Source organism: Lutra lutra, chromosome 4 (genome assembly GCF_902655055.1).
Source record: "Lutra lutra chromosome 4, mLutLut1.2, whole genome shotgun sequence".
NCBI classification, from domain to species: domain Eukaryota; kingdom Metazoa; phylum Chordata; class Mammalia; order Carnivora; family Mustelidae; genus Lutra; species Lutra lutra.
Window position 1 is genome coordinate 54679007 of NC_062281.1, and position 55324 is coordinate 54734330.

At 40.6% G+C, this 55324-nt stretch overlaps 1 long non-coding RNA gene across 3 annotated transcripts; it reads right to left on the minus strand.

The window, feature by feature from the left end:
- Positions 1-312: 312 nt before the first annotated feature.
- LOC125097082 (uncharacterized) lies at positions 313-32938 on the minus strand. 3 transcript variants are annotated; one of them, XR_007126487.1, is made up of 5 exons: positions 32830-32938; positions 32322-32427; positions 8735-8972; positions 2537-2685; positions 313-341 (listed from the first exon to the last, which is right to left on the minus strand). It is a non-coding gene; the product is annotated as an uncharacterized LOC125097082 (long non-coding RNA). The 3 variants fall into 3 exon arrangements; XR_007126488.1 differs by lacking the exon at positions 313-341 and having other exon boundaries at positions 2364-2685; positions 8735-8969; XR_007126486.1 differs by lacking the exon at positions 313-341 and having other exon boundaries at positions 2364-2685.
- Positions 32939-55324: the final 22386 nt, after the last annotated feature.

Sequence of the window (55324 nt, forward strand, 5' to 3'; positions counted from 1 at the left end):
CTCTGAGCCATCCTGTCATCTTCAGGGAAGAATCATAAGGGTATCTGGGCATCTCACTGGAGCAGGAACCGCCACATCTGAACTTGAAAGCAGTCGCCTCCCATAGTGAGAGCATCCTGTCATCTCCTTGTGGATTCTTGATAGAAGTCATCAGTCAGGGGCTCCTGGGTGGCTCAGTGGGTTAAGCCTCTGCCTTCACCTCGGGTCACGATCTCAGGGTCTTGGGATCCAGCCCCGCATCAGCCTCTCTGCTCAGTGGGGAGCCTGCTTCCCACTCCATCTCTGCCTGCTTCTCTGCCTACTTGTGATCTCTCTGTGTCTGTCAAATGAATAAATAAAATCTTAAAAAAAAAAAGTCATCAGTCAGCTGTTTCCATCATTTTGGGTTACAAGTAAATAAAATATTTCCCCGTGCTTCTTGTCATCCCTCCTGTTAGAATGTAATGAAGCATTTCCACTGATTACCCACAGCCATGTTGTCAAATAGCAGCGGGTTGCTAACATCTGGAGGGGAGGAGACTGGTGAGGAGGGTTTTAATTTAGTGAAGAGTTTTCTTTAATGAATCTCATTTTGGCAGGAGGAAGTCATGACAGGCATCGTAATGCCAGCTCCTCTGCTACAACCTTTCTAAAGTTGACGTTTCCCCCTTTCCTCAATCAACCCTGTTATTCCTTCCCTTTCAGCATCCTCAAGGGTCAAGACCCTGTAACCAGAAAATATATTAAGGGGCTAGCTTTTCTTTAAATGAAAAATGTTTCACCTTGCTTTGTCTTAATTTACAGGGTTTTCCCCCACTATAAAGTGTATGATTTGTGCCTGACTAAAGGCAGACTGGGTCTAGCTGGTTTGAAATGTCTAATACACACTGTCCTGAGGCTTTACTGCAAAGCAAATTAATCTTCTAGGGAAATTGACAAGATTAACAGGTCTTCATTGAAGCCAGCTTCCAAAACCCGAAGTTTAAATCTGTTACATAGGTTACAGTGATTTCTTCAACTCATTTCTGGGTTGTTTCCATTTTTTTAATTTGTGAATTAAATTCACAATTCGCCCAGAAATGAGCCTTCCTCAGGTACACGAGTAAAATCAATGGTGTGGTTGTGAATACCACTTAGCCACTTACTTGCTTAGTTTACGTAAATTCAGTAAGCCTCAGTTCTTCCTCAGTAAAATGGGGCTAATCTAGTACTGAGGTCATGGGTCATTAAATGACCTCATTGTGAGCATTAAATGTCAGCAGATAGACACGAGACTGAGTGCCATGCTTGGCCCAGGAACAGTCACTCAGTAAGTGGGTTTTGCTATACTCTGTGATCATAATTCTCTTTAGAACTAATAAGAAAGGGTTTGGATGAAGTGATATCCAAGCAACTATTTACTATATATATTATAGTTATATACTTAATGTTTTTATATTATATATACAATATATAATATTAATATAATATATAACATATTATGATGCTATTATATTATATTTTATTAACATCATAATATATAATATATACTATTAATATTAATATATTAAGCATATAACTACAATAAATGTAAATATAATAAATATATTTACTTATTTTATAATATATTTGTATATTATTTAATATATTTATTATTGATTATTTAATGTATTTATATAGTATATACTATATAAATATAATAAATAGATATTTATTTATATATAAATGTATGTGTATATATGAGTGTGTCTGTATATACATATATAAATATAAATATAAATATATTTTATCCTTTGTTTTCAGATCCCAGATATCTGCTTGTATTTAGTATCTTTTCAGATTTGGGGGTAGATCTGTAGGGTGGACCATAGAGAGGCAGGCTGGCTTTGCCAATGTAAGAAAGAGAGCAATTCTTTAGGGAAATGTAACACCCATGCATTAGTAACATGCCATTGTACTTTACATCAAAGCGGGAAAATTTTTTCTGTAACCCTTTCTCTAGAAGCAAAATAGCAGTGTGGATGTTTTAAAGTATTGTAGAAGATGTCACCCCTTAATTACTTTACAATGCTTCCCAAGTGAAGGGGGGGTGGGGCTAGTAAAGGAGCCTGAAGTCCTGAGGAGTTTGAAGTCTATCTCTGGGGTGCCTGAGTGGCTCAGTCAGTTAAGCATTGCCTTCTGCTCAGGTCATGATCCCGGGGTCCTGGGATGGAGTCCTTAGTCTGGCTCCCTTCTCAGCCAGGAGTCTGTTTCTCCCTTTGCCTGCCGCTCCCCCTGCTTTGTGCTCAATCTCTCTCTCTCTCTCTCTCTCTCTCTCTTAAATAAATAAGTAAATAAAATCTTAAAAAAAAAAAAAAGAATTCCACCTCTGCTACTAATTGGTGACCTTGAGCAAGAATCAGTACTTCACCCTTTTGGAGTGAGAAACTGTGTTAATTTATTAGAAAGATCTTTATAAGTGTTAAGTTATAATATTTTAGGGAGATGTGACCTGATTAACAAATACAAGTTTTCCATTATCTATAAAGAGAATAAATGCTATTTCCCATGTTGACATTGTCCCAGATTTTTACATTACATTTCAATAGGAAGATGGCTCTGTTGTGCACAAAACCGTGGTGCCCAGAGTTGTCTAAGTGCTCGATCCAAGCTGATGGAGAGGAATTAATGGATTCTCAAAGCCAGGGTCATTACTGCAGGTGTTGCCAGAAAATTCCACACTGCTGCCTAAATACAGAGACAAAGATAATAAAATAAAGAAGAGAGACAAGGAACTGATCCTCTCAGGTCGCCTTCAGGGGTCAGAGAACCTAAGATGAATATAAGCTGTTAATAACATCCCCGAGGTAGTAGGACTGAGTTTGTGGATTAGTGAAGGGTGTTAAAATGGAGCCAGCACAAAGCAGCACAAATGAAGTTTAAGTATAACAAAATAGTCTCTATTTTTTGGCATCATGTAGCCTCACAAAGATACCTGTGCTTCGATAGCACTTTGTCTGTCTGGGAGTATATGGTGGCTTTTAAAAAAGTCATTTCATAGACAAGGTCAATGTAGTTTGCTAAACTGCCTCCCAAACTCTCTCCCCAAGAGAAAATTATCATTGATTATGAAGAGAATAAATGCTGTTTTCCATGTTGGCAGAAAAAAGAAAAAGGAATATTGGTCCTGTAATGAAGCCTAGAAATTACAGTGATCTATAAAATAATATTAAACAGTTTGGTTTTCTTCCTCATGAAATGAGTCTGTTGCATAGTCAGGTTGAGTGCTGGACAGAATCCACACTGACCCATGGTGCCAGATAGCGATCACAGAAAGCTAAGTCAGTCAGGAAAATCAACAGGTGCATATCATCACCAGTTTGCAGCCTGGCCTCAGGCCCTGCTGGACCAAAGCCCCTGACTAAGGATCTGACTCACTGTCTCCCCATCTCTGGAGCCTGGACATACGCAGGAGGTCCCATTAATATGAATTCCAAATGACGGCAGCTCTTAGCATCAACAGTGCAACACCCGGCCCTTAGCGGCTCCTCCCAAAACTCCCCCAACTTGTTTCTGGGTATCTCCAGGGTGATATCTCGGGCATGTCCAGTCCCAAGTCTGCCCAGGTTTGCCTGCTCCTGCTGTCACATCAGGAAACCATACCTGCTTTTGCTGCTCCCTCCTGCGTAGAAATACCAATGTCTGGAAAGGAGAAGCTGGGTCAAGATCCTCCCCAGACCACTGGAGATGGTCTGAGACGTCACAGCACTGCTGGGTCCTGGCAGAAAGGTGGGAATATGGCCCTCTCCTGATTTCAAGGCACCATGTTGTCACTTGGGTCTGAAAACTTAGGGCAAGACTCTCTGAAAATCACCCATGAAAAGAGTCTGTTTAGCTTCCTACTCAACTTCTTTCTCCACTGGGGCCTCCAACCAGACGAAGGGCCTAGCTAGAGAACAGATCCATGTCACCTCCTTCCAACGTCCTTGTCCCTTCCACTCTCCCCATCTCCCCTCCACAAAAGAAGCAAGAGAAGCAAACAAAAACTCTCTCCTTCAATTAAAAAAAAAAAACTATAAAATATTATCCTTATCAGTCAGGATAGGCCACATTATGCAGCAGTAACAAACAAAACGAACAGTGCTGTGACATCCCAAGTTCGTTCCTTGTGTCCCCTGCGTGTTCTGTGCAGGATGTTAGGGGTCTCTGCTCATCCAAGTCAGCCAGGAAGCCGCGCTGATGGAGGGTCTTGACATGCTCCCATGGCTTCTTCTGTGGTCAGACAGCTGCTTGATGTGACACAAATCACCTCTAAATGCAATTCTTCTAAAGAAAGTCCCACGAGCATGCCTGAACTCCGGACAGCGCGAAAGCACAATTTTATCATGTCCTTGGATGTGAGAGAACTGGAAGAGTTGTTACCAGCCTAATGATATCAGATAAGCCCATTCACATAGATGGTGACCTCCCTGCTAGGCGCACACACAGCCAAACTCTGAACTCAGCTGAGGCTGAGCCAGAGCACTTGCTATAATCACGAGAAGGGTAAAGTCACGCTGTCACGCTAATTCTGCAGGCTCATCTTCCGTAGGCCCTCCATAACTGGGCCGGACCACATGGGCCACCTGTCATTGGGAAGAGAAACACTGTCATATTCAAAAACTCATTTTTAATGCCCGAAGACTACAGCTATTTGGTTTAAAAAGAAAAAAAAAAAAAGTAGAGTTTTATCCAGAAAATTCTTTTTCTTTTCCTTTTTTTTTTTTTTTTTTACTTCCTAGAACAAGAAGAGGAGCAGCCACACGTACATTCAGAGGTAACACACCTCCTCTGTAATCTATGAAAACCCTGGCATTCCAGTGCAACCTTTCATTACATTGCCTCTTATACTCACTGGTGTTCTCTAGGAAACACATGCCCTTTCGCGGGTGAAAAGCAGTGAGAGTAATCATTTGCTCATGGTTCTCATTTCCAGTATCTCTTACTGGCCTATTTTGCCCTTTAATGAGCCTTATTGGTTGTTTTTTTTTTTTTTTTTTCCTTTTCTGTCCCCTTTGGTCTCCCTGTTTTACTTGTTGTTGTCACTGTTTGCTTGCTGCCCAGAAAATAAATATCCCAGCCAATCCTAAGCCTCGCTCTTGATCAGCTGTTTTCTTCTCAGAAAGGACGAGGCATCTCCTCTAGGACTCACCCCCCTACATCCTCCCAGGGCTGGTGAAGGTCACCCTCCTGCACCAGCCGATAGGAGCACTTCAGCCCCACACCCACCAGGCTCCCTCCAGTGCTTATGGAGCATCTAACCCACAAATACTTAGGGTGCACCTACCTGGCTCCTTAGGTAGAACCTGTGACTTTTGGTCTAAACACTTGTGAGTTTAAGCCTTACATTGGGTGTGGAGCCTACATTAAAAAACAAAACAAACAAACGAAAAAACACAAATACTTGAGGCAAGGAGGTGCAAACACAGATGTGTAGAGTGGATACCTAGTGATTCCAGACAGCCAGAGGTTGTCAGTGGTAAGGACGTGGGGATGGGGTTCAGGAGAGGTGTGGTAAGCTCACAGTCGGCCAAAAGAAGGGAAGGCTGACTGGTGGCATCATAGGAAATATGGGCTCCTGTTGCCAGATCTGATTTTCATGAGATGTCATAAACCCAGATTTTTATGTGTGAAATCCTTCAATCATTAAATGTCAGCTTAAACTTTTAGAAAATCCTGTGCGGGTCTTTCTTGGAATATGTACCATTTTCAAGTGTTACTTGGGCAAAATAAATTTTAAAATATTTTAAAATACATCTGCAGGCAAACATCTGGCCCTCCAACTTTCAGTCTGCAACCTCTTTCCAACCACAAGCAAGTGAGGGAATCCATGAGTGCACACGTGCACACACACGTACTTTAAAACATCTGGAGTGGGGACGCTTGGGTGGCTCAGTCGGCTAAGCATCTGCCTTCAGCTCTGGTCATGAGCTCAGGGTCCTGGGATCGAGTCCTGCATCAGGCTCCTGCTCAGTGAGGAGCCTGCTTCTCCCTCTGCCTGCCACTCCCCCTGCTCGCGCTCTCTTGCTCACTCACTTTCTCTCTCTCTGACAAATAAATAAATAAAATCTTTTTTTTTAAATCTAGCGCAAGAAATAGCTTAGGGGGCATTTAACTACAGAACACAGTTTCAAGCATCGCCCACTAGAAATGGAAGTAAAATAAAAATTAAGAGGTAGTAGGAAAGCCATTTCACACAGAGGAATCAGAGATCAGAAACTCAAGAGCCAGAAGCGTGAACACTGACCCTGCCAGGACCCTGTGGCACCACAGAGAAGTGGCAGGATCCTAGTTCCTCAATGTCTTCATCTTGAAACAGATTTTTTTTTTTAATTAAGATCAGCCTATCACAAGGGGTTCTGTAAAACATGAATAAAAAACTGACACTACTTTCACATCAAGGTTTCTCAGTGACTAGGAAAGCAAACATTCTTGGGATCATAGACCCTTGAGAGGCACAAGATCTTAAAGTCATTCCGGACAATGTTCTTATTTTACACTTGAGGGATAGAAGGCCTGGGAACACCAGGACTATCCCAGCCTGGCCAAGAGTGGGAGTGATGGTAGGACCAAGAAGGAGACAGCCCTGCTAGAGAACATCGGGAACCCCAAGTGTGAATGTAGGATCCACCCCTTACAAAGTGTACAACCTTGAGGTTGCACACCTTCAGCTACCAGCTCCCCTGGGTATCCTTGGAATGATACCCTGTCCCAGCCTACAAGTAGGGAAACTGCCAGAACGAGAAGAGATGATGAAGGCAAAAGAACTACAGATCAGAAGCATCACACAATTACCAATGTTAGTTTGCTTTCTTTGTCTTCCCTGGAACCCCTGGGCACCTCTCCTCTGAGCAGCCACCGCACTCTTTCCCTAGTCAGAGCCTTTATCCCACTATGTTGACTTTGCCATGGACACTCAGATTTTCCCCAAGACTGTGAGCTCCGTGGGGCCAAGGGCTTTGTCTAAGAGACCCTGATGAATGTTTGCTAAATGAATGTACTTCTAAATCTCTAAGCTCTAAACCCAAAAGACCTAACCTAAAAGAGTTGAACGTCTTTGGGTCTCACTAATAATAAAACAAACATATTCATATAAATGCATCAACGAAACCTTTCTGAGACATGTTTACACAATTTTAAATTGATAACTTGCAACCGTCGTTGTGCAGGGACTCTGGAATGACATGCAGAGAGAGAGAAAAAGAGAAAGAGAGAGAAGCGACTATAATTTAGGATGTCTCCAGGCCCCTAACTTTGCAGGTGTCTCTCTTATCCAAAGTAATATAACTACCTAGAATCAAGCTTTCAGTTCTACATGCCGCCCATCTGAGAAATTAGTCACTTGGCATTATGAAATTTCAGATACTTACTCCAGTGTTAAAGACCTGGGTTTGTTGTAGGAGTCTCAAATTAGCCTGCTGCTAAGTATGGACATATGCAAAGCTCCCCTTTATGTAACTAAGCATTAACGCCTACTTTATCTCCTACTTCATCATCTGTCACAGTCAAAAACGGGCAGCACAAATTCAAATTTCAAGGGAATAAAAAATATATTGCCCAGGAATTTCCCCTTTAAAGCATGACCTTAAGAAAATTTCTTTGCGGGGCGCCTGGGTGGCTCAGTGGGTTAAGCCTCTGCCTTCAGCTCAGGTCATGATCTCAGGGTCCTGGGATGAAGCCCGGCATTGGGCTCTCTGCTCAGCAGGGAGGCTACTTCTCTCTCTCTCTGCCTGCCTCTCTGCCTACTTGTGATCTCTCTCTCTGTCAAATAAATAAATAAAATCTTTGAAAAAAAAAAGAAAATTTCTTTGCTCTATGTCTTCTGGATTAGGTAAAATAGGGTGGAGAGAGAAATGATTGAATTTTTTTGAACCTAAAAGCCCAACAAAGGTAATTAGCCTAAGTACTATCTTGTAACCCACACCTCTGGGGAACAGTTCCAATCCAAAGACCTTGAGAATTTTTCAGATTCAAATTCTGGAAGCTAAAGATTTATATTAGCATTATTTCCATGTAGGAAGAAGCAACATATTCTCTGCCAAAATATAAAATTCCCCTTCTCCCTACTGCTAATTTTCTGCCCAATAATCTACTTTTATATAGTACCTATTTGTATGTCCTAGAGAAATGTTATACTATTTTGAAATTTGGAATTTTTTTAAAGTTTAAGAAATAATGTTTTTTCAGGGGCGCCTGGGTGGCTCAGTGGGTTAAGCCTCTGTTTCAGCTCAGGTCATGATCTCAGGGTCCTGGGATGGAGCATTTGCCTCCCCCCACCCCGCATTGGGCTCTCTGCTCAGCAGGGAGCCTGCTTCCCCCTCTCTCTCTGCCTACTTGTAATTTCTCTCTGTGTCAAATAAATAAAGAAAAATCTTAAAAAAAAAAAAAAAGAATGTTTTTTCTAAACAGCCAGCAGTTTCTGTAGCCAGCAAACATGAATAATGATCTCTAAATCAGAAGACACAGGATAAAGTAATGAAATCACATTCGCTCTCAGGGAACTGGGGCTTTATTAAGCCAAAATAATTAATGTAATCCTCCCAATTGATTCATCCAATATTTATTCAGCATCTCTAACACGCCACTGTTCTGGAACTTGAGAATGTAGCAATAAACAAAGCCGACAAAAATCTGCCCATATAGAGCTTATGTTCCAGCAGGAAGAGAAACAAAATTCTATATAAGTAAAATGTATAATATGCCAGATGTTGACAAGTGCTGTGTTTGATTGCATTAATGGCCCCAATTTTTTTTTAACCTTTCTTCTATTCATCCCCTTTGTCATGTCCGCTGTGATAAGCTGGGCTTCTTCCCTTCTCCTTGACGTTGAGCTTGAACATGTGACCTGCTTTGGCCAACAGAACGATGTAGAAGCCACAGCATGCCAGCTCCTGAATCTAGAAAAACATAGACCTTGAGAGGCCTTGGTGATTCCAACGCTCTTCTTGTTCCTCTGCCATTGCCGGGTCAATATGCTGGAGCTAGTGTGCTGGCTGCTGGAGAAAGGGAAAGGGTGAGAAGCAGAGCTGCTCCAGCGAATCCTCTCCAGCCAAACTGAGTCTAAAGCAGAGCCCCTAGAGCCCCCGGGGATGCAGGTATAAGCTGAGCCAACATCAGCAGTGCCATCCGCCATCCATCAGGTGTGACCAGCAGGTGACCTCCTGCTGACACACAAATGCATAAGCCAGAATCATAAATGACCTTATTCTGGTGTTGAGTTTTGAGGTTTGTTATACCTCTATAGCTAACCAATGCAAGTGCTAAAAAGTCGTCCAAATAAAGCAGCTAAGAACAAGAGATCATGTGTGTGGTTGTGGTGGGGAAGTCAATTTCAAAGAATTGCCTTGTATACAGTTATTTTTTTAATATAACACATTATTAGTGATTCTAAAAACATTCTCTTTTCAGGACTTGAGAGGTTCTTATGTTCATTACCTAACATCCTCATCCTGTGTGTGGCACTCTCCTACTAGTACTATATGAGCCCAAGCAAATGGGAGGCAGAAAAAATTTGCTAACTTGTTCTGGTGTAAGAAGGAGGCCTGGGTGGCTCAGTCCATTAAGCGTCTGCCTTTGGCTCAGGTCATAATCCCAGGGTTCTGGGATCTAGTCCTGCTTCCCAATGGGCTCCCTGCTCAGCGGGGAGTCTGCTTCTCTCTCTACACTTCCCCCTGCAGGAGATCTCTCTCTCTCTCTCTCTCTCTCTCTCACTCTCTCTCTCAAACAAATAAATTAAATCTTAAAGAAGAGGAAGAAGGAGGAGGAGGAGGAGGAAAGAAATTAACCTTCTTTTTGGATTCCAATCCAGTTAAACATTTTTGCTTTCTCAGGTTTGAAATGCAGTATGTGAGCTCTTTTTTTCTTTTCTTCTTCTTCTTTTTTTTTTTTTTTTTTTTTGGCACTGATACTGGATAACCAAAGCTACTCATGCTTTAAAATATGTTTAAAATATGCTTAGAATTGGAACTAAGAGTAAATTGTTATTAAAAATGATAATTATGAAGCTACCATTGATCTCCCATTTACTATCTGCCAGGGGCTGTTCTAAGCATTCATAAGCAATGGCTTATTTAATCCTCATAAAAATATCCAGGAACTGTCATGTCCCCAGACAAGGAAACTAAAGCTCAAAGTAGGAATCAGTTGGCAGAGCTGGAATTGAAATTCAGATCCAAAAGAAGATATGATACCCACACACACAAGAATATTACGGCCATCAAAAAAAGAAAACTTACCATTTGCAACGACACGGATGGAACTAGAGGGTATTATGCGAAGCGAAATAAATCAATCAGAGAAAGACAATTATCATATGATCTCCCTGATATGTGGAATTTGAGAAACAAGGCAGAGGATCATGGGGCAAGAGAAGAAAAAATGAAACAAGCTGAAACCAGAGGAGACAAACCATAAGAGACCCAATCCCAGGAAACAAACCGAGGGTTGCTGGGGAGGGAGGGGGTGAAGAGGTAGGGTAACTAAGCAATGGACATTGGCGATGTATGTGTTGGAATGAGCACTGGGTATTACAGAAGACTGATGAATCATAGACCTATATGCCTGAAACAAATAATCCATTATATGTTAATTGAATTTAAATTTTTTTAAATGAAAAAAATAATCAGATCATCATCATTCCAATGATGTTCTGAAAGATGGCTCCTCTGTCTAGATGTCTGTCTTCTAGGTTATCAGAAACCTCCAGAGGTGAGGATAGTATTAGGAAGAACTCTAATTTTCATATTGTTTTTTATTTTTTTTAATATTTTCTTATTTATTTATTTTTATTTATTTTTATTTTTTATTTTTTAATTACTTTTCAGTGTACTAGAATTCATTGTTTATGCACCACACCCAGTGCTCCATGCCCTCCACAATACCCACCACCAGGCTGGCCCAACTTCCCATCTCCCCCCGCCCCTTCAAAACCCTCAGATTGTTTTTCAGAGTCCATAGTCTCTCATGGTTCATCTCCCCCTCCAATTTCCCTCAACTCCCTTCTCTTCTACATCTCCCCATGTCATATTGTCTTTTAATGAGGCATCCTGTGGTTCACTGTGGCTCTACTGAAGTCTTCCCCAGAAGCACTCTCCTAATATATCACAAATTCACTTGGGATTTAAAGGCAGAAGTAGTGTCTAGAAGTCTATTGGTTAAGTTTAGCCAATAGAATTCTTCCAACACATCCCGAAGTAAGGGGACGGTTCAAGGATTCTTTTCCATTGTTAAAAGGTAGCTAGCAGTTGCTGTTCCGTGGAGCTTAAAGCCTTTCCAGATTAGCCACCCTATCTTCTAGCAGGTGAATGCAGGTTCCATTACAGTCATTTTGTCCACCCACTTGAAAACCAGAGCAGACTGAGACAGAGGCAGAGGGTTTCAAGGCAGCTTTGACTTCCCATCTCATTCAAATCCTAACCGTGCAATTTTCATCTTGTCACAAAATGGTGGCACTGAGGGAAACGAAGTCACGAGTTCCAGTTCAGAGTTCTAGAAGATTCTAGTGGCTAGAATTGGCTCCGGTACAAACAGGAGCTAAAGTTGAACGTGTGAAGGCTGTGGGAAACAATTCCTCTCAATCCCTTGTCTTCTAGGGAGTTACCTGTTGGTGGCTCCCGTGGACTGGTGGAAAGGTTTGAGAGCTTCTTGATTAAGGTATTTTTACCCGCTCCTAATCTCCTGCCTTAAATCTTGCCTTGCCTTCATCTTTTATGGATTCTAACCATTGAGATCATATTCCAGAGCTGTAGGACATTGGGAAAATCACTTAAACTCTCTGAGATTCGAATTCCTCGCCAGTAAAATAAATAAGGAATTTAAGTTTGTCCCTGCCCTAACACGTTTAAGCTGCTGATTACAAATTAATGGTAATATTCAGCCTGCTGCAGGCAATTGCCCTAGACATAAGCTAGCAGAGTTAGTTTAATAAAATGAATTAGATCTTTCATTAATTTGTTTTGAAGTCCTGTCAGTTATGCATTTTATGTTCAACCTTACAACTTTTGCAAGCAGGAAAGTGTAAATGGCAACGATTTAAAAAACTGCTTAGTTGGGAAACTATTTGGCTTTTCAGATTTCCGGATCAAGTAAGAGCTCTGTAAGAGAGCATCAGAGGTCTTCGGAAGACTTTTCCATTCCATGATCTTCCGCAGCGACCAGGCTGATGAAATTTCTCTGTGAATGAACGCTGAGTTTCTCCAAACCAGACCTAATAGCTACCGGTTCCCAATCAATTGCTATTCACACTCACACATCTGCACACATAAAGCCACTTTAAACATCAAGCTGTGGGGTCCTGACAAGATGACAGAGCCACCAGCTGTCGGGACACTGCACTGAATTGGGGACACAAACCCCATTTTCCTATGTAAATTGGCCTGGACGCTGCTTCGGTCCCCAACAAAAGGGGACAGTCCTGTTAAATGGGGCCATCTGGCCGTCCCCCAGCCCCACTGACACCTCCAGGCTGGGGGTGGGGATGGGGAGAGCGGGAGTGATCTTCGGGGGACCGGGAAGGTAGTTCAGTGGCGCACAGCTGTCACTCCGACCCCAGGGGTCCGGTCTACAGAGGTTGGAGGAGAGCAGATTCGCGGTGGTCTTAAGCCTCTGGGCCTGGGGCGTCTGAAGGTCTCAGTGCACTCCCGACGTGGGGGAGGGCGCTCTTTGTTCCCGGGCCCCGGGGGGGCGAGGCGCCAGAGCCCAGGGCAGAGTCACTCCTCCGTCCCCGGGGCCCCAGGGCAGCTCCCTCCCGGCAGCTAGCAGCCGCTGGCGCCTCCATAGCAACCGCGTGGGAGCTCCGCAGACCGGGAAGAGGAGCAGGGGTGGAAGGAAGGAGGGGAGCTGGAGAGAGGGGCAAGGGAGAGGAAGGAGGGGACCGGGAAAGCCACAGAGGAGGAAGGAGGGAGGAAAACACGAGAGATGGTGGGAGCCGAGAGAAGGGGAGCAAGGGAGGTGCAGAGGAGAGGAGAGGCTGGCTGGAGAGAGAGGTGGGGGGGAGGAGGGGAACTGGAGGAGCTGGGGTGGAGGAAAGGGAGGGGACAGGATCATGGAGGAAGGGGGGAGTAGGGAGAAGGGAGAGCAAGGAGAAGGGGCTCCAGAGGAGGCGAGGAGGAGAGGGGAAACAGGAGGAGCGGAGGGGAGGAGCGGCGGAGGAAAGAAGGAAGGGAGTGGGGGTGGGGGGCAGGGAGAAGGGGAGGTGGAGTTCAGGGGAGGTGGAGAACCAGAGGAGTGGGGAGGTGCCCAAGAGGACGCGAGTGGGAGGGAGGGAGCGGGGGAGCAGGAGCCCGGGAGGGGCAAGAGCCGAGCGGCTGCCGGGGCGGAGGGTGCGGCCCTCGGCCGCCCCTCCCAGCCCTCCAGGGCACTGTGCCCCGGCCAGGTTCTCTGGCCGAATTCCTGCCCCCACTCCTGGTGGTGGGGGGGGGGAGCGGGAGCCAGCGGCGCAACGCTGGGCGGGCAGGGACGCCGGCTGGCGGTGGTGGTGGGGAGACGCGCTCGGGGCGGAGCCGCGGGAGCGCGGAGCGGCGGGGAGAGGGCAGGTCAGCCGCCGCTCGGCACCCCCGCCCCCAGCCCGGGTGGGGCGCCCCGGCAGCGGGCCGTAGGCTCCCTTCTCCCCTCCCCCTCGACGGGCGGACCTCTCGACTGCTGTGCCGACCCTCCCAGCCCCCAGAGCGGCCTCCCCAGACCCGGAGCAGCCCGCAGTCCTCCCGGGATGTGCAAAGCTCCCCAGGGGTTGCAAGCGGGGCTCCGCCAGCCAAGCTCCGGAGAGGACGCGCTGCGGCCGCGGAGAGTTCTTAGCTGAGACTGGCTCTCTCCAAGTGTTTTCAGCAGAGAGTATTTTCTGTTACAAAACTGTTAGAAAGGTGATAGGAGATTTTGTTTGGAGCCTACTCCCTTCCACACGCCCGCCCCCCAGCCACGAGGGGCCTCGTGGAGAGAACGCATTCTCAATCCCGAGCTCGGAAAATGAAACAATATTTTCTGATATCCAGGCGAAAATTTGGGGGACAAGCCAAGTCACAAACACATCATTTTTAAGCACTATCTGTTTAGCACTGGCTTGCACAAGACATTTCACAAAGTTGCTTACCAAGAGTCTACCGCAAAAATGGATTGCTATTACTCTATGAAAAGCATTTTAAAATAGCTTTTTATTACCTGGCCTTAAATGTGTGAGAAAAAAAAATTCACAGAATTTCAAAAGAAACCAATAGATGTAAGTGTTGTATAATTTATTTTAAAACCTTTTTAAAAAGGAAAGGAAAGAAAAATAAACTTTGGACGTTCTCAGCTAACATGGCCTATGGGAAAATGAAAATAAACTTAATTGAAAAAACAGTGCTCACCATAAATAGGTTTAGCTTTCAGGCAGGGAACATGGTTAAAAAAAAAAAATTCGGGGAATATTCACCAATCAAATGTAAGATTGTCCATGTTTCATAAAGCAAAGGTCAAAAAAAAAATCCTCTCAAGCATTAAAGGACACTGTTTCTGTGCATATAGACAGGGCCTTTCTTTTGTTGTTTGTTCTGGATGTCTTAATTTGTAACTCCTGTTTTCAGGTATTACACCAAGGAATATTTTTTTGTTTTCTTCTACCCACATAATCCCAAATAAGGTACCAATGTAAAAGAAACAGGAAAATTTGTAGGTTTGTAATTATGTGATAGCCCATCTGGGTTCAACTCTATCTTTGACGGAAAAGAAAAAATGAAAAATGTAGGCAAACATCCAACTATATTTATAAAACTCTAAATATTCACTCATTTTGACATACAATGAATGACTTCTAGTCTTTGCTTCCCATCCAGTGGATATGTCACATTTTTGAGGGCTCACGACATTCCAGGCATTATTCTCAGCAATTTCTAGATACTAGCATTTGATTTAATCTTCTTAAGCTGAGAAGGCAGTACTAATACTCTATCATTTTACGGATAAAGAAACTGAGGTTTGAGGTGCCTGGCTGACTCAGTAGGTCGAAAAACTTAGGACTCTTGATCTCAGGGTGGTGAGTTTCAGTCCCCTGCTGGGTATAGAAATTACTTTAAAATGACATCTTAAAAAAAAAGAAAGAAAGACGGGGTTCCTGGGTGGCTCAGTGGGTTAAAGCTCAGGGGGACCAAGCCATGCATAGGGCTCTCTGCTCAGCAGGCAGCCTGCTCCCCGCCCCCAACCGCCCCCCACCCCCACACGCCTGCCTCTCTGCCTACTTGTGATCTCTGTCAAATAAATAAAATCTTTTTAAAAATCTTAAAAAGAAAAAAAAAAGAAAGAAAGTAAGCCTTAGATCATAAAAGCTACCCAGATTCACACAGCAGTGGTCGGCAGGACTGGGGTAAAGACCCCAAATTAGTCATCACTGAGCAAGTTTGTTCCCTGACCACACTCCACAATATGGGACTTTTTTTGCATCTTATGTAGAATTACACCGAATATAACCTTGGGTCAAATATATTTATGAATTTTTCAATTTTATCTACTTTTTCTGTTGTTAGGTAGACATGTAAATTCATGAGTCTTTTTTTTTTTTTTTTTTAAGTAAGTTCCACAACCAAGGTAGGGCTTAAACACACAACCTCAAAACCAAGAGTCATGTGCTCTACTGAGTGAGCCAGGCAGGCACCCCTGTTTTCTTATTTTCTAAGATGTTCCTCTAATAAATTTGTGTATGTTATTATGAACTTCAGAAATATAGAAAGTAACAAACGTCCAGGGCTAAATCTACTAAGCACAAAGTGTTAATATAGCTTTGCATATGTATTAAAGATTGTGGCAATATTTAAAAATACATATTCTGAATTCAACAATAAACCATATTATTTTTAATTTGTTTATATCCTGTTGCTTATACTTATTTTTAAGTAAAAAATTTTATATGCTTTAGTCAAGGGAAAACAATCCATGAATTGGGGGAGTACAATACCCTCCAAGTAGTGACATGCTTCTCCTAAGAGATTTGTGGCAAAGCGAGTTTCAAGGATTTTATTTATTTATTTGAGAGAGTGAGAGAGAGAGTGCACACAAGAGACAAGTGGGGGAGAGGGGCAAAGGAAGTGGGGCAGAGGGAGAAGCAGACTCCCCACTGAGCAAGGAGCCCCCAAGCAGGGCTCCATCCCAGGACCCTTAGATCATGATCTGAGCCGAAGGTAGACGCCTAACTGATTGAGCCTCCCAGGTGCCCCCAAAAGCAGGTTTTTGTAGAGAGTTAAAAGAAGCAAATCGGAAACAGGGCAAGATTGACTAGGAGACTAAGGATTTCCTTATAAGGCTAGCCGGTGCTATTTTCTAGGATAGAGTTAGGCTTAGGGTTAGGATTGATTTGGTGCCTGTTAGGTTTCCTTGACAGGTGTTTCTCATAAATGCAAGCTAACTTAGGTCTATATTTGTCAGGTGAGTCACAATACTAATTAACTTTATCAATTCCCTCTTTTGATCAGTCCTCTGGATTTTTTTCCTCTTACAATGATTTTATTGTAAATATGTTCTTATTTTGCATTGTTCTTATATTGCATTCAAAACTATTTATCTGCAAACTTGTTCTAAATCAAGGAGGAAGAAATGGAATGGGGAACCACTTTGAAATAGAGATATATAGCAAAGACACCTGCTTGCCATGCTAAGCCCCTTTCCCTCAGAAGTAATAGGATGTTAACAGGGAATATCACGTATCTCCTTAGCCTCTTCAGTTGAAATTCGTTCTGAGTTTGGCAATTTGCTCTTGTTCTGTAAACCAAACTGTTCCTTTCTTCAGTGCTAAGAGGGAGAATGGGAAGCCAGTCTTCAGAGCCCAACATCAACAAGAAAGATCTTGGCCTTATATTTAACTCTGCTCGCGAACAAAATTGTGCACTATTTGCCAGGAGCAATGTCATGGGAGTCCTTCCACCTCTAGTCAGCGGTCCTGAGACCGATAATCAGAAAGTAAGGTATTAGCACCAGTCCGGACCAACACTTCTTGTTGATGTTGGAGTCAGGGTGGCTCTTAGACTGGAAGACACAGTTAGGGTACGGAGGCCTTGTTCCCATAGTTGGCTGTTTAATCATCCTCTCTTTGGTGTCCTAGGCAGAAGAAGATCATTTGTCTGCTCACCAGTGGTCACATAGGTGCATCGAAAGCTTTCAAGGGAACACAGTGAAGCACAGAGACTATTAGAATGACTATAAGCAGAATAATATCCAAAGTCTGGAGGGCCCCCTGAAGCCACAGTCCCTATTACCCAGACCAACTCAGATCAAACAGATCAAAGAAAGACCCCATTGAAGGAGTCACTTTCTGAAGTCAGTTGGCTAGTTCAGTAATGCTAGGTAGGCAAGTGTCAACTTCCTCAGAGGCGTTAATCCACTTGCAACAAGTCATGTTGGCCGTGGCACGAGCCCCTTGCTCAGCTGGAGGATAATCAAGGGCTAGCCTATCATCAAGGGAACTTTGGCCAGAGTCCTGGGCAGCTAGTGCTTTAGCAGCAGCGCGGCAATGTCTTCAAGAGTTAAGGAAAGTTTCCTGATCATAGCCTTATTTGCACTTGCTCCTACTTAGGGGAGGAGGGATCTGCCGAAGGAAGTTAATTTGGAATTCTGAATACCTCCTGGTAATTTCCAGTTGAGTCTGTGGTTCAGAGCTGGAAAGGTGACAGTCATGGAAGCCTATAAAATTTAAGGATCTGTGAACCACACACGTGGTTTTATTTTAGTTACCCTTGCCTTGGGTCCTTTTCTTTGTACACAGCCTGTGTGCAGGTTCCCCAGGTTTGGGATTGTCCTGTTCCTTATACTTTGACTTCCTTATTTTCTCTGTAATATCTGACCACAATTTTAAACTCTTAGGCACCTACGAGTTAGGAGGAGTACACTAAGCGCTACCTGATGTTTGTACATTCAAAGTCAAGTGGAGCTTGAGCATTTTCTGCCAAATTCAGCCTCTATAAATGGGTAACAAGAATATACCCACTACTAAAATCTTTTGCAAAGGCAAAAGATTTTAGTAGTGTCTTCTGTCTAAATCGGTCCTACAGTCAGTCCTTCACTTGGCTTAGCTAGGGGAAGAACACAGCTGTGGGCTTTGGAGGAAAGGAGTGGAAAAGAAACAAAAGCGGAACATTTGGGACAAAAGCAAGCCAAGATCTAACTTCTCCCTGTGCAGGGTCAGTAATGCTGGGAGCTAAAAATGGGCAGGGCTCAGGATGGGGGAGAGATGGGGAGAGGACCAGTAAGGTTGTTGAGCCCATTTTTTAGGCTGAGAACTAGATGGAGAAGCTCTTCTTGGCTGGCTTGGCTTAGGGGTCAAGTTTGACCTTTCAGTTGACTCACTGGGGATGGGATGAGACCCCAGCCTAAGAGGCCAGACCTCTAGGAAGTTTCAGAGTATGGATTTACTCTTCCTTCTTCTTCCCACTGAAAAGCTGAAAGGGGTTGAGGGGGAGGGTATTTCTCATGGCCAGAGCCATTTTCCCTGGTGGCCTGCCTGTGCCTGTCCAAAGGCCTGGAGAGCAAGGGAGGAAAGTGGGGCCCATTGTGCTCTGCCTAAGCAGATGCCACTGACCAACCCTGTCCTTCTGCCTAGACTGAGAGCAATTCAAATCGTTTTGTTTCTTTTAATTTTCTAAAAAGATTTTTCCCCTAGGAAAATAATTCCTCACTAACTTAAGTCCAAAGGTGATTTTTTTTTTTTCCTTTTACAGAATTGGTGGTGGGGGTGGGGGGAATACCCTGTGGCTATTTTTAACACATGTGAGAGAGAAGAAATTATTTTTTCTTGCTTAGATATTCTGATATTCCCACCACTGGTAACTGACATTTCCCAAAACTAAGAGTGAAATTTCCCAGTAGGGTCTCAAGTCTGAATAAGATTTATTAGAAAATAAGAATGGAAAAAAAAAAAAAGAAAAGAAAAGAAGAATGAAGAAAACAGAGAGGGGTAGAGAAAGACTATAAGAATTTTTCACAGGATTCTAGCTTTTGTCTCCATAAAAAAATGGAATTTCTTTAAGTTCAATTAAATTTTAATTGAATTCATAAGCAACATCTTACCATAATATGATTGCATGCCTTGATTTTCCTTTTTATATCCACAGACTGATTTTTAGGTTTGAAATTTAAAAGAACACAACTGAATGTTGTTTTTTTCCCCTCACTAAAGAGTTCAAACAAAAAGACAATTCAATCAATATCGAGTTTGGGTTAACCAATTCAAAGTGACTAGATGAAAGTCTCCAATGAAAGCATTAAACATCCACTGAACAGAATACCTAATTAGTATTGATCACCAAATAATTCTAAGCATCTGTGCTATTCACATAGAAAGGAAGCAATATATTTTCTTGGAAAAATAAAAGCAACCCTGTATCTGGAGCTCATTAGAATGAGGAAAAGAAAAAAAAAGGCCTGATACAGTGCAACTCATGGTACTGCCGCCTTAGAAAACAATTCATTGGGTAGGACAGTTTGTTTAGCAAAAGTTGTAATTATGTCAGGGGGTAGAAGATAAGACATGGGATGAGAGCTGGGCTAGCAGAGAAGTCCGAATGAGGACAACAGTGACAGCCTCGAGTATCCATGTGGGCTTTCTGCCTAGATAAAAAGGACATCTGACATTTTTTTTGTGTACTTGATGCTGGCCAGTAAAATTATACCCACTGTCTGTGATCCTCCTTATTGACCCAGCTACCTGATGCATTAATATTGTACTGATTATACAGGTAAGAAGTGTGAGGATTGGAGAAGCCAAGTAACTGACCCAAGGTCGCCCACATCTTCAATGGCAAGGTGGAGTTCCAGCTGGCTTCTCTCCTCATCCTTCCAGCATAGTGATTACTGAATGGGGGTGGAGGGGAACCCTTCCCAGACTCCCCACGAAAAGTACACATGGACTGGGTGTGGTACAAAAACAATGAATACTGTTATGCTGAAAATAAAAAATTTTAAAAAAATGATTAAAAAAAAAAAGTACACATGGACAAGTACGTTTCAGCTCGCCGTCTTCTTTTAATTACTCACGCCATTGCAGGACGCCTCAGACAGGCTGGAGTTCCTGGCCTTCCTTGTGGAGGGGAGACTTAGATAATGTCATCTCTTTTACCCAGAATCAGATGAAAAGCAGGGGCTATCTCTTGGCATCCAGGTGTGCTTAGAAAAACCCAGAGGACTGACTACAGTTTTCAGTTTTGAACTGAACGTTTTGGCCTAATAGAACAGAGGGGATAGTCATTGCTGAGGAGGTGGAATGAAAGAGAATGGAAGAGAAAAATTCTTAGTTAATTCATTAGCTGAAAGTTGAAATAAAGCTAGAAGGCAATGTTAATACTTCTGTGGAATCTGCTAATTTGGAAATCATTAGCCTATTTCTTTATGATCTGAGGAAAAATCAGGAAGAGAGACTGGGGTTGGGGAGGAAAGACTTGCCTGAGGTGGTGACTTCTCAGCAGTTTGAGTTAAGAAGGATCCAACCTTGAGGAGCATTGAAGAGGAGGAGAGATTCGGGTGTGGGGATACAGGATAGCTGGGTAAAGACCCTGTGAAGCTGACAGATTCAATTTTTCTGGGATTTACCCTTCTATCTTTTGTCTAAGAACCGAACTTCCAGACTAAGGATGTGTTTTATCTGTACCTATTTTTCGCGTTACCTTCAACCAGACAAGAATGTTCCTGCCCCTTTTTGTATATTGCCTTAAGAATGCTTACCCTTAGGAGTTTGTTGTAGGGTTTCAGGGACATAGGGATACTTCATGGTCTGAGGGCAAGTGCACCCAGGACCCCAGCAGGGACCTGGTCCCAAACCTGAAAGTCACCAGGAGTGAGGCAGAACACCCTCCCCATTTCTGCCCTTTGTCTCTATTTCTCTTCATTAAGCCTCTTAACTTTCCACCTCTGCAGACCTGCTTTATTGCTCCTATGAACACGTGTTGGATGAGGTCACAGAAAAGCTCAATTTCTATCATCTTAGTTCCAGGAACACTACTCACTGAGTCTCATTCCCAAACATGAGGGCAGAATTGTGACTGATCCAGTTCAGTCAAGTGTGAGCCTTAGAGCCTATCATCTGTCATTGAGAATGTTGATTTTAAATGGGGAGAAAGTTCTCTCTTGGGAGAAAGGGGTCTGATATGAGATGGGCAGGCAGGCAGTCTCCTACAAATTCCCTGTGGCTTTCCACATCATGCTTTAACTCCTCATATCATGACTTCTAGATTCTCTGAAGTATACTTTTCCCCTTTATTTCATGTTAACTGCTACTTACTCTCACTACTTTAGAAATAATAATGTGTCCTCTGCTTTCCCCAGCCCCAAGTTCACAACTCAAAGAGACCCAGCACAAAGAGAACGTTGCTCTTCCGTGAATTCCCACTTCAGTCTTGTCTCCAGATTAAGGGGCATGAAGGAAGGCTGAATTTTTGCAGTGCAATCAAGTACAGTATATTCTTTTAAAAAGAGAAGTGATAAAAAAAATTAGTCTCCTTTTTTAGGATTAGATTAAGCATTTCTTTCTTTCTTTCTTTCTTTCTTTCTTTCTTTCTTTCTTTCTTTCTTTCTTTCTTTCCCTCCTTCTTTCTTTCCTTTTTTCTTTTCTTTTCTTTTACTTTAGAGATCATCTGATCCCTTCCATTAAGAACTAGAGATGTTAAGTGCCTTGCCTGGAGTGAACATTTGTGGCTGAACTCTGTGTATAGGGCTTTTCCAGTTGTAACATGCTGCCTCCCACCCAAGTATGTTGGGGACCAAGTCACAAAATAAGAAGAGGAACTGCAGGAATATCACCAGCCTATGTCTTAGCTCGGAGTGGGCAACTGTTACTGATGGACTCCTGCTGGTGCATGTGTGCCATTGTACAGATATTCCGAGAAGCAGAATTTTGGATGACGAGGTCTCAGTCAAGTCTTTCTGCATTCTGGAGACGCTTTGCTGACAAGAAAGGCCAGGGATGCTGTTTGGGATGCTGCCCACCTTTAGGGCACAATGAACCCTTCTCTGCTGAAAGAGATCAGAGAAATGGGATCTTCTAGAGAAATCACATGCAAAAATAACTCTCTCTGGGCCACCATTACCAAATTGAATGTTTGGATAAGAACTAAGTGATTTCCGTGACTACTTGAAGCTCTAAATTCTCACAATTCCATGGTAAATATATAGAAAGAACAGGAGAAACTCATCATATAAGAAAACACAAAAGGGATAGATAGGAATTCCTCAGACTAAATACAATTTTTTAAAAAAAATCTAAGCATTTTTGGGGCACCTGGGTGGCTCAGTGGGTTAAAGCCTCTGCCTTCGGCTCAGGTCATGATCCCAGCGTCCTGGGATCGAGCCCCGTATCGGGCTCTCTGCTCTGCGGAGAGCCTGCTTCCTCCTCTCTCTGCCTGCCTCCCTGCCTGCTTGTGATCTCTCTCTCTGTCAAATAAATAAATAAAATCTTTAAAAAAAAATCTAAGCATTTTTAAAAACAACCCAAATAATTAACTGCTTAAGAATTTTGAGTAAATGCTCTTGTAACCACTGTATAAGGGAAGAAACAGTCTCAACAATAAACTGTTTTTAAAATTACAAAATAAAATACTACCTATTAAATCTTTAAGACCCAGGCAAGCTCTTCTCTTCTGCAGCTTATTGAGCTCTTAAACATGGCTAACCTCATACCAGTGATCCTGCTCTCAAGCAGGTAAATACCCATTTGATAAAGGAAGACATTGGGCTTCAAAGAAATGGGTCTTTCTTTCAGGCAAAATAACATGCTCATGAGATCATAACCCAAGGTTTCAATAGGTTGATAGAAATGGAATTTTCTGAAATCAAAAGTAGCTTTCTTTTGTCCAGGGAACATACCCTCTTTCTGATTCTTTTTGAAAAGGCTAATGATGAAATCTCAACTTAATAAATGCTAAAACGATTTTGTGAATCAAAAATGATATGCAATTTTTAGATTATGCAGTTTTATGTTTACATATTTGAAAATATGAATACATTTATTCCCCCCCCCCAGAATTGATATCAAATAGATGCACCTAATTTTAAAAGTTGACCATTTTTCTTCATATTTGCCAATTAAAAAGGTCTTCCTATTTAAGAATGCATGTTTGTGTGTGTGTTGTGTGTCTCCATGTGTGTCTGTCTAATTGTGTTGATGGGGCTAAAGGTAACTGCCACATAAAGGGATGAACAAAGATTTATGTAAGAAAACATATGTCAGCTTTTTAAAAATGGGAAAATACCTATGTACTTAATTTCTCCTGAAGGACTTCTTTAGAAGGAGCCATGAGGCATAAAAAGGGTGCTATTTCGGGCAGCATTTTCAAAAGTGTGATAGAGTATGTAATTCATGTGGCATATGAATAAACATTTTTTTGAATAATTATGCATTTACTTTACACACACACACACACACACACACACCCCACCTAACACTCTGCCTTAGAATCATTGGTTTCTTTCACAGAATTTATTTGGGTCCTCACGTCTGCCGCCAACATCCCAGGCTTAGAAAGTCATCCCTTACCCCCTTCTCCCCACTCAACTCCCTGCATTGTCTTGTCTTTTTCTTTTAAAGATTTTATTTATTATTTTTTAAAGTAATCTCTACACCCAATGCGGGCCTCGAACTTCCGACCCCTAGATCAAGCATCACATGCTTTCTCTACAGACTGAGCCATCTGGGCGTCCCTGCAGTGTTTTTCTGACCCCCATCTCCCCATCTTCCCTAACTACAGGAACCCTTGCCGGAGCCCCCTGTGAATCACAGTAAATCATCAAAACCCAATCTAGAGAAGCACGCCTAGCTGCCCATCCAATAAAACAAAGCCATTCACTCTTAACCAAGAGTTATAGGTGACAGTGAATGGCTTGCTTTCTATTTCGGTTATTTTTTTTGCTACAGAACAAATTTCCCCAAACTTAGTGGCTTAAAATGACAGCCACTTTGTTTGCTTTCTAGCTTCTGTGGGTTGACAGCTCAACAACAGTGTGTCTGGTTTCCTTTGGTGTCTTCCAAAGGATGGCGGAGGCATCATCGGAGCTCCCCGGGCCACCCTGGCCCAGGTCAGCGGGCTGAGCACCCTCCCTCTCCGTGCTGGGCTTATGTGTGGTAGTTTGGGGCTTCCAAAAGAGACAGGAAATGGAAACCTTCAAGGCTTCTTTTTCTTTTTTAAATTTTTATTTATTTGACAGAGAGAGATCACAAGCAGGCAGAGAGAGGGTGGGGGGAAGCAGGCTCGCTGAGTAGAGAGTCTGACTCTGGGCTTGATCCCAGGACCCTGGGATCGTGACCTGAGCCCAAAGCAGAGGCTTAACCCACTGAGCCACTCAGGTGGTCCCCTTCAGGGCTTCTTAAGGCTTAAGCCTACAGCTGGGATACCATCCCTGTGCCATCTTCTATTAATTAAATAGTCCCAGAGCAAATAATCAAAGGGAGGGGAAATAAATTCCACCTCTGAGTAGGGGAGGTGGTGATAAAGAATTTGCAGACATCTTTAATTCACCACAATTTCTCAAACAAGAGAGTTCCTTTTAGTTTCTATGCAGAACTTTGAGGTTTCAAAACCTATTCACTAGCCTTTGGAATAAACTTATTTTCCTTGCATAAAAACCATAATAGTTCCCCGGAGCAGTGCAAGGTTAAGAGGTTAAGAACTGGTTCAGACAGACGGCAAGTGATTATAAGGTGATATACACATATAGAGATTACTAGCCTTTCAAGCAATACTCTGAAATCCAAGTTTTACAACCATGAACCTCATTTTGTAGATATTCTCGCATTCCCTGCTTTTAGATACTAAAATTCATTTTCTGATCAGTAAAGACATTTCTGTCCACACTTCTAAAAGTTAAAAAACAACAACAGACTATGCTTCAGAAGAAGTATCAGTAAGTTGGTTATAAGTAAATGTGATTTTTTTCCCATCCCAAATATATCTAAGCAAATAACAGTTTAACCTAGCATGGGAATCTTTCCTCCTTTAATCGCCTCTCCCTCTGAAAAATTTCCCAGAGTATTAAGACACTTTCAGAATAGGTATATCTATTTCTGTTCATTGCAGAATAGGTGCCTCTATTTCTGTTCATTTCACAACCTACCTCTCTTTTCCTCCTTTTTATTTAATCAAAATGTACACATTCATTTAAGGTAATTAAGGAGAATCTACAGGAGGGAAGTTGTATGAACAATTTAAAAATCACTCACATTCAATTTAGTAACTAGACTGTACTTACATTTTGAATGTCTGTGTGAAGATGTTTTTTGAGTCAAGTCTTTTAGCTGTGTGGGGAAAACTGCCAATTCTGCTTAACTGCTCCTGAGTGGGTTACTCCCTGCAATTCTACTTATGCTAAAGTAGATGCTGAGAGATTTGCTTCCCTTTGGCCTCTTCTGTGACTTGTCTAAGATTGGGATTGGTGAATGTTTGGGTTCAAAGGGCTTTTCTCTTTGCAAAGTAAATAGAAGGAATGGAGATGTGAAGAGTGCAAGTAATTAAGTAGGAATACACTGTCAATTTACGATATTGTTTCTACCCATGTCATCATTTATTGATTGTATTTGTTATTGTACGTGCAAAATGTAGCACTGGAGTAAACAGATTGAAAACAGCCTACTGGTTACTTACAGTGATATGGGAGCTCCACCAGCCCAGATATTTATCTGTAACAACAGGGTAGGAGTTCTTTACATCAGAGCTTTATAAAGATAACCAAAGGAGTAACTGATGTGGCAATGATTGCACCAACGCTGCTGAATAAGAACTACAAGCATTCTACAATATCTGGTTTATATAAGACTACAAATATATCGATTTTCTTTTTTTTTTAAAAGAGTGTTTGTTTGTCAGAATGAGAGAGCGAGAGAGAGAGCGCACAAGCATGGGGAGCAGCAGGGAGAGGGAGAAGAAGGCTCCCTGCTGAGCAGAGCCCCATGCAGACACTCAATCCCAGGACCTTTGGGATCATGACCTGAGCTGAAGGCAGACGCTCAACAGACGGAACCACCCACGTATCCCCAAATATGTCCACTTTCAATTCCTCTTCGCTCTCACAAAAACCTTATCCAGGTCTATAGCAGAATAATCCCCATCACTGAATGGATTCTTCCTCCCATGTTATCCAAATTCTCCTGTCCCCTAGAGGGGAGCACGCTCGAGGGTAATTCCTGGGCGGCAGCTTTGTTGATTCATTTTAGGGCAGCTTACTTCGGGGAGGAAAATCGCCCAGATTTTGATACTCCTGAGAAAGACATGTGAATTCCTGTCCTCATTTCTAGCTCCAGGGGAATGGCTTCCTGTTTGCACCAGGCTCTGAGCCGCCTTCTGCCCTTACTCGTTCTGAAACTGCCCAGCTGCGCAGATGGGAGCGAAGTTTTATTTTCGCCTTTAGCAGAATTGGGGGCCGGGCTGAGAAGAGATTTCCCCTACCAGCGAAACGTGGATGCCCGAGAGGTTCATGAAAGCCATTACTTTCTCCATCCAGGACCCACCCACAGCCGGGAGGCCTGGAGGTAGGAATTTAACCCTCTGACGGGCCAGAGCAGATGGGCCGTGACGTCATCAACGTCCGCCCACCGCGCGCCCGAGGTTGGCAAGGTCATGGAGGGCAGAGCTGTAAGTGTTTAACTTGGTACAGTCCTCGCACAGCACTTCTCCTTCGACGACAGGGCTTCTCAGGTAAGCAAAACGTAGCCGAAGAAAAAAATGAGCCACACACAAGCCAAAGAGAAAAGAGAAAATAGTTAAACCCAAAATCCGTAAATGGCCTCCTTGGGGGTGGGGGGGGGGGAAGTAGCCTGGAAGTTTCCGAGTATCATGGAAAAAAAAAATCTTAAAATGCTGAGCAAACATCCAGCATGGTTTCAGGTAACAAATGAAAGAATAAAATACTAGTAAAATTTCCTAAATTAGTTGCTAAATTACATCCATTTGCGAAAAAGATTTGAGATTTAAATGAAGATGAACCCTCAGGTTACTTAAAAAGTAAAGTGAGAATAAAAATGGGTGAGGGTCATTAAGCCTCAAAAGTAGATGGAACACAAACACTGACAAAGGGAGGGAAGAGGTGTTTAGTGTCCTGCATGCTGCCCTAACTATGGCTAGAATTTTATAAGAAAAGAGATTTTCTATAGATATGCGGAAGAATAGAATATCCAAAAGAAATATACTATTGTGGTCTATTTGGAAACTTCTGTATAGGATCACTTTTGATGGATAAAGCAAGATAATGCCATCTTAAATATTAAGAAACAGCATTATGCTCTAGAAAGAACCACTAAATCACTAGCAGGAGGAGGCCTGGTTAGAAAGTCTGCACGTCAGTTTAAGGTCATTGATTGCACTTCAGCGTGCACTGATAGAACACCAATGTGTTTGGCTTATACTGTCATTTTCTGAGGAGTCCAGCACCCCAGGCATTCACTGGGATCATCTCCCTGTCAGTGGGTCCACAACATTCACCAGGCTCTGTGAGCAAAGCACTGACAAAGGTCTTTTGGTCTGCTTTTCTAGATTTATGATGACACATTCTCCCTCATCAAAACGTTTGTACATTTTTCCCCCCCGTCATTGAACTTTATCTGTATTTTTCTTGTTCTTAGATAAATATAAAGTGATTAAAAGATACTAATTTTAATTTCCCTTTTTATTTTTGTACTAAGGTTTTTTGTTGTAGTAATAGAATGCTAAAGTGATAGTACTATCATTTTAAGAAGGTTACTTAAGCAATTACTTAACATTTTTAAAAAAAGATTTTATATATTTATTTGAGAGAGAGAGCAAGAGCAGGGGAAGGGGCAGAGGGAGAAGGAGGAGCAGATTCCCCGCTGAGGAGAGAGCTTGGGCTCCATCCCAGGACCCTGCGATCATAATCTGAGCTGAAGGCAGATGCTTAACTGACTGAGCCACCCAGGAGACCCAGTTATTCAGCATTTTACATTATATTTGGTTAAATAAGAACATTAAGACAAAATCTACTGGTTTTATAAAGGAAAAAATATATCTTTAACATATGTGTTTATATATGTATATATGCATGTGTGTCTGTATGTATGAGTATCTGTATATGCTGAGGTGTATACAAATCAGTCTTGACACCTGGATACTGATGTTTACTCCTATGAGATGTCATGATCAAGCAAGATGCATTGCCCTGAAATTTTAAACACACAATTGCAAAATTCTGCTTCCAAAGTTCATCCATTTTGCCTGTAAGAAAACTCCCCTTTATTACCATATATGCATAAAATATGGACCTAATTCAGGAACGAGTGTTTTCTACAGCCTTTCCATACATTTCTGTGTAATGAGATGTCTTACTGTACTTACTATAAGCATATTGCTAGAAATTATGTCTTTGGTTTGCAGCTTTAAACCACCTCCTAGCCTCTAAAAAACAAGCAGTAACATTCCAAGTAAAAGTTAGAGCCCTGAGCACCTTAGAGAAGCATTCCCTGAAGTCTGTTCTGTGGACAGCAGTGAGAACCTGTGTGAAAGCCTGTGTTTGAAAGAGCTTGGGGGGGTGGTGGTGCGGGTAGGATCCTTGTTAAAAACATTTTGGGAAGCATTTTATATCCTCCCTGTTGGAGACTCACAACATACATTAACATATTAAAGACTCTTACATTTATGCTCAATTGATTTTCAACAAAGGTGCCAAGGCAATTCAGTAGGGAAAGGATAGTCTTTTCAACAAATGGTGCTGGGACAATTGGATATCCAGATGCAAAAAGATGTATTTAAACCCTTACCTCCCATCACTCTCAAAATTTTAACTACAAATGAATCATTCACCTAATTGTGACAGCTAAAATGATAAGACTCTTAGAAGAAACATAGAAAATCTTCATGACTTTCATAAATATTACCCAAAAAGCAGACGCCATAAAAGAAAAGATTTAGTAAGTTGAACTTTATCAAAATTAAAAATATTGGTGCTTAAAAAGACACCATTAAGAAAGGGAAAATATATGCCACAGAGAGGATATTTGCAGATCATATTTGTTTCAGGTCTTGTATCCAGAATACAAGGAACTCTAGCAACACAATAATAAGGAATTAACCCATTTTAAAATTTAAAAAATGAACAAAACATTTCAATAGGTATTTCAGCAAAGAAGATACATGAATGACCAATAGATAACATGAAAAGCTCCTCAGTATTATTGGCTATCAGGAAATCAAATCAAAACCAGAACTGAGATGCCACTGGGCAGAGCAAAGAAGACTAGTTGGTGACGGTGTGGGGAAATTGGAACTCCTACTGCAGGTGGGAATGCAAAATAGTGCAGCTACTTTGGAAGACAGTTTGGGTTTCCCAAACTGTTTGTAAGTTAAGCATAAACTTATTGTATCATTCACAACTTTAATCCTAAGTATACATCCAAGAGAAATAAAGACCTATGTCCACACAAAGACATGAATGTTCAGTAGCACTATTCACAATAGCCAAAGTTCACAGTGGAAACAGTCCAATGCCTGTGAACTCATGAATGGATAAAAAAGAGGTATATCCATATAGAATATTATTTGTCAATAAAATAAATGACATCTATCTAAAAATAAATAGCATCTATCTATCAGTAGATAGATGCTATAAAATGGATGAACCTCAAAAACATTATGCTTAGTGAAAGAAGCTAGACACAACAACCAAATATTGCATGAATCCATTTATATGAAATTTCTAAAAGAGGCACGTCCATAAACAGAAAATAGATTAGTGTTCACCTGGGACTGAAGGTAGGTATTCAAAGTAATGGCAAATGAGAACAAGGAATGCTTTTGAGGTGATAAAACGTTCTGAACTTGGTTAGCAGTGGTTGTACAAGTGTGTAAATTCCCTAAAAATCATTTAATTGTACCTTTAAAACACGTGAATTTTTCCATGGCATGTAAATTACACCTTAATGAAGCTGTTGCTCTTTAAAGGAGACGGTGTTCTCTGTTCAAAACAGTTTGGGAAACATTTTATATCCCATCTCTTGGAGATCCACAACATATATTAACATATTAAAGATCAAGAACCTCTATGGTAAAGAACCTAGTTAATTTTTTAATCCAACATAAACCAAACTCATATGACCACAGGAACTTAAAAAAAAATTATACCAATTAAACTGTTTCAAAATGAGTGATAAAGGAAATATAATTAGGAATTGCTGAAGAGAGTTCCTTCCACTCTCCATCCCTTAACTTCTCCAAACCCTCAAGTCTAAGGAAATGGCATACACGGGACTAACCTTGAGACTTTTTAGCAAAAATAAATACAATTTATATGTTTAGTGAGTCTGTGTGAATCAGCAAGCTGGAAAGGCCTCTCCACCCACCCATGACTGCCATTCTGTGTACCAGATTTTTGCTGGGGCATCAGGCTGAGAGGCTGAGATTAAACAGTAATTAGAAATGAAGCTAAATGTAATTAGTTATATAATTTTGAGTTGTTCCAGGGTAATTCCACTACTAAAATTATATCATAAAATTAGAGCATTAGGAAGGATTACTGTTAAAAGTAGGTGTGAATAAAGCACCTGATCCATGTATGAATCATGTCCAAAGGATTTGGCTCATATTTGAATCATGTGTAACAGTTGAATGACAAACATGTGCTTGCTAGATTCTAATAGTCGTTGGTTAAATAATTGATGTAGATCACATCTAGAGTCCTGATCATGGGAACTGCCATTGGAAAAAACTGGAAGCCCCCAATTCATGGGTCTTTTTTTCTTTATGGGGGTGTAGGGTGATTGTTGCTCCTAAGGTATGAGGAAAAATTGATTAGAATTACTTACATAAGGAAGGAGAAGAGGAATTTTTAGAAGCATTAACAAGATATATTTTGCAAACAAGTATTTTATACTTTTGTGTCAAAGAGAGAAATGAGGGGCGCCTGGGTGGCTCAGTCTGTTAAGTGTCTGCTTTTGTTTGGGTCGTGGTCTAGGCGTCCTAGGATTGAGCCCCAGTTTGGCATCTGCTTCTCCCTCTCCCTCTGCCCCTAACCCCTGCTTGTGTGTTCTCTCTCTCTCTCAAATAAATAAACAAAATCTTAAAAAAAAAAAGATTCTCTCTCCCTCTGTACCTTCCCTGCTCACATGCTCTTTCTCAATCAATAAAGAGAAAAAGAAATGGTTGTGGGAATGAGAATGGATAAAGGGTTTATTATACCCAATTGGTTACTTTGTGAAGAATTTCTTATAACCATATTAACAAAGAATGGGGGACCTGGGTGGCTCAGTCCCTTAATTGTCCAATTCTTGATTTCAGCTCAGGTCATGATCTCTGGGTGGTGAGATTGAGCTCCGCATTGGGCTTTGCAGTCATTGAGGAGTCTGCTCGATATTCTTTCCCTCTGCCCCTCCCCCAAGTGCTCTTTTTCTCTCTGTCGAAAATAAATAAATAAATTGTTAAAAAAAAAAAACTACTACAAACACATGTCTACATGGAATACTATTGGACTACGAAATGGATTTCCTAAGAGAATGATAATTTTTAATGATACTCCAGAAAAAATTTGGCTTCAAGCAAGGCACAGAGAATATTATTTGTCCTTTGTTTTTATTCCACGTATATGCAAATAATATTGATGAGCCCAGAAGATACCAGCCAGAATTTTAGAAATGTTGGTTTTCACATTTGGGAAGTGAATAGAAACTTTTGATGGAATTATTTTAGGGGCATGCAGGGTAAAATGCCCAAAGAACATTTTTAAACACCATTTTATATAAATTTTGCATTAATCAGTTCATAGTTACTTGTAACTAGAATACTCTTTTTTTTTTCTTAAGATTTCATTTATTTATTTATTTGAGAGAGAGAGAGAGAGTGAGCATGAGAGTGGGGTGAGGGGCAGAGGGAGAAGCAGACTGCACTGAGCAGGGAGCCAGTCCTAGGACCCAGGATGATGACCTGAGCCAAAGGCAGATGCTTAACCGACTGAGCCACCCTAGTGCCCTTGAATACTCTTTTAAACAAAAGTTTGTAATGAACAGGAAAACAAAAACCATTCAAGATTACACTTGTGTAAACAGGAAAAAAAAAACTCCCCTTGTTCAAATAAGGGGAGAGAGCAAGAACTTCTTGATAATCTCTAAAATCTCAATTTGTGTTCTAAGTACACATGTAAACTGCAGCTTAATAACATTCTTATGACAGAAGAACAAGTCAAAAAGGCGGTAGGTATGCAACCCCAGTGTACCTTGGAAACCCAGAATACCCCCTTTCTCCCAATCATCCCCATCCAAGTTAACCTGACTTTAGTCTATAATCTAACTTTTGTTTATATCAGCACTTGTCTATAAAGTTTGGGTTTCAACTATATCTATTTTGCAGATTCCACTTCCACTTCTTACTGGCTGTCTTATACTAGTTTTAAGGTTTTCCCCTCAAAATCAGCCTTACCTCTGTCAGTATTACATCTTCATATATTCTTCATACCTCTTCACGTTGGTGGAATCTTGTTTTCTCAAAAACAGCTTTGCAATTTCTGATGTGCATTTGCTGTTTTCTAAATTAAAAAATAAAACATTTTGCACTCCTGCTTGTAAACGGAATGCCTTATGTTAATTCCAGGTTGTATGAAGAGTTGAGGATGGGAAGTCAGGCAAAGACTCTTTTGAAGGATAGGAGTAGAGTTTATTTGTAAGGAGAGTCTGTCCACTGATAAAAGTCACCTCTGTGTGCCTCTTGAATGTGGGTAAAATGACAAAAGAGGGACCCCCCCTGTCAAGACTTTCTCCATATTTACGTGTCACTTCATTTTAGCCTATAGCTTTAAATGATCTCGGTTCTCTCCTGCCGGATTCAAGCACTATTAAGTATTTAACGATTGTTTTAAATAATTTTATTAGCAATTATGTAATCACCTTCACAGAATGTAGAGAAAAATGAGAGAAGAAAAAATAATCACCCTTTGTTCTACTCCTGTAATGCAGCCTTTGTTAGCATTTTAATATGTTTCCTTCCCTTTTCCATCAGTTCTTGTTGGCGTAGTTGTGATCACAGTCTACTTACAGTTTGGGGTTCTGTTCTATAGAATGAGATCTCCCTGGTTACTAAATGTTCTTCAGAATCATGATGCGGAAGCTATGCAGAGCACAACATTCTTGGCAGTTTTTCATTTTTTGACATCTAAAAAATCATAAACAATACTGTGATGAGCATTTTTCTGCATACGCTCTGTCAATGTTTGAGGTTTGATAATGATCTTTAATGAATTTTAGCCCTCCAGGGCTCTGACAGTGCAGCAGGGTGGCGCTGCAGGAGGGAGGCCACAATGCCAACCTTCTCCTAAAGTTTGCACTGATTTTAAAACTTAAAAAAATGTATTAGGAATCAGGTTTATAGTTTAAGTCAGCAACCACTCAATTATGAGCAAAAGAGAAAAGATGATAAAAACGTTAAGAGGAAAAGAGGGTCTTGAAGTTCATTTCTTCCAGCTGGATCAGGGAGGGTGTCCTGCTGCCAGAGAGCAAGTAGACAGGCTTGCATGTGTTTGATTGGGTTTCCAAAGGAAGGCATCCTGGTTCGCTAATGTCAGGCCCCTATGGAATTGACAGCTGCCATTTTCAAGGTCAGAAATAGGTAGTTTGACTTAAGTGGGAATAAAAGGAGAATTAGAATCTTTCTTGGTGAAAATTATTTATTTAAATAATCCCTAAAACCAATGTAGGGCTCAAACTCACAACCCCAAGATCAAGAGTCACATGCACTTCCAACTGAGCCAGCCAGGTGCCCTGAAATCTGACAGCCTTTTATTCTTAGTAAAAACTAGTTTACATGGGGCATCTGGCTGGCTTATTCAGTAGAATGAGACTTTTGATCTCAAGATTATAAGTTTGAGCCCCATGTTGGGCATAGAGATTACTTAAAAAAAAAAAAAAACCAACAAAAAAAGTAGTTTATAGTTTGTCTTCATTAAAGAACCTAGGCAGGGACCCCTGGCTGGCTGGCTCAGTGAGTAGAGCATGTGACTCTTGATCTCAGGGTTTTAAGTTTGAGCCCCAAGTTGGGTATAGAGATTACTTAAAAATAAAATCTTCAAAAAAATAAAGAACCAAGGCAGTGCCACTCAAGGTTATATGCTGCAGTATTTTCATAGATTGAAACGGTTGATAAGCCCCAAATTGGTTTCTTCAATCTCATTCTTCATTGCTTCCTCCCAAATAATGTATTTCATTGTTAATATAAAGGTGCACTGTTGTACTCTCAAAAGAACTTGGCAGTTCTTAAAGGATGGGGAAGAAGTATGCAAATCTTTGCCAACCTCCAAGTCCCTTCAGGTTAATTTAACTGTCACACGTAATTTCCCAGGAAAGAAAGCAGCCCATGTCTGTAAACCAGCCAGTTAACTCATCTACACTTGCATTGAGCACTTCAGTCCTGTGTAATTTTTTCATCACCGTATGATCTACTGTGACAAAAGCATTGATGAGGTCAGTAACCACATTTTGCTCAAACTGATTATTCAGTAACTGTAGGCAAATCTTGAAGCAGTAACAGGTCCTTTGTCACAACGTCACAGAACAGCAGCATTAGATAATTAAATTTCCCATACCTATAACATGATTCTTAACATGTCAGTAGGACAATAATAGAGTTGTTTTTTACAATTGCTTAAAATATTCTTTTCTGCCTCCTCAAAAAAAAAAAAATTCAGACATCACAAATGCATTTTTAGTGTGTCTGTTTGAATTATAATGGGCTCTAATTAATTACCTAGGGACTGTTTGTCCTAGTTTGGGTCATCCTGTTGGTTCTTTTTTTAAAGATTTATTTATTTTATTAGAGGGAAGAGATAATGGCGTGGAGGCGGATAGAGAGAATCCCAAGCAGGCTCCTAGCTGAGCGTAGAGCCCATGCAGAGCTTGATGCCATGACCCTGAGATCATGACCTGAGCCATATTCAAGAGTTGGACACTTAACCAACTGAGCCACCCAGGTGCCCCCATCCTGTTTGTTCTAATCCTACCTGCATTTGACCATGTTGCTTCTCGCTGCACCTGGATTAAGAACAGAAATAGAAGAGAGGGCTCTGGGGCCCCATCCCTTTATTCTATTTCCACTGGCATGTGAATTATTGGTGGCTATTCTGGTTATCTATTGCTGCAAAACAAGCTACTTGTACTTAGTGGCTTAAAACAACAACCATCATTTATTTTGCTCATGAGCTACAGTTTGGGACAGGGTTCAGCAGGGACAGCCTTTTTCTCCCCACAGCATCAGCTGGTGGCAATAGCTGGGAGCTGGAACCATCACCCAAAGACCCACTCACATGTCTAGCAATTTATGGTGGCTAGAAACTGGCTCTTGAGCCGGGGCTGTTGGATGGAACACCTGCATGCGGCCTTTCCATGAGCCTGCTTGGCTTCTTCGTGTAGTGGCTAGGTTCTAAGAGCATGTGTCCTGAGAAAACAGAGCAAAAGTCCATGCCATGTGTAACCTCCCTTTGAAAGTCATATAGCATCACTTGCAACTGTATTATATTGATCAAGACTGTCACAGAGGTCCACCCAGGTTCAAGAGGAGGAGACCTAAGCCACATTACTTGATGGGAGGAGTGTCAGGTCTCATTGTACGAGGAGCATGTGGGATAGGAAAGGTATATTGTGGTAGCCATCTTTGGAAAATAAGATCTTCCACAGTTGCTAAATGAATCATTCAGATGGAAATACTCATTTTTTAAAAGCCTGTTTTTAAAAGTATTTAGGTACCACCATTGAGCTCTAAGTACAGTTATCTCATTCTATCCTAGTGAAACCTAGAGGCCTTCACCCTTTATTCTGGCTCTTCAGCCTTCACCCTTTAATTTGGTTCTTAAGAGGTGTGGTAATAAAGGAAGGGGAGGGAATCATTTAGAGTGGTGGGAACAAGATACCTCAGCAGCTCTATTTCTAATGGCGATACCAACGTTTCCCTGTTACAAACAATGGCATCTCTGGATGATCACCTGTGGATTGCTTTGACTTTGTTGTATTTTCTAAAATTTCTTGTGTAAGCAATATAAAAAACATAATCCTCCTTTTAAAAAAGATACCAGTGCATCAGATGAATAAGATAGCCAGAGATACGTTACTTATTATGTAAGTAGGCTGTTCATATTTGGTTTTAATTCTGCTCCCCATTTTATTTCAAAATGTTTGTTTCTAAGGGGAGTCTTCCAGAAAAAGGCCTTCTGATTGGCCTTTTATTCACCCTACTTTTTCTCCAGCTAGGCAAACAGTATAGGAGTAAGGGAAACATTTTGGGTAAACAGTTGGGAACAGGTTGGAAATGAAATCCTTATTTGGACAACTTTTAAAGGAATACCTTCTTGTATGGGGATTTAACTTTTGGAGAGCTTGGATTATTTTCTTGCTCAAAGTGTACTCCTTGTTAGAAGTCAGGATAATGATTACCCTTGGATGGAGAGAGAATAACTGTCAGGGATCTCTGTGAATGACAGACTTCTGGGTTGCTGGTAATGTTTTTTCAAAGGGGTCCAAGTTTCACACAGATGTGCTCTGCTCACTTTGTGAAAATTCATCAAGCTCTATACTTCTCTTGTCTTCACTTATCTATATTATGTGGTTCTTCAAGCACAAGTTAAGAAAATAAAGGGTCAGGGAATGAAAGATGATGTCATTTTGACAAACTCAAAAAATCAATGAAATAAAGGGATGAGGCAAGAGGACTTGTAATTTGAGTAGTTTCAGGACAATATGCTATCTATATATCATTCGAGAACATGAGAAAAGTAGCTAATGACAAGATTCCCACCATATCAAATACTATTTCTGCTCTCAGAAAAAAAATTTAACAATATCGCAGGCCTTGACTGTTATTTGTTTATCTTATCCATAAAGCTGTCACCACTCGTCTTTCCCTGGTGGCTCCCTCCACCTCCGTACTTGATCTCTCACCCCCCAAATCCACCAGCACCCTACTACATTAATCATGCCCTCTCTTGGCCTTTGCATTGGTTCCTTTCCCTCAGTCTGTAAAAAAAGTATTCAAATCTCTTCCTATCCTGGAAAAGGTCTCCCAACAACCAGGCTCCTTTCCCAGTGTTTGTCCTCGTCTGTTGTCATTTCCTCCCCTGCATGCAGTCTGCATTTTCCCTGTTTTTAACTCTCTGTTAATTCCATGCAACTACAAATGGTTATGTTGGCCTATTGCATTATTACATGGTATCATAATAATTTATGTGTTGCCCACCTCCACAGACCATCAGCAGTGAAGAGACCATCCATACTTATTCATCATCATGCTAGCAGAACCAAGTACAGTGTCTTCCTTTCTGAAAACTTCATTCATTGTTACCACCCAGAAACTCTTAAGTAAATGACTTCCTTAGGGCCATGATATAAGAGCACATTCACCTCCTTCCTCCCTCCCCCACCGCCCCTCTTTTGGGGTCTAAATCTTTTCTGACTCAAGCTCTCTTAGAGTTGGTTAATCTGGTAAACTCTGGAATCTATCCTGCCCCACCACCATAATCGTAGTAACTGACCAGGTGCCCAACTCATGGCAGAGGCTTCCTCTAATAAGTGAGATGAAGGAATAAATGAATGAGTGAAAAAGAAGAGAGGAAAGTGAATCTGAAGTCCATTGGCAAAGTTTTCGGAGCTGGTACATTGATAAGACACTTCTAGTTTTCATTCTTTGCTGGATCCTAGACCAGACCAGTGTTTTTCAAACTATTCGTTAAGATCAATTAGTAAGTTGTGAAATCAACTTTGTGAGTTGTAATTGACATTTTGAAATTAAACAGAATAAGTTAGAACAAAACAAATAGAGAAACAGAGTAAGATGGAATGGAATAGAAAATAATCAGTGAATTGTAGGAGGCAAAGGAAAGAACTATTTTGTAACACTTTTTTAGTTATATGTATACATGTAATTCTAGATTTCAGTTTAAAATATTTCTTACATGTGTCAGACTCAAAAAATTGGAAAGCTACTGCTGTAGTAGCTGTGCAAGATAGAGTTAATGAAACTTCAAAAGGTAGACAGCCATGAGAGAATTAGGTTATCATAAAGATCAGCAAAGTTTGAGCTGCTTATTTCTTTATTATTTTTTGTTATCTTTTGGTATTTTTGGCAGCACAAAGTCTTCTAAACAAGTTAATCTTCAACTCAAAGGCACAGTTCACTTCAAAATGTCCAGAAAAACTTCTTAAAATAGGAGATAGATAAATCAACTATCTGTATAGGATTTATTAATGTACCAGTGTCACAAAAACACATTAAATAGGACTCAGTATGAAGATAGTATGCACTGCTTTTTCTCTTTGTCAACAAAATAGTTTTGGGGCGCCTGGGTGGCTCAGTGGGTTAAAGCCTCTGCCTTCGGCTCAGGTTGCTCAGGTCATGATCCCAGTGCCCTGGGATAGAGCCCCACATCGTGCTCTCTGCTCATCAGGGAGCCTGCTTCCTCCTCTCTCTCCCCCTGGCCTCTCTGCCTACTTGTGATCTCTGTCTGTCAAATAAATAAATAAAATCTTTGAAAAATATATAGTTTCAATATATTTTAGACACACATTTGCCATTTAATATAGTTTAGGAATACTTTTACTTGATTCTCAATTCTCTAAAAATGTTCTTGGGTTCAGGTCTGCCTTTACATTTTTTTAATTCAGTAGCAGTTTTTTTTTTTTTAAGTCAATTTTGAGGATTTTATTTATTTATTTGACAGAGACAGAGATCAAAAGTAGGCAGAGGGAAAAAAAAAAGTAGGCAGAGAGGCAGGCAGAGAGAGAGGGAGAAGCAGGCTCCCTGCGGAGCAGAGAGCCCGATGCGGGGTTCGATCCCAGGACCCTAAGATCATGACCTGAGCCGAAGGCAGAGGCTTTAACCCACTGAGCCACCGAGGTGCCCCTCAGTAGCAGTTTCTTAACAAAATCTCACTTTCCTTTCTTGTAATGTAGCTAATTTTCTTGCTATCCTTCCAATCATGTTGAGCTGGTGACCTTCACTTGTGACCAGTCACTTTGACTCTCTCTGACCGCGTTACCCTGAGGTTGAAAGTTACACTGTAGTACCTGTTATTGGATCTTGCCCTGGACACCCACGTCTGGCAGGAGGCAATTCTCAGAGCCCTAGACAGAGATAAGGGATCATGCGGTGGCTTCCGTCATCACCTGGAATGCGATGTTAGGAAAGCAGGTTGGGATGACAGGCTTGCCCATAAAAGCAGGGCTGCGTGAGCTCTGCCTGAATCACATGGACAAAGAATGGGAGGAAGGATGACATCAGAGATCTTGGGAAGACAAAAGACTGAACCAAACAAACAAATGTATCCCCCTAGGAGGTCTCCCAGCTTCCAAGCTCCCTTGCTCCTGGGGCTGTGCTCTGGACGCTGGCTGTTGGACGCATGCAGGAACCGTGCTGATGCGGAAGGCTCAGTTGTCACATACTCTGTTCATTAGCACATTTTCTTTTAAGATCTCCTACATCCAGATTGCATTTAGGAGGAAAAAAAGAAAACCTGAAACCGTCCAGACACAGCAGGAGACTGGACAGGTGATTCCAACACTTCTTTCAGGCACATAAGAGAGCAGTTTTTTGCTCTTTTCTTAAAACCTATTGTAATCGTAAAGGGAAGACAGTGAAGGAACATCGACTTCAGGTGTGGTGACATTTCTGTCCCTGGAACTTTCTGAGTATAGGCCATGCAATTATCGTCTGAGATGTGAGGGAAAGAATGCCAGCGTTGGGGGTGGGGGTTGAGACCACAGCTCGGAGGCCATTTTATCTCTTGGAATCTGTTTTAAAAGTTCTCCCAAATCATACAAACAAGCAAAAGGTGTTCCAGCTCCCTGGCACCACTGAGGGCCTGAGTTATCTGTTAAAGGCCTGAAGCCACTCAGGGGGCTCTTTGACAGCCATGGATTTGTACAGTTGGAGAAAATGACTCATAGTGAAACAGACAGCAGTTTTTTGCCTTTGCGATTTTCTTCTTAGGCTTTTAGAGACCTATACAAGAATAGGATTGCGTGCTGTAAGCTTTGGATATAAAATCCCTATAAATCTATTTCAGGGAGGAAAGGGGAGTTACTGTTTAATCAGCAAGTTTTAGATTTGCAAGGTGAGAAAGTTCTGGAATCTGTTTCACAACAATATGAATATATTTAACACTGCCGAATACTTAAAAATTATTAAGATGGTAAATTTTAGGTTGTCCTTTTTACCATTATAAAACTGTGTTTCATCATGTGTGTTTCTTAAAATACTATTTAAGTAGGAACATTAGATAAACTGTCTTTTCATTACTCTTCAATAGTCCCTAGATTCAACAGTAGATTGCAGATCAAATCAAGTGGTTCAAAGTTGTGTGCCATGTGGTTGTTATCCTAAAAATAAGACTAGTTATAAGAATCCGGGCACAAAGGAGCTTTCATGGTCTTCTTGAAGCTGCAGCCTGGGTGCAAAATACGATGAGTCCCTTACTGAGTAAGCACTCAGAGCTAGATGTAGCCCATGACCTAGGAGGCCATTTTCATGGTGCCTCCCGGATGCTTAACAATGAGGAGCTGTGAACCAGAAAAGGAACTTAGTCAGTTTTACCATATGTAGAGGGATATGGCATAATTAGTGATAATCTCATGGTCTCTCTTGCCACTCAAAATAAAAGAAATTAATGTAAATTAGAAACTTTTCCCAGTTCTCTAGGTTGAAGTGCACCAGACACTTGGAAAGTTAATTTTTTTTTTAAAGATTTTATTTATTTATTTGACAGAGGGAGAGAGATCACAAGTAGGCAGAGAGGCAGGGGGAAGCAGGCTCCCTGCTGAGCAGAGAGCCCAATGTGGGGCTCGATCCCAGGACCCTGAGATCATGACCCGAGCTGAAGGCAGTGGCTTAACCCACTGAGCCACCCAGGTGCCCCTTGGAAAGTTAATTCTTACAGCTCGTGGCTGGATAAGATGATATACGTAGAAGATGTCCAGTCCAGAGCCAGACACATAACACAAACATTTGTCTCTTCTGTTATGTAATTACCTACAACAACATTTGGCATATTGTAGATACTCGATGTATATTTGTTAAATGAGTGAATAATGGGAATGTAAATTCGTGCAGCCACTATGGAAAATAGTATGGAGGTTCCTCAAAACATTAAAAATAGAATTACCCGGGGCACCTGGGTGGCTCAGTGGGTTAAAGCCTCTGCCTTCGGCTCAGGTCATGATCCCAGGGTCCTGGGATCAAGCCCCGCATCGGGCTCTCTGCTCAGCAGGCAGCCTGCTTCCTCCTCTCTCCCTCTCTCTGCCTACTGGTAATCTCTGTCAAATAAATAAATAAATAAATCTTTAAAAAAATAGAATTATCCTATGATCCAGCTATTGCATTTCTGGATATTTATTCAAAGAAAATGAAAATGCTAATTCAAAAAGGTATCTGTACCCCTATATCCATTGAAGCATTATTTACAGTAACCAAGATACAGAAGCAACCCAAGTGTCCATCAATAGATAAATGGGTAAAGACGTGTTAGAGATACACAGTGGAATACAACTCAGCCTTAAAAAAGGATGCGCTCTTACCATTTGCGCCAACATGGATGGACTTAGTATTATGCTAAATGAGATAAGTCAGAGAGATAAAAACAGATACCATATGATTTCACTTATATGTGGAATCTTAAAAAACCCAAAAAACAACGGAACAGAAACAGACTCATAAACGCAGAGAACAAACTGGTGGTTGCCAAAGGAGAGGAGAGGAGGGGTTGGCATGGATGAAATAGGAGATTAGGAAGTACAAACTATAAAATAAGTCACTGGGACGAAAAGTATAGCATAGGGAATATAACTATAACTTTTATGGTGACCAAGGGTAACTGTAGTTTTTGTGGTGAGTGTTTCATATTATATATAATTGTCGAATCACAGTGTATACCTAAAACTGATAAAATACTGTACATCAACTATACTTCAATTAAATCATATTTTTAAGTAATTTTTAGAGGAAAAGTAAAAAAAGGGGGTTCGGTAAATGTTAGTAACAATATCTTAGACTTCCAGTATAAAAGGAAAAATGCATTCCATGGACGATGTGACAAGGCTGACAAAACTGGGACAAATTGCAGTTCAAGATACTGTGCGGGGGGAAATTGGCTAGAGATCCAGACGAAATAAGAGAGGCAGTGATACTTATGAAAGATAATAAAAAAGAGGCAGCTTTTGGAAACCTGAGAACATAACGATAGGAGGTCATACACCATGCTGATAGATAGTATTCTCACACTAACACATGTAGCTTTTAGACTTTCCTTTTCCTCATAGTGACTCAGTTTCTTCAGTGTTCATTTAACACACATTCAGTGAGTGCTAAGTGCTTCCTCTGAAGATAGGAACATGTGTGAAACCTGGGCCCTGTCATTTAAAGAACTCACAACAAGGGGGGGTTGCAGACACACAACTCAATATCATAATGTAGTAACATAACACAGCATAGCATAATGTAATACAAGTGTCCACATGGAAGAAGGGTATGAGCAATGTTATCTAGTTAGTGTGAGGGATGGAAGGGGAGGAGAAGGTTTCCCAGAGAAAGCAGGAGTATTTTCAATGGGCCTTGGGAGTAGGAGTTTGCCAGGCAGATAACTAAATGGCAAAAAAAAAAAAAAAAAAAAAAAAGAAAAGAAAGAAAAGAAAAAAAGAAACATGAAAGAGGAAAGAAAAGGTTGCTTTAACAATAAATCAGTAATGATAATAATAATAAGGACCTATCATGCTCCAGATACTGTAGCGGACATTTGAAATGCTTTGTATATTACATTATGTCCCATTTCATTGACCTGCGTGTGCACACATACATCTTTGGGAGCACCAAGGTAAACGGGGAGAGGGCCTGGTTGAAAAGAGGAGAAGCGAGCTGGGAAGGTGGCGCCCAGGCCCAGTTCCCATCCCTTTGCCTGAAGCCTCACCACTCCTCTTCCTCTGGGACCAGATTCCCTCTACCTCCTTCCCTTTCTTTCTCCACAGCCTTGGGTTGTTACTCAGAGCCAGAGAACCCTCCTCACTCATTGCTCCAGAGAGATTCAGGTCCAAAAAACAGAGGCATCTCAGGCCAGGAAGAGCAGCATCGGGGAACAAAGTAGAGAAGACAGTGACAGTGATTCTCAGTTGTTTCAGTCCCCTGGAAAACAGTATCAGGGCGCCGTCCTTCCTGGCCTGGCTCTGCTGTGGCAAGCAGTGCGTCCACAGGTGCACGCTCTCCGTAGAAATACAGTAGATGCGCCCTGGCGAGTTATCAGAGAGTCTGTGGACATCTGCTGCTTGTCTACATCATGACAAGCTGAGGCAGACGTGGTGCCGAAACACCGAGTAAACTTCTCCAACTTTGTAGAGTGGATCCCAGCAAGCCTGAGACTGGGGCAAAGGATTCTCCAGTCCTGTTTGGCCCCCGTTCCCTTACCATCGCTCCGGTGGTCATTAATCACTAACTGCAGTCTTGCAGAACTTCAGCTAACTAAATTCCATACTGATACTCTCGCCATCGCCTAAGAATAAGAAGACTCTCCCTTGGCTTCTTGTATGTCCTCCCTCCAGCTAGGATTCTACACGACTCTTGGTCGGGGCTCAGTAAGAGAGAACTTAAAAAAAGAAACTTTCTCCGTAGTTCGATTTATGATGCAGATGCTATGTGAGCGGCCGTATGACGGAATGGGGACTGCAAGCTTCAGGAAGCCCTTCTGGCTTGAGCCCATCAGAATCCCTTGGCAGGACTCTTACAACACTGACCTCGGGGCCCCACCCTCCCGCGCCTTCCCACACCCTCCGTGCCCCGAGAGGGGACCCAGAGGCTTCTGGGTGGGGCCCCCAAATTCACATACGTAACAAGCTTCAGGTGATGATGCATTCTTTGAAAATCACTAGTTTAGGGGCATGAAGTTCAGCTGGCTTTTGAACCAGAGTGGGGGAGATGTTTGGCTTGTCTAGCTGAGCCTCTGATTCAGAGAGTCAAGGCACCCAGAAATCCAGTTTAGAGATCACAATTCTGCCTGTGCTTTTTCTGCTGAGAGCAACATCTCAACCATTGTCCGTCCATGTCAGAATGTTTGGCAAAGGAACTACCGTAGAGGCTTTTGTTTTTATTATTTTTTAAGATTTTATTTATGTATTAGAGCACAAGCAGGGGGAGCGGCAGGCAGGGGGAGAGTGGGAGAAGCAGGCTCCCCTCGGGATCCCAGGACCTTGTGCATCACAACCCGAGCCGAAGGCAGACGTTTAACCGACTGAGCCACTCATGTGCCCCCACTGGAGGCTTTTAGAAGTAACCCCTTTCTAGTGAGAAAATACAGTTTGTTGTGAATAAACAGAAAAACCGGTGGGACAGGGGGCATTGTTTCCTGGAGATGATGATAATCCACATCTAAGTGTGGTCCGTGTTCAAGAGGCCATCGTGATGATGCGGTGTTGGGTTAAGGTTGGGTTAAGGTTAAGGTTTTTTTGTGCCAGTCTGCCGGCCCTTGGATCAGCTCCTGAATGGTCTGAAGAGGCAGAGACTGCCTCAGGTTCACGGGGGCACAGTGCAGGCTCCATCCAGCCGGATGGCGGGTGTCCAAGGTTTTGTTGTGTAGCAACGTTACTCCCCTCCAGTCCCCAGGATCTTACTTGGACCCAGAGTGCTGAGGCTGGGCCACAGGAGGGGTAGAAAACCACCATCTAATAATGAGCTCAAAAGCAACAAAAACAAAAACCAGAAACAAACTTGGAACTCCAGAATGTGAGAGACACCTCAAGAAATTTCCAGGGAAACCACCAGCCTTAGAAAGGGGCTTAAGGAGGGATGCTGGAGACACACAGGCCTGGGTTTCAGTTCAGCCTTGCATTTTATTTGCTGATTTGGAAAATTTCTTAAATACTTCATCTCAGTTTTCCTTATTGGTGATTGTTGGACATTGAGGTGGTTTTTATTTTTTTGTTTTTTTCACAATTGTGTACAAGACTGTGACCAATAGCTATACCTACATCCTTGAGTTAATATGTTCTTATTTAGAAAAGACTCCTACGAGCTGTGTCCCTTGGTCAAAGGTAGGAATTCGAGGCATATGATCAAATTGCCTTCCTGACAGTTTCCAGCATTTTGCATACATTGACAGCAAATGAGAGTGCTCCTTTCCCAGCATCCTGGTTATCGGAATAATTAATTTGAAACTCTTGATTTCTGTAGATTTTACCTAACCTTATGCGTCCCAGAGTTGTGTTCAGTGGCAGTGCTGTAATTACTAATGAAATGTGATATTTTTACATATTCATTGGCCACTTGTTTCTTCTTTTGTGAATTGCTAGTTTGTGACCCATGCTTATTTTTCAGTTTCTGTATTTGTATTTTCCTTACTGTTTTCTAAAAATTGAATAGTAATTTTTTAGAAGATTTTATATTTAAGTAACGTCTACACCCAACATGGGGCTCAGGGCTCACAGCCCTGAGATCAAGAGTTGCACGCTCTACCCACTAAGCCAGCCAGGTGCTCCAGTAATTTCTATCTGCCATAAATTTGCAAATATTTTGTCTTTTTATTTTTTTTAATCACAATGGCTTTTCATATTTAGAAGTTTAAGGTTTATTTGCACTGAATAATTTCTGATGCTCCTTGGAATTATTACGGTGTGCAATCCTAATTATTTTGGAGAAAGTGCCTTTATATGTATACAGAATTACTTTGGACCCAAGCCATGGAGTGTAGATGTGCGGATCCTAGGAAGATATACAAAGAAGAGTAAAGCCAGAAATGAAGGTAGTGACTCTTATACATTTAGTCATAGAACTAAATATTTACTGTTTATTTCAGACAGGTATATGAATCAATACAATTCCTTTTTAATAATTTCAAATTTTGCATATACTTTTACATACTTGTATCTGGTATTTTGGTATTTAAATATTTAAACAAAACACTCATTAATAGAGATGATGAAATGTATTTTTCCTGGGGAGTAGCAAATGCACAATACATCACCAAAATATTCCAGGCTTGTGTTTATTCAGACTATCACAACAAGGTAAATACAAATGAAGACTAAATATTGTTCTTTTTTATTTGTATAACTCTTAAGACTCATTCTCTCGGGATTCCATAACAGAGGAGGAATCATGGGGAAATTTACCTTACTGTCAGGTTCAAGAACCGGATGTTTTACCAAGAAAAGCATAACTTAAGGGTATGAAAGAATATCAGCTTTCCTTTCCATCACACAGAGAGCTGATAAGAGGAGGGATTGAGATAATGAGGAATAAATTCCTGGTTCTCTGGACTGTCAAATTTGTAAATAGCCAAATACAAAAAAAGAAAAAAGTCTAGGGAAATATTTAAATACACAGCCCTTGATGTGATGAGCGCTGGGTGTTATACGCAACTGGTGAATTATTGAAAATTACATCTGAAACTAATGATGTAGTATATGTTGACTAATTGAATTTAGATAAAAATATACACAAGCCCTATCACCATACTTAAAAAAAAAAAAAAAATCTAGCTTTGCTCCAAGTTAGAGGCAGATAGAAACCCAGGGAGCAAGCGGAGCAGAGTTCTGATTACACTCACAAGGACAATATTTCAATACAGGGATTAATATACTAACACCAATTTTAGTTAGTATTAGTTAGTATTAACATACTAACACCAATTCAACCACCTAGATTTCTGTCCCCCTCCTTCCCTCATAACACGTTGAAAAGGGACCAAGTAAGGACACTAACTGGCTCCTTCCTGAGAAATTTTTGTTTTCAGGCAAATTTTTTTTTTAATTGAAGTGTAATGCATACAGAAAAGTACACACATTTTAAGTATAGAGTTTGGTGAATGTTTACAAAGTGAAAACACCCCTGTAACTATTACCAAGATCAAGAAATGAAACAGAACATTTGAATTTTTGAAAAGTACGCTTTAGGTCTTGACTGGCTTCCTTTGGGACCCTTTTGGGGCAGTTTTCTGTATATGTTACCTCAATAAATAAATTTCCTCAAAATGGTAAAATTATAATCACTGGTGCTAGTAATCAGAGAGTTAATGCTGTCTTCTAAATAATAAATACAGAAATCTTTTGGTTTTCAAGAATTTTTTCTCATTCTAATAAATGCTCCTTTAAAAAAAATAGAAGAGAGAAAAATGGATGTGAAACAATTTTCAGAACCTAAATGTCCTCCCACCATTTGTCCATCAGTCATCTGCACTCTGTCCCCATGTTCTGGGTTTTCTTCATCAACTTACCCTCTACAGTGCTATAGAATAAGCAATGTCTTCATAATTATTTTTTGTATTTTGCTGTATTTTTATCTTTATGTTTTTACTTAGAAATAAAGTTACTATAATTTTAACAAATAACATCCATTCCAGTATGTTTTAGCAAAAGGGACTAGGTCTATGTTTTTTTCCCAGGCAACTATTTTATTTATTTTTTTCACCTCTCTCATATTTTGTTGGTTAAAAACAAGTCACAGATTCTACCCTCACTAGGGGGAGGGAGACCCAAGTAAGCATTTTCTAATGTAAAAATAATACATGTTCCATGTTAAAATTTTGGAAATAACCAAAGAAATTATAAAGAAAATGGAAGTGTCCATAATCCCATCACTCAGGAATGACCACTGCAAATGCTAAGATCTTTCCAGGTTTTTATTTTTCTGTGAACATACACTTTCTTTTGCACAAAATTCAGAACCTCTGCTAGTTTTGTATACCACTTTTTTCTCACGTTTACAATTTTATGGCTTTGTGTTTCTCATCAGAAAAACACACAACAAGAAATGTAAGTGAAATTAAATCCACATGCCACACAGTAGTATTTGCCATGAGCAGAAGAGGAAGTCTGTAGAACTAGAGCATCTCTGTGGGACCGGGAAGAAACAAAACAAGAAGTTATAATGGCCAACTCCACCTGCAAACTCATAGATCTCATTTGCGAGCCAATAAATCTCAGTAACAAGAACAGATAAAGAACTTAGTGGAGCTTTAGGGAGATTGACATTTTAGCCAGTTTCCCCACAGGTTGTCATAAGTACACACGAGCTATCCAACAAGCAGTTTCTGAATTACATTTTACCTCTCGGGAAATTAATAAGAGACCATCTAAGAAATCATTTAAGATGTGAGATAACTATTTAGAGAGTAATCTGAGATTAATCTCTAGGAACTGTCTTTTCTACAGTTCATGGGTTTCTCTGTAATTAATAAGCATGAAGCACAGTTTCAAAGGTGACAGTCTGTTAAAAAGCAAAGTCAGATTTGAACATGATAAATTCAGATAGCAAGACTTGTAATGGAGAAGAGGATGTGATAGTAAAATTGTTACCTAGCTTGTTGGGACCGAAACCAAGGCGCAAGTGTACTAGACTCAGATCCTCTGACATGGATTTCTTCTAAATAAATCATCAGGCAATCTTACTAATAGTTTGGGGATTTGCTTACGTTAAGAGAAATACTGAGAGGAAAATCATGGCTATTTTAATAATTTTGAATTGAGGAAGGCCTTTCTATACAAGACACCAAAGGCAGAAACCATAGAGAATAAAAATGTCAAAAAAAACTGGTCTGTACCTTTACATAAAAAAATCTGTACAGCAAAACAATGTTTTTTTTTAAAGATTGTATTTATTTATTTGAGAGAGAGAGAGCAAGAGAGACATTGAGAGAACAAGTAGGGGGAGGGGCAGAAGGAGAAGCAGACTCCCTGCAGAGCAGGGAGCCCAACACAGGGCTCAATCCCAGGAACCCGGATCACGACCTTAGCCAAAGGCAGCTGCTTAACCAGCTAGGCCACCCACGCGCCCCAAAACAATGTTTAAAAGGTTTTTTTTTTTTTTTAAACTGTATGTATTGTATCACAGAAAAACATACCTCTATCCACTGCGGGGTTTTTTTTAAATGGTTAATTTGTTGAGCTTAATTCATTCTGTGCCTCTGACCATGCTGGCCAATTTGTAATTTGTTTTGGGTGGGATATAGATCTTGTAGAAACAGGCCTTTGTAATTACATCAAAATAACTTCTAACAAGGTTTTTATTGACTACCAAAAATTATACTTAATTGGGGTGGCAGACAAATTATAAAGAGGCAGGCTAGCACTGCTCCAGAGCACTCGCAGCCTTTGAAAGACTCCCGGATATAGCTTTAAATTTTGACCCTACACTTACTAGCTGGCTTTAATTTTTTTTTTTTTACCTTCATGACCCTTAGTTTATTTACCTTCATGACCCATAGTTTTTTAATCTGTGAAATGGACTTAAATACCCACAATCAAGGTTTCTATGATAATTACACGAGATAATGTATATTAGAATTTTGGGAGAGGACTTGGTCAATAAACCATTTCTGAATACATGGTCACTATTAATGTTCAGTATTCCTTTGTGGCAATCGTTTAAGAAAAAAAAATCAGCAATTCTTAACTAGTACAGACTATGAAAAGGAAGCATGTATAATGAAGCTTGGGAATGTGGCTTCCACAGGACCGCCCTAAGGTAAGGTCTTTGTCCTCCGTGTTGAGTCAGTTTTGTCTCAGTAGAAGTACAAAAGCAATGGGAAAATTTTACAAGTAAAGAAAGAAATGGAATTTATCAAATACACCACTGCAGTCAGTGAACATGTTCAGTTTCTGGAAAAGTGGATCATTGTGATTCTAGACTAGGGATGAAGGTGTTCAGCCTGTCTCTAACTTAGATTGGAAATATGTGACATTCCTTAGGGAGTCTCTGTGCCATCCAAAGGATATTTTCCAAGAAGGTTAGCCTCTAACTGCAGGAAACTGCAGGAAACTGATACACTTCATGGCAGAAAATGAAAGCTTTGAAGGCAAGCATTCATCTAGGGAAGTCGGCAAGCTCCAGCCCAAATCTGACCTGCCTCTTGTTTTTGTATGACTAGCAAGCTAAGGAGAGGGAGAGTTTTACATTTTTATTTTTTTTTACATTTTTTATTTTTACATTTTTATTTTTATTTAAAAAAAAATTTTTTAAAGATTTATTTATTTGTCGGAGTGATACTGCGCACAAGCAGGGAGAGGGGCAGAGGGAGAGGGAGAAGCAGGATCCCCACTAAGCAGGGAGCCCGATGCCAGGCTTGATCCGAGGATCCTGGGATCATGACCTAGCTGAAGGCAGATGCCTAACTGACTGAGCTACCCAGGCGTCCCTGGTTTTACATTTTTAAATGGTTGAAAAAATTTTTCATGGCATGTGAAAATTATATGAAATTGAACTTTGGTGTGCGTAAGTACAATTTTAGTGGAACACAGCCACACTCATTTGCTTAAGTATTGTCTATGGCTTTATTCCCAGTGCAGTGGCAGAGTTGACCAGTATGATAAAGACCATATGGCCCCCAAAGCAAAAATATTTACCATCTGACCCCTTACAGAAAAAGTTTGCCGACCACTGGGCTCAAGATAAGCTTAGCTGAAAAGTAATATTGATGGCTGTCTTAATAATTTTGAAGTGGAGAAGGTCTTTCTAAACACACAGTCAAATCTAATGCAGTTGTTAAAATGATGAAGTGGACCCACACTGTTTATTAATATAAAAAGATGTTACTATGGGGTTACATGAAAAAAGGTGCAGCTTAATCAGAGCACATAATGTGATCACATTGTTTAAAATATAAAAACAGATCAGCCAGTAGATTAATCAACCAACTGATTGATTGCGAAAGGGTGATAATTACTGTATTTTGCTACCGGTAGGCATGGACATGAAACCACCAGAAAGCTGCCAGTTGTAAATAGCTGATACGCTTATTCACCACTGCATATCCCTGAAACCAGCCCTGCAAGTAGACATATGTGCATAAGCGTTATTTGGAAGAATAGCCAAGAAATGCTAGCAATGGCTGTTTCTGGGTAGCGAGATTATGGGTAATTTTTCATGTCTCTTTTTTATTTATTTATACTTTTCTGTATTTTCTTTTTTTTTTTAAACTAACAGCATCATTACCCTTATAATCAGGAAAAAGAAAAAAATCTGTGTCTGTTTGGAAAATGATAAAGTAAACAACTAATCACTCAAAGAGCATAATTTCCACAAACTGTGAAATGGAAATGATGTTTGTTTCCTAAAATAGTAAGAAGTGCTTTGATTTGTATATGATTTATCATATAATTTTCTGATTAAAATAAATGTTTATTGAAGAAAATTTGGAAAATAAAGTAAGGGATAAAAAATAAATAATCCTAAAAATTAACATTTTTGTGTATTTATTTATAGCTTGTCTTTATCTTAATATTTAGATAACACACTAAATTATCAAATATTTGAAAATATTATTAATGGTACCTAATATATAATGAGAAGCTACCATAATTTATTTATTCCTATGTGATTGGAAATGTTATTTTTCTTTTTTTTTTTTAACATTTTAAGTAATTCCTACACTCAACATGGGGCTTGAACTCAAAACCACAAGATCAAGAGTTGCATGTTCTGCCAACTAAGCCAGCCAGATACGCCTATTTTTTTTCTTGTAAGTAACATTTTGAAAAACATCCTTGTATCAAAATCATCTCTGCTGTGGGACAGTTTTCTAGAAGTGCATTTGGGGGAGCATAAACATTTTTAAATGACTCTTGAAAATACTACCAAATTGTTCCCAGAAAACCTCTTCTAGGAGTCCTGATAATCTTAACCTCATACTTGCCAATTTAGAGTATTACAATTCTAAAAAATAACATCATCCATTTTCTAGAATGCTTAATTTATATTTGACTAGTTACACTGAATTATCTTTGTATGCTTACTTGCTACGTAAATGGCATTTTGATGGCAAGTGCTATTATCATAGCACTATCCTGATGACAGTTATATGATAAATAATGGGCCAGAAATTTATGGGAAGGTTTAAAACAATTTTTTTAAAGTAGGGTTAAGGAAGAACTTCATCTGTAGCTCTTATTTCCCCCCCAAAGTGATGGCCTTCTGTTAGTCCACCACATGGTAATATTCTGATAGTACAGTATTTTAATTTCGGTTGTTAAGTGAGAAAGAACTTTTGATATTGATACTAGGACTAGATCATAATTATTCTAGTAAGTCATTAAGGAATAAAAAGAACTATATTCAACTTCCAGCATGATATTTGCCATTGATATATATGTTTGTAAGTTCACATCCAAAAGGACTTTTTTCTGTGGAGTATTTTTCATGCAGTTAGTATGTGGTAGCATCAGGTAACTGCAGAGGTTTGGTTGCTTACTTCACACACACACACCCAAACTAGGCTTAGATGCATTAATAAAGTGACAGAATTATCAAGGAGAGCAAGCTTTTGAAACACACATAACTAACCCTTTCTCACCAAACCTTAAATGCTACCAAATACCATTTAATATAATCCTGGTATCCTCTCCAGTCTTAATTTATACTGTTTCTTTCTCCATTTCTAAAATCTTCTCTTAGAATCACACAGTTCCTTAGTTGGCTTTTCTCTCTCTACTTCATGTGTGCTACCAATGTTAATTAATGCTCCTTCATGTAACTGAATCGCTGGCTTTGGCTTACTTTTCCTGCAAGCCCCGATCAGCTACGAATAGGACAAGTTACAGTTGGCTGCTTTAATTTCTCATTTGACAAAAGCAAAGGCCAGGAGAAAAGAGGCACGTGGAGCTCACTGTACACTGCAACCATAGAACTTTCCAGCACCCTCACCAGCAGTAGGTGCTCCTTTCAACTCTTTCAAAGAAATTCCTAGTTGGTAGACTCGGTGTCATGGGAGCCAGTCACTATGATTCACTCCCCGGACCACTGTTCAGCGAGTTCTACTTTTACAAGCAATTGGAAAGAGAAAGCATCAGAAATAGCTTTTAGGAAGAAACTTTTTATTCATATAGAGAACATTTAAGACATATACTCAAACATTTTTATGAACAAGAATTTAATGGGTTTCATGATAATGGTCATATGAAGATCATTCCAATATACTAATGTGTTTGCTGAATGAATGTTAAATAATTTCACAAAAGAAATTTCTATCCATTTAAGAAAATCTGGATTTCAATACCTGTTTACAGCAACAAAAAAGTGACTTAAGATGTCTTCATGTATTGAAAGTTATAAATTACTTGCTACTAACTCTCCATATATACTGTATTGAAAAAAATTGGTTGAGATTGACAGGTAAGAACAGAGAGAAGTTTCTAAATATAGTCTTGGGCCTCTCGTGACCCTGTCTTGAGCACAGGAGCTACTGTGAGTCATTTAAAAAGTCTTGCACCTAACAGGAAAAATTTTAATTGAGCCCAGCTTTCCCTGGTAAGAATGGGCACAGCACAGGAACTATTGGTTACTTCCTGGCAAGAGTGTCCAGCTGGGGGCTGGGGGGTGTGTGTGTGTGTTGCTTTTTTAAATGTTTGGGCATTCACCCAGTCCTGTAGCTATGACATTCCTGGGCTGGGCCTGCTGGTAGTGGAAATAGTGAAGGTTGTTCAAACCACTAAATTCTCTACAGTATGGAAACTGGCAGACTCATCCCAAGCATAAGTTCCCCACCCTCTGCCTCTACCGCCGCCCCACACTTAAAACATTAGTTCTCAGAATATTAATTACTTTAGGTTCTTATTCCAGTAGGCACTCGAAGAGAAGCTTAAAAATTCTGTCATAATTATGAGGATTGTATAGTGTTTATAATGATCAACTTACACATTTATACAAATTATAAATATATAAAATACAGAAATAAAAATCCTCTATTAGAAGTGGTAAAAGTGAGGATGATATAACTAGGGATTTGTTCATAGAATAGGTTCATTATGAAAAATGACATCTGGATCAAAGATAATTTGGTGTTTTTCTACTACCAGTGTTCGAGCTGCCATTGGCAACACTTTTGGACTTGGAGGAGACTTTCTAATCACAAGTGTGAGGTCACAGGTATCACACCTTACAGTGGGGAGGTGGGGAGAAGTAAATAGGTCTTATCTTGAATGCCAACACCAATGGATCAGGAGTGACTGCCCATCGCCCCTTGTGGGGGATTCTAAGGCTGTGTTGGTGATCCTTGAGGAAGAGAGTTTCAGCCATTCGCCCTGTCAGCCTCCAGTGTGGGAGAGCGGGACATGGCACAATGACCTTACGTTCACCATTCTTGACTTAAACTAAGACATTAATCAGCACACCAGGTAGCCGTGACCCCTTGGCTAAGTTAATATCCTTAAGCCTCAGTTTCCTCTTCTGTAAATAGGGATAATAAAATGCTTAAGCTTAGGGACTGTTTTAAAGATTAATGGATTAATGATAGAAAATAATTAAAGAGGGTCTGGTGTATGATAAGCACTCTATAAAAAAGCTACCATTACTATTATCATCCATGAATATTTTAAAATTAAGTTGGCAGTTACAAATTTTTTAAAAAACACTAGGCTGTGAAAGCATAAGGATTCAGATAGAAATGAAGCTGTGCAGAGGTTTGGCTGAAGGCCCAGGGCCCCCCGCCTGCTCTACTCCAGCTAACCCCACACCGAGAGAGGCATCTTCAAAGAACCCCTACAATCCTTGAGCACAGTTTGAAAATCCCTGATGAAGGTTATTTAGAAGTGAAAACAATGCTCGTCTTTTGAGGTTTGCTCTGCATTTGTTAGCCAGTTGGGCTTAACTAAGAAAGGTCACAGGGCAAAAAGGTCAAATTTAAGGTAGAGAGAAACATACTAGGCAGTAAATTTACATGGTTACCATTAGAATAAAAAAATCTTTAATTGACACTATTTTTGGCAAATAAGATTAAAATGGACTTCAGGTTAGTTTGAGAATGAAGTGGATTCTTAGCTCTGTGTCGTATCTAACATACAGCTGGATACAGTTGAGAGAAGTTGGCCAAAGATCAGATGAAGGTAAGAAAGGAGCTCAAGTAGGAAACTCAGAAATGAGGGTAGAGAATGTGGAACTGCCTATTTAAGCACAAATGCAGACAGGGAACATAAAGTGTTCCCACAACACATTCAGTTTGCAAGAAGTTCACATTATAAATAATTTTACTGTATTATTTATTTTAAAAAATGAATATTGTTACTAGCAATTATCCTACGAAGTGTATTTTCTCTTTTAAGGATGGATTTTTAAAATAGAAATGCCTTGATGGATTTGAAGAGTTCCTGCTAATTAGTCACTATAGAATGCAACAGCAAATATGGTAATTTGGATCACTGTAAAGAAAAAACAAAGGGTCTCTAACAGAGCTAAAGAAATGTATCTGATCTGACCGATAATAACAATCTCATATACCGAATGGACACATGAAAGGAAAACATTTTTTTAATTACTCACCAAGTTTACCTGCTCAAGCATGTAAAATTCCCATGAAGCTCAATCATTTATTCTAAAAACTTTCTAAATCACATCTACAAATCATGAAAACTTTTGTTTGAGGAATCCTCTTTCTAATACAGTGTACTTTGTGAGGCTTGTATAAGTCCCTTTTCCAATGTCTATGAGTA